This window comes from Paramormyrops kingsleyae, chromosome 19, assembly GCF_048594095.1.
Source record: "Paramormyrops kingsleyae isolate MSU_618 chromosome 19, PKINGS_0.4, whole genome shotgun sequence".
NCBI classification, from domain to species: Eukaryota; Metazoa; Chordata; class Actinopteri; order Osteoglossiformes; family Mormyridae; genus Paramormyrops; species Paramormyrops kingsleyae.
The window spans coordinates 17,993,285-18,065,373 of NC_132815.1; the positions used below are offsets into that span (position 1 = coordinate 17,993,285).

General features: G+C 41.8%; 1 protein-coding gene across 1 annotated transcript; it reads left to right on the forward strand.

Annotated features, from left to right (window-relative positions):
* The first annotated feature begins 16,079 nt into the window (after nucleotides 1-16,079).
* On the forward strand, nucleotides 16,080-57,805 carry LOC111850948 (leucine-rich repeat and fibronectin type-III domain-containing protein 5-like). Its single transcript, XM_023825361.2, has 3 exons — nucleotides 16,080-17,516; nucleotides 47,382-48,786; nucleotides 55,163-57,805. Exons 2-3 carry the CDS (start codon nucleotides 47,402-47,404, stop codon nucleotides 56,106-56,108), a joined length of 2,331 nt encoding a protein of 776 aa, XP_023681129.2. The 5' UTR covers nucleotides 16,080-17,516; nucleotides 47,382-47,401; the 3' UTR covers nucleotides 56,109-57,805.
* Nucleotides 57,806-72,089: the final 14,284 nt, after the last annotated feature.

Sequence of the window (72,089 nt, forward strand, 5' to 3'; positions counted from 1 at the left end):
CGTTAAGGTATGTTAGGATATAAAGGTATACTTACATGCTTCTTATGAATGCTCTATAAATGCATTATGTAGGGGCACTGAATGTTCTATGAATGCATTATAAAGGCATCATGAAGGCACAGTTAATGTTAAACTTTACCAGCCAATTATATATAAAAAAATACAGTACAGTAGCGTATGTTGTTAGCCAATTTTTAATATTACTGTATTATTATTATGAACTGTATTATTATTGTTCTGACTTATATATAAAGACAGACTTAAGGAACAGATCTTGTTTGTAACCTGGGGACTGTCTGTACCTGATTCTAATTGTAATCAATGCTTGTCTTTGGAAGACACCAAAACAAACTATGACTGGCTAACATAATGACACATCTATTTGAACCTCACCTTCATGCTTTCATTTGCATTTTTAAATGCAATTAACGTTGATACAATGTGATTACTAAGCAGAATGTCAGCTATCCCTGCTAAGGTAATCTATGATCCATGTCAAAAGTACTTCATTTCACTGGCAGTGATTAAAGTAATTTCAGGCCAAGTCAGGAGGACTTCTGTGCTGTTGCTGGTGCTCCAATAAAAGAGCGTAATATTACAGCTGAAAGTCTAATGTCACGCCTCATGCTTGAATTACCAGTGTGTCTTTCTTTTGCCTATGGAATGCAGCCAATGTCATAAAAAGCTGCCTTTGTGCAATGAAGGAAATAAATAAATGGGTCTGTACATTCATTGTGTAAAGATTTGATTCTGTCTTGCTGTCATTTGGATGTTAAAGTTCTTGTCGGATATGTCCCAAACTAGCACTGACTGCACCAGCCAGAGTTAAAACATATCAACTTGTATATACTTATATACTACAGTGTACTTTGGCCTCTTAAAAACCTGGAAGTTCAATAAAAACATTTTATCTCAGCCTTAAGGTCTTCGGGATATTCCTCTCCTGAACTTTTGGTGGTGTTTACACCATCCATAAAATGCCGGTTATCGCAGGTCACCAAGTAATAAGGCTCAAATAAGTCCCCGTGATGTAATCTACCTGCTTACGTCTGGAATTTAGAAAAATGGCTGAGACTAGACTATACTAGAGAGCTCACACAGCATGGGCAATTTAGAGTCAACAATTTACCTAATCACTTATTTTTAGGAAGAGACCAGAGTACCTAGAGGAGACCCGCACAAACTTTGGGAGAAGATGCAAAGTCCTCCCACAGAGAGCCAGGGGAGGGACTGACCCCCCAAACCGTGGTGCTGTGAGGCAGTAGTACTACCCACTATGCCACTGTGTTGTGCAAACAGACTTATTTAATCTACCTTACAGCAAAGCTTAGTATAGGATGGTTTTTAACCTTTAACTGAGATGTGATGCTTCAGTTTTTGCTGTCACCCTGCTGTCTTAAGTGATCTGCTTCCTGAAAAGAGCCGTCGTTCAGCGCTGACTGCCACAGATTTCTGCTTGAATATGCCATCTAAGTCCCCCCTCAGGCCATCCTGGACCTCCAGATAATGGCGCTAGATCTTGGTCCTTCAGGACCACGCATTATATTTGGTAAAATATTTACATTTTTATCACTCAAGCACATTAAAAGTTAACAATTTTTTTTTGCTGTTGTCTCCTGCTCTTGACCATCTGCTTTTTAGCTGATAGACCATGGAGGTACCTGAACATCTGTTGAGACTTAAAAAAAAATATATATATATAATCCTTGTTATGCCGCGCTGTCCGGCAAGCAGGCAGGACGCGGGTAATGACAAGGCAGGTAGCCGCAGATCCAAGGAACGGCGGACAGGACAAAACGGAGACGGACGTTAATGACTGATCTAGGGATACTGACACAGACGCGGACTAAATACACAAGAAAAGCCAGGATTCACAGGAAACAGGTGCACACAATCAGGAATTAACAGGAGGTAACGAGGGGGGCGTGGCACACACGAGGATCGGACGAGCTGGGCGTCACAATCCTCATCCAGTCTTTTGTCTGTGGCTACCAGCTCCTAAACAGTGGGATGAACACACCTTCATATGTACTATATAAACGTCAACTAGATACTGTTCTACTATTGCAAAGAACATACAATAAATAAAATGAGCGTGTGAAGAATGCTGCTTCCTTTCAGTGACACAGGTATATGTTCAGGTTTCACATTCTATTATTATTATTATTATTATTATTATTATTATTATTATTATTATTATTGCAGTGAATGTCTGTAGGTTCCCATAATCCCATTCAGGGATACTAGTTAAAGGATGGGTGGATAAATGAATAGTTATAGGACTGATTGTAGAACTCATTAAAAATTTGCAGAAATGGCTGTGCTGGTTTGTTTCAAGGGTGAACACAAACACATCAGCCCGATGCCAAGATCTGTGCCCCCACATCCTGCCCCTCGGGGCCCCAGAGCCTGATGGCTCCGGTTGAGTGCACAGAGAACATTCAGCATGATACATAGGTTGACCCTGTAGGGGGTTACTGACTGTACCTCTGCTATGGTTAGTCTAATGCCCCCTTCTGAGATATCACCCCCCGTTCCCCCGCTGGCACCTGCGATGCCGTCCATTTGGAATACCACTGCCGATATGCCTGGCATGTCTGTCACCCGGGTAACCTGTTGACCAGCATCCCTTCCTCCTCAAGAGGCCTTGTCAGGATTTCCCAGGTGGACATTTTAGCAGGGTTTATTTTCACATTGCTCTTTCTGGAGAAGTCACCATTCTGTCTCGTCTCATATTGAAGTCAAATTTGTGAATTTTGACACGTTTTGCTCTCATGCCTGTTGGAGATGATATCCTTCTTCATTCCCATTATGCTATCTGCTATAGGGGAGTTATTCCCATAAATAATCACCTGGCAATCTCATTCGCCAGCCTCAATGAGCACCAGCTGGGTAATTAAATCAAAATATGAGGCTATATTAGTTTTCATAAGGTTACACATCATATTTGGAAATGTATCATCAAGTTATTGCAATGGAGGCCACTGAACATTGATTAATATAATAAACCACAATTTGACCTTAAAGTTGCATCTGACATTATTTTTGGTGGTCCATCACCTACTTGCAAAGCTGGTTAGACCTGGTCCAGCTGAATCCCTGTAGAGCTATCAGCATTTTCCCCAAGGTCTGGTCATTCAGAGGACATGCTACATAATCCATACATAATAATAAATGGTGGAGGTGCAGTACTTCCTGTTCCTCTTCAAACATGAGCTGGCTAATTATTTGCTTCTGATGCTGCTTGGGTGTGCAGCATCAGCTAAAATAACTGCCAAATGTTTACATTTCCCACTCAGTTTAATTTATTCCTAATTTGTACCTAATGCTTATCAACAGAAAGTAGATAAATTATGTATCTAATCATAAATTCTGAATGCAATATATGTTTTAGTAGTAACACTTAAAAATAGATGTGCGATAGTCCATATTTTTTCACTTTTTTCCCCAATGCATCACATTTTCCTTGCCAAACAAAGCCAGTTCTATACATTGATTAAGTTCATTAGGTAAATCTGCTGTTTTATTTGCTTTAAAATGCACTGGGCGATGTCTCCTGGGATATAGTTTTAACAGATCAGAAAACATAAAGCAGAAGGATTTGTTTCATTTTTTCAAAGCTAGCAGAATGTGCTGACTGCCTCCTTTGAGGTTATGAATTCTTGACAATTACAGATGCTTTCCACGCAAGCACATTAAAGGATTTGCGGAACACAACAAATACCAAGCTTCATATTTTTACATAGTTGTGCACTTTTAAATGTCAAAATCTGGGCAATTATGATGCAAAGATAAAAGAAAGCGATAGTGAGGAAAAGGAGAGGTACCAAGGGTAATATTGGAGACCGGAGTTTGGTTGTCAGGTGCAGTGTGACCTTGAGAACAGGTGACCATCAGTATTGACTCATTAAGTATCAGACAAACAACAGACCACTTACATCACTGCATCCCAGTCAAAACACTTCACAATATTTTCCTTCAAGATTTCATGGACTCAATCTTCCAATTAATGGATTATTTTAGAAAACCAAGGATAACAAGCATTACACAACTATTTTAGTTACTTATTTGTCATTTTGTAGATGCCCTATGTAGTCCTACACATACCAGATGTCAGAAAGTCTTGTTTTGTTCAATTGTTATTTTATTTTTGTGCAAAACTACTCTGGTGAAATAATTGGGCACCTAACTAATATTTTATTAAAAAAATTAAAAAGAATATCTTGTTTATTTTCGTTGTGCCTGTAGAGAGGTACCAGACATTTTTGTAAATTTTTCATACATTGCACATATTCTCATATTTTCCATATATTTTCCACACATAACACTGTGATGCAAAAATGATTAATTTAACTGGAAACACCAAGAACCTTAGAAATGTACAGCCATGGCCAAAAGGTTTGAGAATGACACAGATATTCATTTTCAGAAAGTCTGCTGCCTCAGTTTTTATGGAGGAAATTTGCACATACTCCAGAATGTTATGAGAGTGATCAGATGAATTGCAATTAACCGCAAAGTCCCTCTTTGCCATGAAAATTAACTTAATACTTAATCCCAAAAAACCATTTCCACTGCATTTCAGCCCTGCCACAAAAGGACCTACTGACATCATTTCAGTGATTCTCTCGTTAACACAGGTGAGAGTCTTGATGAGGACAAAGCTGGAGATCACTCTGTCATGCTGATTGAGTTAGAATACCAGACTAGAAGCTTTAAAAGGAGGATGGTGCTTGAAATTATTGTTCTTCCGCTGTTATCCATGATTACCGGCAAGGAAACACATGTAGTCATCATTGCTTTGCTCCATTAACTGTATTGGATCATTGAGAACTTCAAGGAGAGAGGTTCAGTTGTTGTGAAGAAGGCTTCGGGGCGCCCAAGAAAGTCCAGCAACCACCAGGACCGTCTCCTAAAGTTGATTCAGCTGTGGGATCGGGGCACCACCAGTGCAGAGCCTGCTCTGGAATGGCAGCAGGCAGGTGTGAGTGCATCTGCAAGCACAGTGAGGCAAAGACCTTTGGAGGATGGCCTGGTGTCAAGAAGGGCAGCAAAGAAGCCACTTCTCTCCAAGAAACATCAGGGACAGAGTAATATTCTGTTAAAGGCACAAGGATTGGACTGCTGAGCACTGGGGTCATTTTCTCTGATGAATCCCCTTTCAAGTTGTTTGGGGCATCCGGAAAAAGGATTGTCCAGAGAAGAAAAGTATACGCTACCACCAGTCCTGTGTCATGCCAACAGTAAAGCATCCTGAGACCATTCATGCGTGGAATTGCTTCTCAGCCGAGGGACTTGGCTCACTCACAATTTTACCTAAGAACACAGCCATGAATAAAGAATGGAACCAAAAACCTCTGAGAGATACTTCTCCCAACCATCCAAGAACTGTTTGGTGCTATAAGGCAAAAGGTGGCCAGGGGAACAAAACATCGACATTGTGGGTCCAAGGCCAGGAATCTCCCCAGACGTTAATCCCATTGAGAACTTGTGGACAATCCTCAAGACGCAGGTAGACAAACAAAAACTCACAAATTCTGACAAACTCCAAGGATTGATTATGCAAGAATGAGCTGCATTCACTCAGGATTTGGCCCAGAAGTTGATTGACAGCATGCCAGGGCCAATTGCAGAGCTCTTGAGAAAGAAGGGACAACGTTGAGTCTTTGCATCAACTTAATGTAGTTGTCAATAAAAGCCTTTATAATTATACTTCAGTATACCATGGAAACATCAGAAAAAACGATTTACAAACGCTGAAGCGGCAAACTTTGTGAAAAGCAATACTTGTGTCATTCTCAAAACTTTTGGCCATGACTGTATGAAAAATAAACCTCACAGACACTTAATGCTCATCGTAGCCAGAAAAAGTACTAAAGAGTCCTCTATCAGTAATGATTCATTTGGTGCAAACAGACAGTTAGTGGTTTGTTAATGGTGAGTTATGGATATACAGTACCAACAAATACATTGTTAAGAAAACCACAGAGAACAGATCCATCCATCCATCCATCCATCTGTCCATCCATTTTTCCTGTAAAGTGTAGAGTTACGGGGAGCTTCAGGCCAGGATCACAGGAAACAAGGATGACCATGGACGATATGATTACGTGCATTACAAAGCAAACACAATCACATGCGGCCAGTATGATTGGCTCGTAGTAGGAAACCAAAACAACATGAGGAGCAAACTTGTCACAGAGTCTGAAGGGGGGGCATGATTCGAACTCCAACCCCCAATGGTATCATATTGCTTCAGACACAGAGCCCAGGTCTGGCTCAGTGTGATGTTTAAGCGTAATTATGGACAGGCCCTACAATTTAGGTTTCCAAATATCTGAATGTCAGGCCACTTGGACAAAAAATATTGCTTAGACTTTTTTCTTTAACACCCCCCCCCACCAAAAAAAAATAAAGATCACATCTCAAAAGTGTAATTATCCTTGTTTTGAAGCAGTGCGTCCTGGCTGTGAAGGTACAAAGTGCACACTGTACTCCATCATTACTCTAGAGAAACTCAGGTGCCTAAAATATTTGTCACATTTCTTTGATTCATAATAAATCCCTCGTCTCTTTGATGTATTATACATGCTTGCACTCCCATTTCTGGCACAAAACAGAGAATTTTTGTACTGTCTTTCCTTGAGCCAACCATAAACAGTGGATTTTTAAATCGAATTAATTATAATGACTAATGGCGAGGCATATGTTTTAATAACATGGGGTGATGCGTCTGGGCTGAGAGTTTGGTAAAAGGTCACAGTCATGTAGTGAGAAGATCTGTGTTCTTTAGTGTGTGAATTATTTATATATATAAAATTCATCTAACCCTTGCTTTCATTCATAGTAACTTATATCTGATCACTGATCACACTTTGTAAGTATAGTAGCAGGCAAATGCTAAAATGCTTCAGTTGAAGTTAAGGGTTAAGGTTAGGTTTGGGGTCACAGAACAAAGCAGACATTTTTAACTGTGAATGAATGACACAAGAATACAGGGATTCCCTGAATAATGTACAGCTTGAATCTGGCCTCAGGTCTGTTGGATCTTTGCCCTCATGATCCTTTGAGTTTCTTTGATATTTGTCCTCAAAATCCTGAAATACGAAATATGACAGACCCAGTGAATTAGTAAATTAGTGAATACTGGACTTCACTCTGAGGAAGCGGCAGGATGAGTGGATGGATGGATGGACATTAAACTGCTATGTCTGTGTGTTGGCTGAGTGTGTGCTCACATTTCCTGGGTAGCCCATCCAGGGTGTGTGGGATTCATCTAGAGCTCCTAGTCACACCAAAGTTCTGAAACAGTTCCAGCATCGAATTATAATTCTAGGTATTGGCAAAAGAAAGCAAGAGATTCATCACTGGAAGGTGTCTTCCTACTCAACTGAGAAACTGGAGAGTAGAGAATTCTTTGAAAGATGTGTCAGGTACATTCTCTTATTTACATGTTCATGCAAGTTAAACGTTACAGGCTCAATTGAGACTTCCTTAATGTGCCTCTGACTGTCATGGTATTTGCCCTGCCTCTTCAGCCCTTGTTTACTAGATCTCCTCATTATGTGCATTTTAATGCGCTTCACAGAGTTTGGTCCGTAACAAAAGGCACATACGGCACGTCTCAGAACCGAACGGAGCTGAACAGTTCACAATATAATTGCGAATAGGCATTAATCCATATGAAAGCAGAGCCTCTGCAGTCAGTTTCAGCTTGTCCATATTTGCATCCTTGCACTTGACTGGACTCTAACCATTTAATAAGCATTTCAAGCCTTTTTAACACTTTTCTTTCATTAGTGCTAACCTTGAAAGATAATTGTGGATGCACCTTAATAAAAACAAATCAGAAAATGGACATAATGACAGTTATGGAATCTGCAGCCATCTGACAACTAATCTGTTAACGATTAAACATCACAGCCTTGTGACTGTATTTCCGGCTTTGTCGCACTGAACTCTCCAAACCTACCTGGATGTGTTGTGTGGAAGAAAGGCATATGTTCTGACTTTTTATTGTTTTTTTATTTTTAATTCCCATCTGTGTGTGCAACCCGCATTACTTAAAGATGACTTGCAATGACTCCTCCGGTCTGCTGTTTGTCAGGGAAGCATCCTCACCTTTAAAGACCGACTGGAGCTCCTTCCCTTTAAGAGCCGGGGCCTGTTTGTGTATCAGGGAGAGGACATATGTGTGCATGAGTGTCTACGTGTTTGCGTTTGCGCATGTTTCTCTGCGTGTATCCTTACACATTTTCCTCATATTTTTTCATGACTTAAACAGGTTAGAGATGCCTCAGCAGAAAATGTTGCTGACACGGACACATTGTTGTAAGGCACCTAAATTTGTTTAAACCTCCCCTTAGCTTGCAGTGAATCCACACAGTATCACCAAGCCATGTAGTGGGATACTGGGTAAGATTTGAGGACCATCCTTCTTACTGCGTGGTGTATTTCATGCTGCTTTAAAGAAGGTTTGGGTCCATCAGTCATTTCCGGTTTGCCAGGACCTGAAATATGGATGGGGGGGGGTAGAGTTTAATGCATGTTTGTGGCTGGTGGAGCAGTGGAGACTGTTGTGGGAGGGTTGAGGCGGCAGATATGAGAAAGGTTACCACTTATAACCTCTCACACTGCCAGGAAACTGTCTGACCATCGTCAGGTTGTTGGGATGCCAGTCGGAAAAGAAGAATATAAAGTATACAATCCACATCAAGACATTTGACATTAAGGAGCACGCTGGGCAATTTTATTTCTCCACACTTATTTACTTCTCTTCTCCAATTAAAATTCACTACCAGACACTGAGATTTTCTACATTTGCATGTTACTCACTTAACGTTTACTAAAAATGCACTCAATATTCTTTGTTGTATGTTCACCATTTGAGTACCTTTATTAGTAAGAAAATGCTATATCTTTGATTCATCAAAGTAACCTCCTCTAGCAGTTATACCAGCAGAGAAAGTTCAAGGCATTCTTTCTACAAGGGACATTAAATACTGCTCAGTTTCATGGGATGAAACAGTTCACTATTGCATTTAAAGTTAAATGACAGCCTAGAACTTGACTATGACATCACCAGACAACCCGTTAATAGGATGTCAGACATGCACTGTTACAAACTCTATCCATGTTATAAAGGAAACTTGTTTTATTTGACTTATATTTTCATTTATAGTTGTTCGCTCAACTTTCCAGTGCTTAACCCTATGATGCATGAGTGGTATGACCCTACACTTTTCCATAAGTGGGTCATGCTTGACCCACTTATAAAAATCAATTTGTTTTATGCCATTTTTGTCATTTTGGTTATGAATAATGAATTGTAACATAGTCTGTATTATATTTTGGACCACACAAGAATGATTTCATGTTTGAAATTTTATTTTTTACTTTGTAACACATTTTGATAATTAAAAATGTAATATTACACAGAACAGCAATAGAAGAATGTCAACATTCATTATGTGTTTGTGTGTAAATGTCCAGTCATGGACATCTCTTTTCTATTCTCTTGCAGGTAAGTGTCTGTGTTTGCTGAAGCTTTTGATGCGATGGTCCCTGTTTTGCCTTCTTGTCTGCAGTTGTGACAGACTACCTGCTTCTGGCTGTGATCATTGCACATAGGGACATTGCACTTCCCACACCTATTGCTGACTTTGTAATCTTTGTTTCTTGGGCAGATCTGACACATCTTTCTCTTCGATTGGCCCTGTCTGCTTCTTTCCTATGGCTGGGTTGTGGCTTTTGTCACCCCACACCTTCCCATTGTTTTAATGTTCGGGGCTTGCAGTTGTGGGCAGCCTGCCAGTCAACCCCTCGTGTGTCTTTTGAATTTAATTCAATTAGAATTTAGTGATTAATTGCCATTGCTGACACACCTCAGCACACAACAATGCAATGCGTTCAACCCATATGTGACAATGTGACGTAGCAGGGGACAGCTAATTCAGCGCCTTGGGAGCAGTGCTTGGGGCGGTACCTTGCTCAAGGTATCTCAGTAGTGCCTTGCTGGTTGGGGATTCGAACCTGCAATCTTTCAATTATAAGTGCACTTCCCTAACCATTGAACCACCACTGCTCTTTGTGGAAGAGTCGTCATACATTGGTGATACCTCTGTTGAATTCAGGGTGCTGAGTCGTGAAAAAGGTATAGGAATTTAGGGTGGCGATGTCAAGGATGTTGTAGCACAGCACCATGGGCCACCTCTGTGTTTGTCGCTTGCAGGTGTAGGTGCCAACCATCTGGTCTATGGTGTCAACACCTCCTTTTGTCTTGTTGTAGAATGTGATGGTAAATGGTAAATGAACTGCATTTATATAGCGCTTTTCTACTCCTACGAGTACTTTACAATTTATGCCTCACATTCACCCATCCACACACACATCTACACACAGTTGATCACTTCTGTTTTTTTCTTTCTGCTGTTTTCATCCACTGTATTATCGTGGTGCATCGTGCTCAGGAGGACAACAGCCATTCCTTCCTTTCTGACATAGCTGGCCATGGTAATGCTGGCATTGAATCCAAACTCTGTCCCTGGACTTGGAAGCCTTCATCAGAGGGGATGTCTGGCTTGTTCTGTCTTAGAGTCCCCACAATAGTGAGATCCATTTCCAGGCACACTGGTGAAAAAGTTATATTTGGTGTGGCGACCTGTGCTTCTGAATCTACTGCACAACTGCCGGACAATGTTTTCCCCCAGATCCTTCTGAACTTCTTCCCCTGGTTGTCTCCCTGTGTAAACAATCCCATCTACTGCGTATGGGATGTATGCATCAGGTCTTGCTGTGTAAAATAATCTTCCTGTTCGGTGACACTTCTGACATAGGGTGTGTGGTCCATAGTAAATAAATCCCTGACAGCCACAATTGATAAGAAACACAGGTTCCCATGAAACTGTATGGGAAATGCATGTGGGTCATGTTTGACCCACTTATGGAAGCTTGGGGTAGTAATACAAATATTACAATTTCTTAAAAAGTATAACAGGTAACTTAAATTTTTTTATGGAATGATATAAAAAACATGTTATTTGAGGAATATCTGGAATATGAAACGATAAAAACTTTTCATTACAAAGATATTGCAAGAAAACGACCTCACTGGGTCATTGTTGACCCACTTGTGCATCCTAGGGTTAACAAGAATAAAAAAATCTGCAGTTTGTGAAATAAATGGAAAAGTGGTAAAACCTGTGGGGTGTAAAAACTTTTGACTGCTATTGTATCTCTGCTGTTTACTCACGTAACAGACAGGAAGCAGAATTTAGGTTGGCTTCCGTCACTCAACACACATGTTTGACTGGTGGGCCCAGTATGGCGGCACTGCTGGATAAGGCCCTTATCGAAATGCACACTACCGCCAGCGGTAACAGATTATCCTGCTGGTATTTTTGGCTCCTTCTCTCCAGACGTGTGACTCCGGCTAATTCATGAATTTGTTGATTCATTCTCGCTTCATTATCACAGGTTGCTTCTGTACGTCTCTCTCTCCCTCTCTCTGCCTTTGCCTTCATTCCGCCATGCGACATTACACCTACTTTTCCTTTTATCTCGATCCCTCAAACCAACAGAATTATAATGTCATCTTGGCTTTCCCTTCCTTCCAGAGCCCTTGAACAAACCTTCACCGGCCCTGAGCCAAGCTTGATAACATGATCCTCCCCCTGTGACTCTCGGCTGTTCTCCATCTCGCTCCTAATGTGTTACCATATCTGCACAGGTAAAGCATGGCTATGTTCCTGATTTTCTGAGCCGACTCACTGCCTTCGCACTGCACTCCAGGGAGCCTGTTGAACACTACCTCCTGCAGGTGAATTCAATGTATTCCCAATAAATGTATGTTTGGCCCAAACCTGCCCACATCTCTCTCTCCTGTTCTTTTCAGTTTTCCATCGCCTTGCATTCATATAAACATGGGCATTTTTTTGTTTGAAATGTCCCCGTCTTTTCTTATTAATATATAAGCTCTCAATTTCACATTCTGTCAGATGGGTTTGGTTGTTTGAGGTCTAATGGATCCTACACTTTCTAAATTTAGACAGCTTATACACTTATATCTTCTGGTTCTGAAGAAGATCCATCTGCTTACCTCCATTTGTCAGTCATGGTCCTCCTTTCCTCAGTTTGACTTTGCTGGAAAAGCAGAAACCCCAACCCCCATCATATGATGTCCGATTCATCTCTCTGTAGGAACATTTTAGACTTGATCTTTCACCTTTCATTCCTGTGGCTCCCCTAGTGGTGAAGCAAACTTTTCCCCATGCAAAAAAACGGCCAAAATACACACTAAGTGCTATTTAAAATGTCTGATAATATGTCTACTATTCAGGCAGCCATGGGCGTAATTTCCAGGGGGGTTAAGGGGGTCATGACCCCCCCAATAATCAGATCCAGCCAATATAACCCCCCCAACAATCATGTTTTCCCTGGAATGGGTGGAGACCTCGACCCCCCCAATGTTCCAGCCAAAGTTATGCCCTTACAGGCAGCATGTAGTCAATTTGACTTTTATTTATAATATATATGTTTAATTTCTCCATCTTGATGTTACACAATTCGCCATCCTAGGGTTGTTCCCTGCATTGCACCCGTAGCCTTGGAAATATGCTCCAGTCCCCCCGCGACCGTGAATAAGATAAGTGGTTACAGAAAATGGGTGGATAGATGGATGGGTGGATGGATGGATGGATGGACACAATAAATGCCAAAAAACTCTAACACATTAATTCTAATTAGGGCTGTATGTATCTTTAAGGACATCATCGACTAGCAACCTTGGGGTGATGAGACAGAAGTCTGTAGCCAATCATATAGATTTTTTTTTACAAATATATCTTGTTTTCAGCAGTATTAGTGTGTTCTGAGGTAGCCTGTTTGCCAGTATCACACCAGTCCATGCTATTGTTTCTATGTCTGGTCCTGTGCATCAATCTCACATTTGTTTTATTTTGTTGGATGTTGACCCAGCTTCCTGTTTTTGTTTGTGTTGGAATAGCTCTGACTAATCCTAATATGGAAAATTTTTGCAAATAACTCTGTTTTTCATTGCCAAGTCCTGTATCATTCATTTGCTTTTCCTCCCTGAGATAATCTCACAGTCATAAGGTGCTTTTGTAGTTAAGGAATTTCGAATTTCAATCACATGCAGGAAACCGCTGATGTCTCCTTTAAAAAGGTACCCTACAGAACTTGATGTACTTTCTTAAATGATGTGCGGAATGCATTTAGGAGGCAAATATTAAAACAATTCATGCATACATTCCTGGTAAACAAATGTGTTGTCTCTCACCCATTTTTAAATCCACATTGTGAAACTGGATTTGGTGTTGTTCCCATCCTAATTTTGTTGCTTGAGACACAATCCTGTTCAGCTACTGATTCCGTTTTCTCCTTGCTACAGATGTGAACCTTGTCTAAGCGATCATGTGACTACATCACTTGAAATTTTCCCCTCTGAGTGTTGTGGGATGTAATCATGTAGTTGAGCAGCAAGCCTGAAGTCTATGAATAAAATAATAGTGCAACGTCAACTGAATACATATGCCAAAGTAAATTTATAAAAAAAAAAACATACTAAAGCACTCTGCAACAACGTACTGTACTGGATGCTTTACAACAAAAGTCGTTGGTAAACTGAAAAATGTCAAACGCAATGCTGCAATATGAACGGGCTGTGCTTGGAAAATTGGCCCCTAGAACTCAATTGCAAGGAAATGATGAAGGAAATTCAGAGCAGAAGCATTCACTGCTTTGCAAACTGGACATAACCTATTGTCATATTCTGAGACAATGCTATTTTGATCAAATACAAATTAAGGGCTATATGGGTATTATTCTTTAGCATGTATTACATAGGATCAGGGAATTGTGGAGGTACTGTATTTAGTAGGACTAACTAAAAATATTCTTCCTTGTTGTCTTTGTGTGGAGTTTGATTGTTTTCCCTGGTTTGTCTTTTACTCTGAATTCTTCTTATTGGTGAAAAACATGCAATGAGGTTAAGTAAATAGCCCATAGTGTATGGATACGTGTGAGTACGTGTCCCACAGTGGACTAACATTCAGTCTGTGGAGTCTCTGGCTTCTCGCGTTTCCTGGGACAGGCTCACGCTGACCCTGCACTAGGTAAGTGGAGGTGGCTTCCCTACAATGCTAGCATCTGTATAGCATTGCAGTACAACAGAAATGCCAGATTTATACTTTACTATTCCTCTATGTACTGTAGTACTAGCTCCTGCAAATATTTTACCTCTATTTACTAGCATGAACTTTCTGGATCACACACATGATCTTGCTCATTTGACTCTCCCTGCCGCCCCCTGGAGGATGGGCTCCCCCTTTGATTCTGGTTCCTCCCAAGGTTTCTTCCTTCTAGGGAGTTGTTCCTTGCCACTGTCACCTCTGGCTTGCTCACTGGGGGCTTTGGGTGGGGATGCTGTAAAGCGCTTTGTGACGATGTAATGTTGTGAAAATGCCATGTATGCTAAGTGAAATTAAAAATAAAATTGAATGGAAAATTGAATTGAATATTTAATACAAGTTTTAAGTACATTTTCCAAAGAAAGAGTTAAGATCACGCACGTTGTAAAACACTGGAGAATGTTACAAGTAGCTTACACACCTCTGTTTAATGGTAAATGTATAACTAAAACATGAACATAGAAGCAAAAACATTTTTAACAGCATTATCAAGTACAGGCATGCATATGTTTAGATATACAGTATGTCTGTTCCTAACTCTGGATTTGTGTGTGTGTGTGTGTGTGTGTGTGTGTCAAAGTGTACATGTGTTTCTTACAGGCAGAGGTGCATCATCAAGGTTGCAGGTCCCTACATGGGTTATCTGAGCTGTCAGATGCCCCCCCTGCAATTGTCAATGATGGTGTAGTTGTCAGTGGGGTGTGGTTCTGAGATTTTAAAAACTGTTAGAGGAGGATTGCATATTATTTTTCAATAGGCAATGGGACGATCCTGTAAAACACTGGATGGGTGATTTTTAGCAGGGGGCCCCCTGGGTTTCAGCCTGGGAAACCCTGTGTATTAAAGGGCACCTGGTCACTGGGCATAATTGAGCAATGAAAGGGCCACATGCAGCCAACGTGACGCACAGCAAGGCCCACGCTGGGTATAAGGTGCAGGGAGGGCAATTAGATCTGGGAGCATGGTGCTTGGGATGCTTGCAAACGACGTGTCACATTCAGCGCAGTAGATCAGCAAAGCCGCTAATGGCACTAAGGGCATCCGGGCGACACTGCATACATCGTGACACCAGGTTCTGTATTTCAGCAGATGCAGCTCACAAGAGGAACCTGAACGTTGTTACAGCAGGGCTAATTGGGCCACAGCTGACATACTGGGAACCATGTTTTTTTTTTTACCAAAATATGCCATTTAACTTGGGAGTAATGGTGACCGAAAAACTCATTAAAATTGTTGAAACTGTATGTAAAATGTAAAGCTTGGCTAGCACCTGTTACATTACCGTGTAATTCATAACAAAGCTAATGATGCTGACTTAATTGGTTAAATCCCCCGCAAACTCATCCTTCTTCGTTGTTGCTATAATATGCTAATATTCTTGAACATTAATAAACTTGTTAATATTGATAAACACTCACCATATATTTTAAAGTGTCATGCTGATGCCCCTTTCTCATGTAATATGTACCACGGCTGCTCCATTTAGTATTCAGTATGCTTTAAAGATAGAGAGCTCTAGAAATAGCCCTTATCTCTCTGGCCAGAGACCTTTTAATCTGATTCCGAACAACGCAGCTTGGAAGGGCTTGCCGACGCCACCTGTGATGTACCGTTTTTTTTTTCCACGACAATTACCATTATGCAGATAATTAAAGCAATTAGATGGTTTGAAGATAATCTTCTGGTTGTTAATTTTGTTATTAGAATTGCTGAGCTGATTGTACGCAATTAAAATAGCAAATTAATTAATGAAAACAAGGCCACGCCATAGGAGGTATAAACATTGGGCAGAACCATTCAGCTACATATTAAGACTTTTTTTTATCACTATTTACTGATGTAGAAAAGTCCACGTAAATAAACCAACTATTGTGTGTCAGACAGACCGGATGACTCGGTGACGTAATGGATGTATAGGAGTTACAAATTCAACTGCATTTAGACTAAAAAGGGTCGATCGGTTTAAACAACCTGGTATCTGGAAGTATAATTGTTATTTTTAGGTAACGGGATACGCATTTAAATGATGCTTTTGTTTACGTATAATGAGACTTAGTTGTAGAGGATTATATAGGCCCACTAAATTAATTTTGAAAACACGCCAAAAATGAGAATGAGTTTGCAATAGTAGCCTAATGTTGATTACACCTGGAAGCTCAGTTTTCCGCTTTGAAACACGGCGAAACGCAAAGGCACAGGATACTTAAGTCTGACTGCTCTTTTTTTTCTTTATTTTTTTTTCCCGTAAAACCCACAACTTTCTTATAAACGACGCGCAATCGTAGGTCTGAGGGTGAATGAAATGATAGATTTATCCTACACGGTCCCCCCGAACAGCACTCACTTCTTCTTTTCTCCGTGGGGTACTAACAGGGTGCAACTTACACGGGGTGTCAGCAGTGAAACTGGGCGAACCGACAAATGTGTTATTTGCGCCAGTCCGCAATGACGTGGGCCGCCTTGATACCAATCGTACAGAGAGAAAATAGATCCATCCCAGATCCTGTACTTTCCATGATAAACGCCTTGTGTCGTCTTGTAAAGATTTGTCGGAGGCAGCGTGTAGGGGAATATCCGCGAGGTATTTACAGCACTGCATGGGGATTTTTAAATAGTGCATAATAACCAACTTAATTAATGTTGCTTCCCATTGTACGCCCTAAAAATTAAATAATTTATGAGCCGCGATCTGCAATCAAAGTGAATAGTCGGGATTAGAAGACGAATCAGCAGGCACGTTTTCCCCCTTTTTGCGGACTTTGATGGAAGACTCGCAGCTTCTCCAAGGATTATTCTCTATGTGCAGTTGTGCGAGCGGCTAGGGCTGAGATCCGATCGGACTTCCCTGGCCGGGCTGCTCCATCACTGTTAGCGCGTTTTCTCTGCTAAACAGCGCTGGCTTGTTTAATGCGGTGCACTCTTTGCTAGTTGCTCAGCCAGCCAAGCGGCGATAAGAGTATGGATCGCGAAACTGCGGCTCTTCGATAGGGACCTATTCGCTTTTCGTGGGGATTTTTTTCGAAACCTGTACCGGAAATTATTTTTAATTGTTTTTAATTTTTTTTTCTGGATTTTACAACGCATTTCTTTTTTTTCCGCTGGATTCAAAGGCACCTTTTTCTAAATATACGCGCATGGCATATAAAGAATGAGGGGATCTCGACTTTGTCGAGTCGTGGGGTAAGGGAGCAGTGTTCCCTGGAAGAATTTATCCAGAATCCGATGGAGCAATATGGGAAAAAATGAGTGAGAAGACTCCATTTCCCTGACCCTCGATAGGCTGAGCGGGGCTGCTGTTCCTCGATCCAGGTAAAGTCGCATCCTCTCCGGCTGCCTTGCATACTTCTCTCACAGCCCGACTCGCCGCTTTTCTGTTCACTTGGTGCGTCGTCATTGATTACAGTCTAATTCCGAAAGAAGCCCATAGCTTTGACGCTGACTTGCGTCCCACCTGAGTCCCTGCTTTCATCGGGGGTGTATCAGATATAAAAACACCGGCATTCATATACACCCACAAGGTCATATTATCTCTTTAAGATATGCTGGACAGAAAACAGGGCAAATGTTTAGTTTGATCATTTTCATAATTTTCCCAGGTATTTTTGGGGGGTGGGCGGAGTGGGTAAGGGATCTCCTTATTTTTTCGTGTGTGGCGGATTTCTGCGAACATGAAGCTGGTCTGTCATTTCAGCTGTACCGCTCCTGCACGCTTCGCGGGCATCTCCTGGTTTTGCCGTCTGGTTTTTAACTGGCGAGGACGCGGCACATTCTGTGTTTTATCTCGCCGCAAGGATAAGGACATACTAGAAGGGAGGGACCCAAGCAAAACATTTTACAAATTTCGTTTCTTTGTATTTCTTCTCGTTTTTTTGTGTATTATAATCTGCGAAAAGTGAAGTTAATTTGACTAATATGCGCGCAGACAGAATCGGCTCCTACGGCCCTAAATTACTTAATTATCGTCCTTCTGCAAGTTTGCAAATGCAAAAATGACCCGCAGCTGCAAAAACAGTTTCACTTACTAGATATTGACTGGCAGCATCCCCGACAAAACCAGCAACTATGGCAATGGAAAAAAAATCCAGCATCGATGTTCCCTCGTTTGTACTATGTAGATGCGATTTTTTTGTATTTACAAACTAGGCAAGTCCTCCCAGAAAGGCTAAAATTTACGAGATAACATAAAGTTGCGACCAAATAACATTTGAGCGTACATATGTCGGACTGAAATATGTTGTGATGTCAGACAATAGGTAATGTGAGAACACTGCACATAGGTTGTTGAAAGCAGGTAGGTGGATTCATTAAATCCTGTTAATTATCAACAAAATGTGTGCCAATTATTGCTATAATGAAGGAATCCCTGAGATAGATTACAATAGCATCATTATGTTAATGGTCCTAAGAGTGTGGCGGTGAATGTGTCACATTAACATTTTGGTTTTATGCACGGTAATGCTGTTCATCAGACACATTCAGATAAAAATAGATCACACTGACAATGATTAGTTTTAGGTTTTCTGCACCAGCATCATGCATGTTTCAGTATCCGTCGTAAATCCTTTAATAATGCAGTCTTACGATGACTTTTTCTTATTGGGAGAAGTGGGAAAACAAGAAGAGGTCAGGCTCCCAGGAATCGTCACTATTGCTATTAATATTTTTAGCAAGCGCCCCCACCAAAGATAAACCCTGTATTGGCGCTGTAGCCTTTTTAATGCTTTCGGAGAAAGTGTGTGTGTGTGTGTAACATACACTGTATAGTTTTCATCAAGCATAGACATGGAGAGACATTTTCCAGATGAATGCATCATAATTGGCTGTGAGTTACTGTAATGAAGATGAGTCTCCGGAGTTTTCTTTCTGGCCGGCATCGCGGACCGGAAAAGCAGCCTCTGCAGACACACTGGTGAGGAACGGCGCCATTACGGCCCCGAGGCGCGGGGGTTGAGGGTCTGATGTGCTCCACTTGGCCAACAGGCCAGTACCTACTTATGACCCAGAGTAATTGGGCCGGACTGGGCCGCCACCTAACTTAACGGTGCCCATTAAAGAAAAAGCAAGAAAAACAAGCGACTTCATATTGTGAGAGCTGCTGTGCTGTTACGTGATCTCTTCATGGGGGGGTGGGGGGGGGGGGGGGGGGGGTCTATGCATGCTGCGTGTGGAGAGTGTTTAATTACACTCGTCTCCCTGTTGTGCAGAGTCGGGGCTGAGGAATGAAAGAGGGCATTTTGAGATTCCCACTATGAGATCAAATGGTAGCTGCATGCGTGTGGCCCCTAGACTGTCTCAGGAGTAGGGGCAGAGTAGATCTATCTGTCTGTCTGTCTATCTATCTGTCTATCAGTCTGTCTATCTGTCTGTCTGTCTGTGTTCAGTTGCATCTTACTGTATTGCATAGTTAATGAGTAGAAAAAGTGACACTGGGTGGAATTGCTTTGGGATGAATTACTGACATTTCTGCTGTAAATAATGTTATCAGTAATGCTCTTACTGCTTTGTTGTTGTCATCACAGAACCCTCTCCTGTAAAAGTGGAATGAAGATTGATAAATGGATGGATGGGCTATCTTTGTTGTTTACTGTTGCTATTATTGTTGTCTAAATCTGTTGATAGAGACAATATGTCACTCGCACTGAATGAGATTTTTTTTAATTTAATATTTCTAAAGACTTTCCTGAAAGGCTTATCCGTATAATTAGCATTGTAAAAGAGTCTGGCCATTTGCTTTCTGCTTGATGTCCTGCTGTTTCAAAAGTTTAGTTGCAGTGGGGAAATTAAATGATTTTCTGTGCTAAATCTGGACAGGAGGACAAAACTATTGCATATTATTGCAGTTTATGATGTGAAATCCAGGCAGAATATTTTATTGACTTAAGAAAAAATATAATTTTGCAAAAAAAATTAGCCAACAATCTTTGTCCATGCAGAACATAGGCAGGGATTACAAGGCAGAGGAGTATTAGACCATTACTGCTGTAGAGAAGGTGGGTGTCAGAGTTGCTCATTGGTATTATATTACATCTATCCATCTTTCATAACCCTGGGTCACAGTGCACTTGGAGCCTGTGCTGGGAGGCAGAGGATCCCACCAGAACAGCACCAGTATATCACAGGGTATACACTGACTACACTGACATTTTGTGAGCAATTCAAAAATACCAGTGTACCTAATTGTACACTCAGTGACAAGAGAAATTAAGCACCCAGACGGAGTGGTGGAGATGAAGTGAATGTGTATGGTGAAAGGTCATGTGACTGTATCGCAGTGATTATAATATCAGATCAAATGGACAACAGAGTTGGCAGTATGGGCACACTGCTGGTGCCATGTCACCCCCCCCCCCCCCCCCGGACCTGGATACGAGATCCTGCAGATTGGCACTGGGTCTGAGTTGATCTCCAAGCTGATTCTACACATGTTCAATTGGGGAAAGACCGGGGGACCTGGCTGGTCACAGGAGGACCTCAGCCTGACGCAGTCAGTCCATAGACACACGTGCCGCATATGGATGGGCGTTGTCTTGTTGAAAGACTGTACCAGGGTGCTGTCTCAGGAGGGGTAAGACATGCGGACGCAGGATGTCACTGATGTAACACTGTGCCATCAGGGTCCCCCGGGTCACTACCAGAGATGACCTGAAGTCATACCCTATGGCTCCCCACACCATGATGCCAGGAGTAACGCTGGTGTGTCTCTCCACAACATTGGCAGGGTTGGTCCTCTCCCCTCTGCGCCGCCATATACGCACACGACGGTCATCCATGGTAATGCAGAACTTAGACTCATCACTGAACATGGTACGACGCCACTCGTCATCAGTCCATGCCTCCCAGTTACAGCACCACTCCAAACATAGCCGTCTCTGTGCTGGTGTTAAAGGCAGCCTAAGCAAGGGATGGTGTCTGGCTGATGCCAGTCGTCGAGACACAGTACAGGATTACACAGGGTGTTGTAGAGAGTCCAATACCTGTGTCTGGATGGCAGGCGCAGATGTCATGGGGTTCTGTAATGCTTGGCGCACAATACGACGAACCTCCCTAGTGGTCTGTCTTGGGCAACTCGAACCTTCATGACGTGTGGGTGACATCACATGCCCATTGGTTCCAACATTGGGCAACTGTCACATCTGCATGCCCCACATGCCGGGCAATTGCACGATATGACCTCCCGGCCTCATGCAAACCCACAATGTGACCCCTATCAAACTCCGTCAAGTGCTGGTAATGCTGTCTAATGCGTCTATGAGGCATCCTCTGTGCCTGGTGATTAGACGTGCCAGCTCCTTGCAAATCAAGTCATTTACATACCCATCGTTGGTCTGCACATGTACCAAATTACATCCAAATTGGACCATTACTTCTGGGTGCTTAACTTTTTTTGTCACTGAGGTATGCTGTTTGGCCAGTGGCAAGAAACTGGAGGACCTTGAGATAACTGGGACAAGCATAGAAAGCAAAGTGCACACGTACCCTAACTGTGGTATTGCCCACTGAGACTCCATGCTGAACTTCATTATCTTACATGTACATCAGTCATTCAGCTGTACCAGCAGTGATGCAAATGTCCATTGGGCAAAAAATACCATTCTTTAAATGCAAAGAAGTATGTGTCCTGGAAAATGCTGTATGTGGCACTGACTTTAACCTGAACTGCAATAATCAGCCATACATGTCCCTTCATCAGGAGCGAGTCGTTTAATTATGAGAGGTGCAGTACAGTTCGCGTGTAATGATGCGTCGCCCATTTTCCTGCTGTACCGAAGATGCGTGCCTTTTCTTCTCCGTTTTAATCACAAGAGCACTGAAGCAGCGGATTTTGATTTTAATAAGGCAAAGTATTTAATACAAATGGAAGCATCACTGAGGATCCTGCAACGAATGTTGATCTGCAAAGATGTAGCGCTGGTCTATGGTGTTTGGATGAAAGAGAGATTCTTTTCCAAAGGTCATCTTCCGAAAGCGTCTCAGGCTTGTCAGATATTCTCGTTGCCCTGTCATCAGCGTCTTCGTTGCTTATACACACTCATCCACCTTCCTGCTAGACATTTTCCTACTTCTTACAGTATATGATATTGTTTTGTATTCTAATGTGTAATTAATGTAATTTATTACTAATATAAGTTTAATTAGTGAAATATTTTTAATAGTTTTTTATTCTAACGGTTCTGAACATACAATGGCAGTTTTTTTCCCCACTCCTCCTACCATGCATGAGTATAGATGCTAACTTAAATTATATTACTTGGAGGCTGACAGACTACAAAACTGCCGAGTTTGAATACATGTTCTGTTGACAGAATAGTTCACACACCTAATTTTCAACGGACATTAAAGGTCATTTCCAGAATCTAATTAGAAATATACCCATCTGAAACCAAGTGACCTGTTTCTGTAATCTACGTGCTGCATTGCGCTAATTATAAACAACTAATAGTGATTGACTCTCCAGTGCAGTGTGAAAGGAGGGTGTTAACACTATTCCTGAGATTGTTGTTTATATCACATGAGGCTAAAACATTTCATATGGCAAACCTATCAAAATTCTACTTGGAATCCTTGGGAGATTTTGCTTGGTCGCTAGGCTGGAACGATCTTTCAAACGATGACATGGCTACCCTGTACATCTTTGCTAATCATTCTGATATCATTTCTTGAGAAAGTGTTTCTAATTTTTTGTTGAAACGTAAAAAAGGTTGCATTTTCAAAATGCCATGTTGTTATTACGTTCTTCCTCCAGCTACATGCGCGCAGCTACCTGGCTTAAAGCAGTGCAACTTGAGAAGCTCTGTGATGCAGTGAGAAGCTGCAGCTGTCAAAGCACACCTGCTGGCTTGCTCCGGAGTTTGAGCCACGCTAAAAGTGAAATGCTAATTGTGAACACTTTTGATGAAGCGTTATATCCGAATGTCGTCTTCCATACACCTGGGAGTGAGAGAGACTGGAGAAGCAAACTCAGGTGCCGTGGCTATATAAAGGCATTTTGAACATGAGCCAGGCTGACGTACGCTGCTGCTGGACAACCTCCATGTCTGGCTCTCAGCGCTGCTCAGGATGCTTCAATTACAACCAAACAACACGTTCAACAAGTGGAGTGATTTCCAGCACTGCTTTCCTTACTCAATAGAGTCGTTTGTTCCTTAGTTAACTTGTAATATCAGACATTAATTGGCTAGCACTCAGATGGATCATGTGATGCAGTGTCATTGTGGTGGAAGTGATCATCTGGCCTTTCATAAATTGAAGAAAGTCTCCTTTATGCTGCCGAAAAAAAAATCCAAAGACACATACAGATGATGGTGACGGACTCTGGGGTTCGTACCAGGCTGGTTAGTTTGTGACTTGAGTGAGATTTAGTTAGGTGAGGCTTTAGAGTTGCTCTTTCACTCCAGTCGTGTTTCAAGGTGGCTGGAGAATCATCTGTTTCAGGTTTCAGTTACACTACATGCAGATGGTCCACGGAGCTCTATTACACCATGCAGCTGGGTATACATCACTTACCTGTAGTTCTGTATTAGATTGTGCATTTTGGTATGGATCTCTGCTCATTTGTTTTGTATTAGACCCTGCATTTGGGAATAGGTTTTTGTTTATGTATTAGACTCTGCATTTGGGAATAGGTTTTTGTTTATGTATTAGACTCTGCATTTGGGAATAGGTTTTTGTTTATGTATTAGACTCTGCATTTGGGAATAGGTTTTTGTTTATGTATTAGACTCTGCATTTGGGTATAGATTACTGTCAGTTGGTTCTATATTAGACCCAGGGACGGATTATGGGTTGTGTGGGCCCCTGGGCAAAACGTTCGCGAGGGCCCCCCCCCACCACCACCACCACCAGCACCACCACCACAACCACCACAATTCAAGGGCCCTTGGCAGCCAAACGCCCTCCCTCCATGTTTCCATCAGAGGACCTATAGGGTCAGGGGCCCTTGTAGGCAGAGGATCAAAGAATGTAGGCTCTCTAAAATAGACAAACGAAAATACATTGTTGATAAGCGTTGCAAATTGTTTTGGGCTAGGGGCCCCACGGCCCCCCTGCACCCCAAGGGCCCCTGGGCAGCGGCCCCGCTGGCCCGGTCCGTAATCCATCCCTGATTAGGCCATGCAGCTGGAAACAGATCCCTGTTCTTGGTGCTGTTTCAGACCATGCAGTTTTGAATTGCTGTCTGCAGCTACTGTATTTGTCTGTACAGGGGGGTATAGATCGCTGTCTGTGGTGCTGTATCCAACTAAGGAATTGGTCTTGAATGGCTGTCTGTTGGATATGTATTAGGTTATGTAGTTGGGTATAGATCGCTGTCCGTGGTGCTGTATCCTACCAAGTAACATGTCTTGAATGACTGTCTGTTGGATATGTCTTAGGTTATGTAGTTGGGTATAGATCGCTGTCCGTGGTGCTGTATCCTAACAAGTAACATGTCTTGAATGACTGTCTGTTGGATATGTCTTAGGTCAGGGGTCTCCAACTCCGGTCCTGGAGAGCTACTATCCAGCAGGTTTTCTATCCTACCTGGCTTCTGATGAGCCACACCTGTTCTCAGGTAAATACCAGGCCAGGTGTGGCTCATTAGAAGCCAAGTGGGACAGAAAACCTACTGGATAGTAGCTCTCCAGGACCGGAGTTGGAGACCCCTGTCTTAGGTTATGTAGTTGGGTATAGATCGCTGTCCGTGGTGCTGTATCCTAACAAGTAACAGGTCTTGAATGGCTGTTGGATATGTCTTAGGTTATGCAGTTGGGTATAAATCGCTGTCCGTGGTGCTGTATCCTACCAAGTAACAGGTCTTGAATGGCTGTCTGTTAGATATGTCTTAGGTTATGTAGTTGGGTAAAAATCGCTGTCCGTGGTGCTGTATCCTACCAAGTAACAGGTCTTGAATGGCTATCTGTTGGATATGTATTAGGTTATGCAGTTGGGTATAGATCGCTGTCCGTGGTGCTGTATCCTACCAAGTAACAGGTCTTGAATGGCTGTCTGTTGGATATGTATTAGGTTATGTAGTTGGGTATAGATCGCTGTCCGTGGTGCTGTATCCTAACAAGTAACAGGTCTTGAATGACTGTCTGTTGGATATGTCTTAGGTTATGTAGTTGGGTATAGATCGCTGTCCGTGGTGCTGTATCCTAACAAGTAACAGGTCTTGAATGACTGTCTGTTGGATATGTCTTAGGTTATGCAGTTGGGTATAGATCGCTGTCCGTGGTGCTGTATCCTAACAAGTAACAGGTCTTGAATGACTGTCTGTTGGATATGTCTTAGGTTATGCAGTTGGGTATAGATCGCTGTCCGTGGTGCTGTATCCTAACAAGTAATAGGTCTTGAATGACTGTCTGTTGGATATGTATTAGGTTATGTAGTTGGGTATAGATCACTGTCCGTGGTGCTGTATCCTAACAAGTAACAGGTCTTGAATGACTGTCTGTTGGATATGTATTAGGTTATGTACTGTAGTTATGTATAGATCACTGTCTGTGGTGATGTTTCAGGTCACACAGAAAGTCTTAAATCCATAATGTATTCATCGTCCTACTTCTTCATTATTATAATAATAATAATAATAATATAATAATAATTATAATAATAATAATAATAATAATACTTCTACTACTACTACTACTACTACTACTACTATTAATAATAATAATAATAACATTACATTTATTCAGTATTTTCCAAAACCCAAAAATGCCTACAATATTCAATAACGCAAAACTCAGCGACTACACTGCCAATTCTATAATTCTATCTATGGCTGCGTACTTCCTGTAAATGGTATTGAGTGTTGCATAAATAGTCGGGTACATCACCTTTCTTTCATCTGCTCCTCTGAGGAGCACCTCTCATCCCAGCACCACATTCTGTTACTGAATTCAGAATCTTAATTAGCACTAATTGCCTGCTGGTTCATTTTCATTCACAAGAAAAGTAAAAGAAGGAAGAAACTTGGCATTAGAAATTAATAGAAAATGTACAGAACCTAGAGCCCAGCTTTCAGACACAAGAATATTTTTTTCAGTGATTTTCCATTTTTCTCTTCCCTTACATTCTTCTAAAGCTACTGCCGGGGAACATGCTATTGTACCTTGGTTATTGTAGGATAAAAACTTAAATACTTAAGTAGATTTCTTTTTCGTAGAGAGTGACAGAACAGTGCTTAAAATTCAATGAAATATAGGGCTTGATGGGTGATTGAGGTAAGAAGGGTTTGAGAACAGCATTGTTGTCCTGGCCTCAGGTATGTGGAATTTCATATTTTTCCTGTATTGTGGTACTTTATTCTTGATACTTGCAGTTGCGTACAGACCACTGTCTGCTGTTATGTATCAGGCTGTGCATTTAGGTACAGACCACTGTTCGCTGTTATGTTATCAGGCTGTGCAGTTGGGTACAGACCACTGTTCGCTGTTATGTTATCAGGCTGTGCATTTGGGTACAGACCACTGTTCGCTGTTATGTTATCAGGCTGTGCATTTGGGTACAGACCACTGTTTGCTGTTATGTTATCAGGCTGTGCATTTGGGTACAGACCACTGTTCGCTGTTATGTTATCAGGCTGTGCATTTGGGTACAGACCACTGTTCGCTGTTATGTTATCAGGCTGTGCAGTTGGGTACAGACCACTGTTCGCTGTTATGTTATCAGGCTGTGCATTTGGGTACAGACCACTGTTCGCTGTTATGTTATCAGGCTGTGCATTTGGGTACAGACCACTGTTCGCTGTTATGTTATCAGGCTGTGCATTTGGGTACAGACCACTGTTCGCTGTTATGTTATCAGACTGTGCAGTTGGGTACAGTGTCAGTTTGCTGTCTCTTTATGCATTAGAGTCTCTCTGTCTTGTGCTAGTGTCCCATGGATTCTCAATTTTCCTCCCACAGCCCAAAGACGTGCAATTTCTTATGAACTAGGGTGTGTAATTGGCCCATAGTGTTTGAGATCGTGTTATATGTTTGCCCACAGTGGCGTAATTTATTAATACATTTATGCATTTTTGCATATTCAAAAAATGTATATATCTAGATGTACAATCTTATGTTGAGTTACATCTGATCGATTCACGTCCAATGACATTTATGTCTAAGGTCCATAGTAAATAGCCTAATACTGATTGAGAGATGCCTGGACGAGAATGCAGTAGGATGTTCCCAGGTGTATCGCTTAGTGCAACGGGTGCAGGAGAATAGGCAGCGCTGGCAGTTGTATAATGAGCTACTCATCATATCAAACTTGTAATACAGTATGCATGCAGTAATGTGTATGTGACGGACAGCTACAATATCGAGATTCATCCAAAATGACTTGCGTCCGGTGGTGCTATTTGCAAACGCGGATGCAAGTTGACACAAGGCTGTATATAAAATATTTAATTAGCAGTACATAGAACGTCCATCAGTCAGCCAACTGCTCGTTCTGATCGGGGTCACTGGGGATTTTATTAGTGTGTATATAATATATAACATAGCGTTTATATAATATTGTCCTTTCTGCAATCAGATTTTCAGCTCTGATTTTCTAATAAACCTTTTCATTTCCTATCAGGTCCTGCTACACACTTGTGCCCTACAAACAGCAATGAGGGATTCGACGTCTTGCCAATTTTACTCAACTCTCCATTGTTCAATGCTTATTAAATACATGAAAACACACTCTTCTGAAAACTGAGGTCTCAAAATGACACCGTGAGCAGACTTTTGTTTCTAATTGGCAATCTGTGAATTATTGCACCACTCCTCCAATCATGAACGAGAATAAACTAAATCACATATTGCACCATAATGTCAAAAAAAAAGAAGAAAAAACACTTTGGCTAATACAGCATTTTCACCATCAATCAATGTGCTTCACTAAGAATGTGGAAGTAATTATGATACATGGGGAGGGAGGGGGTGGGATGATAGGTCCTACAGACCATTAATCTATCTGAATGAGATTTCTTTCCTGCTCGGTGCAGTTTATGGGTGGTGGGGGGAGGGGGGGCACATCAAAGGCGGGATCAGTCCTCTTTGTGGCACACTTTCCAGGCACAAGTACCACCTGGTGCAACCGTGAGGGAAACTTCCCACCTCCCAGCGGGAATAAGATGCCTGATGGAACCTTTTCTAGTGACAGTTTTATCTGAATCGATTCCTGCTCCCGTCTCGACGTGCCTTTCGTGGGTCAATATCATGCCCACTGACCCGAGGATTAACAAACCTAATGGGCTGATGAGCAGATCCTCTCTTAGAGGTGCTTAGGTAACATTTCATCTGAAACAGAACAGCAGCCTGGCACTAGACACTATAATAAGCAGACTGTGTAACGCATTCTGGAGATAATGGCTGAAATGCTGCGATCCAGACAAAAACACAACACCACACTAAGCTTGTAGCTAAATCAGAATTAAATCATTCAGTGGCCACCCTTTTTTTGAAAAGTTATATTTGCTTCTAAATTTGCTAAGTCTTTATTTGAAACTCCCATGTATGATGCATTATAGATACCTTTATAATGCATTGTCATAGCATATACCATTATAATGCATTATGAAGGTATCTATAGTACATTATAGATGAGAGCTTCAAAGAGCATTAATAATGCATAATAAACATGCGTATATGTTATGCCTTTTCATAAATAGATATAGCTGTGTTTATAATACTTGAATACATTTTAATGCATTATGAAGGTAACATTATGATGACTGCTATAAGTGTTACCCTAAATTCTTCCGAGTGTGATCCCTAAGCGGTTTCAGCTGGGGCCCCAGGTGAGTTATGGGTAATTCAAAGAGAAAACTGGTGCAGCACCCATGTGTCTGTTGCACACAACCTTAGGTTACGATGCATTCCCTGCACGGCCTCGTGTTCGCAGTCTGGTGGCTGGATGTCCATGGGGGGAGGGGGGGCATTACGATGCAGTGGCATTATTGACCCCCCACAACACATATTATTATTATTATTATTTCCTCTATCACAGATGAAACTCCCGAGGCGGTGGCAGTGACAGGATTGTGGGTCACGTCACTGGCGCCGGGCATCGCGAGTCTGGATTAAAAACAACCCCGACCCGTGCTCGGATCGCCTCTGGGCACCAGGTGCGCGTGTTCAGGACCCTTAATGTGGAGACGGGGAGTCGATCTCTGCAGCAACTCGCAGAGCCGCTATGCAGAGAAAATAGGTGAACAACCAAGGGTAGAAAACATTTTTTTTTTAAATCACGGCTGTAATATTCAGAAAGTGCACTGAGGAAAACACGCATTGTACAACATTCCTGACCCAAGACCTGAAGACAGTCATAAAATCAATCATAACCTTGTCCACTTTAAAACCTTCCCTTCAGATACTTCCAAACAGCACTCTGTTCAGTAAATTAGTCAAAAGAAACTTCTGAGGTCCAGTGAAAAAAAAGCACTTTTCAGTCTTGAGTTTGGATTAAAGTGTTGCTCTTTGTATGGTAACAGACGGTCTATCTGTGTCAGTGTCTTTGTCCATGTTAATGGCCTGTCAGCATGGTTTTCTGAGGTTGTGTACATTTCAGTGTTTTTACACATGACTGTTTATCCCACTTTATTACCTGAAGATTAAATACTAAGGTAAACATAAATGTGGGGACCGCGGTACCAGTAAAACTCAATTTCAAAATGACATCGAACATGACGCAAGAGGTTCGTTTGAGCTGAAAGGGGCAGAGTTTACCTCCACGGTCACACTTCATGTAACAGTGGACAGACGTGTGCTGCACAGTCTGTGCTGTGTAACCGTGTTATAGCCTCACGCTAATGTACTTTCCAGAATGTAATTAAGCAATAGGATGACATCAGTCTCTCAGCATTTTCTCGGTAAATCCGTTGTGCTGCATCCGTGGTCGTTCATATTATGGACGTTTTCAGGTCTCAACATTTGAGGAAGTTGGCTTCTGTTTTGATCATAAACCTGTTGTCTCAGTGTGTGTTTTGCAGTTTTTTGACATATTTCAGACATCACCCAATGCGCACTGAGTTACACTGAGTACATTTTGGTTATTCACACTGTACTTCATTAATCTGTTTTTGGAGAAAGTTATTAATTATAAATAACATATCATAGCAGTGTTATAATAGTCACAAGCTGAAAGTTATAATCAAAATCTAGATCTGCATGCAGAAAACTGAATGCACTAGTAGGCTTAATGGATCATGGGATTGATAAATCTGCAGTCAAAGCCGGTTGCTGCAGTCACGAACTCCATTATGCTTAGTTTCAGAAAACCCATTATGTTACATTCGGCATTGGAAAGAGAGCTTGAATTGAAGCATCCCTGACCTCATAGGAGAGGAAATCTGGTACAGTGGGATGTATGCCAGTAATTAGATCTGTGTAAATGAATTATGAAATGAATTCACTCCCAGTGCGTTCCCAGTCACGTCTCTGCCTTTCCACGATCTTGGGCACCTCCACTGCACCCACCTGCTACTGCAAATAGAGAATGTCTGCTTCTAAGGTGAAAGGTTTCTTGGCAGAAAGGTGGATCCGCTCCTCCCCTGCCTAGGGGTTTGCTGGAGGCGCTGCTCCTCACACCATCTCTGGACAAAAATTGTTGCAGCACCTTGCATAAGTAGGTGGAATCATAGGCGCTGATTCATCGTTCCGTTAGTGGTTGTCCTAAATAATTGACACCTCATCCCCCGGCCCCCTCCCCCCAGAACACACACACACACACCCCACATCCTATTCATTTTAATGTATACAAATTCAACCACTAGCAACTGGAAGTAAACAGTGAAAAGAATTCTGGAGATCATACTTATAATCGGCGTTACACACCACGAAACGGAACATAACCGCATAACGGAACAGGACTGCATAACGGAACATAACCATATAACGGAACATAAACGCATAAAGTGGATATTCAGTATTTTCAAAATAATGCTTTCATTCTTGTAACACCTATAACACACTTATTATTTGACACAGATACAGTTAACGCACCCTGAGGAAGAACGCGGATTGAGATCCACCCCCCGGCACCTAGGACAGCTGGCCAATTATATTACAACTTTTACAGCATCGGCATTTGTTCCTTCCTGTGGGTGCTCCAGCCGTCCAGCCGGCCCTCAGGCACCCACGGGATTGGTGCCTATGGGTGCCATAGTGGCACAATGGGTAGCACTGTTGCTCTAAACTGCTACAGTTGGGGGTTTGAGTCTTGCCAAGCAATCTGTGGGTGTACAGTTTGCATCTAATGCCTGTGTTTCCTGCTGCAGCCCAAAAACCTCGAATCTCGAAATTGCCGTAGTTTTTGAGTATGTGCCCTGCGATGGGCTGGCATCCTGTCCAAGGTGTTGTCTCTTCTGTGCCCCAGCGTAGGCCTGTACTGGATAGGCAGCATGGAAGGTTTGCTTTAAGCTGGGATATTAAGAAGAACTGAAGAGGTCTGCTTCAGCTTAGGGAAAACTGGCTTAATTTGATTGAGATAAACTGAGCAGAATTAAGTGTGAAAGTTCTCAGTATGGTTTGCTTTGGTTAGGAGGATGAAGAGGTCTGTATGGGTGGGAAGTTGGGTGATGGGTTGAGAAGGACATCAGTTCGGATGAGGCATTAAATTCTGTTTTTTATATCACTGGTAAGTGGACAGGGGAGAGTGAAGCAGCTCGTCACCCACCCCAAATGTACACCCCCCCCCCATCCCCCCCCGTCCCACACTCTCTCCATGTCTCTCATTTAAATGGTACAGTTCTTTGCGTAGTGCTTGAATGGCCAGAGTTTATTTGCAGTTGTGCAAAAGCTGCTGTCTTTGGGGAGTAGCGGGTGAAGGAAACAGAAGGTTTTCTGATGGCCGCGTCGTACTTTTGCTATATCGCTCGCCCTAGAAATTCAAGATGGCAGCTGGCATGTGTGGGTTGGCGTACAGTTTGAAAGTCAATTTATCGTTGATATATTGCATTTAGCATTACATAATGAGATTAACATATTTTAAAATTGTTCTCATTAAAAATAAGCACGTGGATATCTAGGTATATATGCTTGTTTATTTAAATATGCTTTTTACATTTCTCTCATGACTCATTTATAATATTACTCGGGGCTCAGGTTTCGCTGACAGCACTTATTTATGTATCTGTTTATTCGCAAAATACTCCTGAGGCAGATAATATCCGTACGACGTTGCATATGTTGTTTGTGTTTATCATAAATTTGGGGCCAGTGTGGGTGAGTTTATGTTTGTGTGTGTATGTGCAATTACATGTGTGTTTGTGTGTGTCTGCAAGAGTATGATCCTGTATGGACATGTGTGTATCCGAGTGTTTTTGTGTGTGCATATGCAAATCTGAGGGAATGTTAGGGAGGCTGTTACTGTGACTACGAGCAGAAAAAGAGGAAGCCCGTCTTCCATGAAGATGACATGTGACTGACTGGGAAGCTTTCTGAGAACCGGCCAATGTGTGAGCCACGGCTGTGAGGTGCAGCCCTCCTGTCCAATCGGAGGGGTGCATCCTGTATACTTCCCGCCCTCCCCGGTCTGCCGCGATCTGCGTCATCTCTCCCCCGGCTCCTCGGCAGCTCAAAAAGTTCATTTAGCTTTTAGCACGTTCCCCCAGGAGCCGATGAAGTACCGGCACGTGAGAGTGTGCGGCGTCCTCCCCACTGCGTCCCCGCGAAGCTGGGAAAGGCTGCCCAGGCCGCCGTGCTGCCGTTTGTTATCCCGTTTCATGCATTATTATCGTACACCGTCCGCTGCCTGTTTGTTTAATATTTCATCTAAGACATCACGTGGGGAACAGGTCACTTAACACCGCGCTGGACTTCACAGGAACAGCCCACATGAGACTGCGTCAGGCACAGAGCCGCATTTAATGAATATCAAACCTTAATATCCGCTTTGTGGGTGGGTCTGACCTTGGGCCCCTATCGTTAATACCATTCCCCTGGTATGCAAGTGATCAGGCTGTGCTCACCATGTAATTGGGCAGATAGTGCATATGGTGAGAGGATTTCCGCAGTTCTGATTGAGAGCAAAAGAACAATCTACTCTATATCTCCTACAGATGTCAAGAACTAGGCCTTCCTGGATTACCAATGTCATTTCTGCTATCTGATTTTTTAATTAGCTGCTCATCTGGGACTAAGCTTTGGTGTGAAATTGGGGGGGGGGGGGGGGTATGGAACTATCTGTTTTGATTTCACATCATTAATATCATTTAAAGAAAATGAAGACCCAGGACTTTTACCTTATATCTTAATATATAACACTCAGTAATATATCAGAATCTTTGTAACCTCGCCATTGTATGTTTCCAGAAACATCCTTACTGCATTTCTATGAATGTGCATTTATATTTACTGCAGATTCAGATTGCTAAGTAACCATGATACTATGTGAGATTATCCCATTCAGATAATCTCTGTTGGCTGCATATTTAGCTAAACAATGCTATAGAGTTGAATGTCGACACCCTATTATATGAAGAAAAAAGACAATAATAATAACAATATGGTTCCATCTGGGGGTGCCCCCTGCCTCAGCCCCTGTATTTCCTTGCAAACGTTCACTACCACGGTGATGGACAAGCAGTTATGAGAGATGGATGGAGTAGAGTGAGGCTAACAGCATAGCTAATGCTAATGGCAATTATAATGCTGAAACTCATTATGAAATATCTATATCCACCCATACTATACCTTTCCTAAAGAATGATGCCATTCCCTCAAATCAAGGCCCTTCCCTTTAGGATGGAATTAACTGTCAGTAAATGTCACAGGGGGAGTGCAGGTAACAGGAGTCGACAGACACCGCCTGACAGTTTCGCCATATGCCATGCTGTGGCTGAGCGAGCCGGTTTGGTCACAATCCCCCAGAAGGCACCGGGCTTGACGTGCCTTAATAGGGGGGCCATCACTGGGCTGGGGCTCCTTCTGCCTTTTACATCATATGGCAGCCAGACCTGCTAGGGTACTTGGCTTTGGCTGCTTATTCGTGCTGAGGCAAGTTCAACTGCTGTCTGCGCAGCCGGCTGACACACCTTCAGGATTCCCAGTTTGCTGAATGCAAGAACAGAAAAGTTTTCCATCCGAGCAGGTAAATACCAACTTAAGTCAAATCCTTCTTGCATTCAGAGTGCCGTTTTTTTTCTCTCCCCATTTTATTCAGAGAACAAGGTCACTGGAAATCCTCAGCTCTCTATTCTATTAATAGGTGCACATTCCTTGTGATCACATTTATTCCCGTCCCCCTGCAATATTCAGAGGCGGATGCAGATGCTGCTATTTTCTGAATGCTAAAGCGTTTTTTTTTTTTCCCCTTTGATTGCTGCCCAATGCCGGCCACACTTCCTCTGCTTGCAGTGAGTTGATTTAGGTGTGCAAATGTGCAGAATGGAATGGGGGGGCACGTGCGCACATGTGTGATCTCTCACGATATATCATTTACCTTTGTGAATGTTTCAGTAGCACCTGGCGTTAAATAAACAGAGGAGGGGAACTGAAGGGAAGGACAAGCGGAGTACAGTCAGGGAACTATGGCTGGTCCTCAGAGAGGCACTGCTCACATGGCGAATAGACGATTCTCAAAATAGAAGCTGGCAAAAGTTAATCAAGTTATGTAATATTAAAGCAAAAGTCATAGGCAGTCACAGAAAATGATGTTTACATTCTTCATGTTGGTGTAAATCTGTTATATCTGTCAAAATGTGTCAGCTTAGCCATTTCAAAACTTCTGTTAAATTCACCTCAGGATTTGCAGCAACTGTCTAATATACCCGTGCATTTTTTGATTCGACCACTCGCTCACCTTGTTTGGCTAATCATTACCCCAATGAGTTATTTAACAAATCAAGATTATTAATTAATTGTGCTGGTGGAGAAATTTGGCTGAGGTGCCCCTAAGGAGAGGTTTTATCTAGCCCTCCAGCAAGATATCAGTGACTTTATGGAAGAGATGAAATACATGTTCCTTTTTTATTAAAAATTTTTGGTTTTTCAATTTGCATGGGTTATCACTGTTAAATTGTCTTTTTTTTCCTGAGCAAATATATACTTACTACCAAGATAAATACCCATGAACATTTTTTTTGACGACCTAAGACTTCTGTATAGTACTGTGTGTGCGAGTGAGCAGGTATACCTTACCTTATGGGGACACAATGTCCCCACAACGTGATAAATACCCGTTTTTAAATTGAATCATTTAAATTGAAAACTCAATTTAATAAAAATCTGTGACTGCAATGAAAAAACTAAACATGCACATTGTCTTGTATTTTACTTGGTTGCTTATGGTTATGGTTAGGGCTGGGTAGGGGTTAAGGTCGTCATAGTTAGCGTTAGCATTAGAAATGAATGAGCGTTCCCCATAAAGCTATGTTTACCCGACGTGTGTGTGTATTTTTTTCTAGCTTGTTCAAAAGCATTTACTAAGAATGGAAACAGAGCACTACACACTTTCAAAACTCCTTGTGACTTCAAGACTCTTTTTTTGTTTGCATTTTTGCCAAAATCATGAAACATGTTAGTCTATAGAAAGTAACAGCTTATTTCTGGTATATACCAAGTACAAAGCTGGCCCTGCATAACTGTCCATTTCTGATCATCTCAAATCAAACCAAGAAGGGAGTATGACTGGTGGGGACATGTCCCTACCAATATTGTGGGGGTACCTTGTGCGTTCAGGGGGGTGGGGGTTCGGGGCTAATTTGGTCTCTACCAGTGCTGAAACCAAATGCCTCCGAAAATCAAAGTTTACCAAATGCACAACAGTAGAGCAATCAGCGGTAGGGTAAATGCCAGCAATGAAATGACTTTTGTAAATAGGGTTGAGCTCATATTTCAGTAATTCCTGACTCTCACGTCTGTTTCCCTGTAAACATAAGGATGTGCTTTGACTTACCACAGTAGACAAAGAGCTGTGCCCTCTTTCAGAATTGACAAAATACCAACTAACATTTCATGTTATTCAATAATAATAATAATTCACATACAAATGCAGGGAAGTTTTTAATTAGTTTTTAACTTTTTTTTTCTTGGATAAAACTGATTAATTTCAAGTTGAATGTCTCTTTAGTCCTGCAGCCGCCAGTATAATCCTGATGGGAGGCTCTTTTTTATATATGCATTATAGCATTTAGCACTAGGCTTTTGGGTTTTAAAATGATTTCACTGTGTCTAGCATCATCTACAGTGGCTGTTAGCCTTGCTAAATCTCATTAGCTTTTCCTTGCATTGATTTGCATTTATTCCCTTCCCTGTGAACGGCCACAATTATACGTTTGCCTCAAGGCTGCCATGCAGTCACGTAAAATGTTCTCTTCTATGACACTTAACGCAGTGCTAATACTGCTTTTGCAAGAACTGAACCTCCCACAAAGGTTTAGTAAATCTACCATAGAAGGGGAACGTGTTGTAAACAAATTGTTGCTCAGCTGATGAGTCATTGATGAGCCTCTTCCAAAGGTACTCAAACCTGTTGGACGGTGTTTCCTTTCAAGAAACATGAGCAATGATCCTGTGTAGAGCCTGTGTGACAAATGAAATTGATTTCACTTAAATTGCTGACAGGGAATGCCAGCCACACACAGAAGTTTAATGCATATTGTCGATGGGCATTAACTTGGCGGTATATCGAATTTTTACGGTATATCGATATACTTCTATTGAGTATTAAAATTAGGGCTATTAAAGATTTTTTACAGAAACCAGTAATATTCCAGTATTCCCAGAATCCACAGCTAAAATGAAATCAGTTAATGTCTCACAGGGAATTTGATGGAGGTTCATTTTGTTTTAAAACATTATTTTGTTTAACAGTAATAATTAAAAATGAGGGTATTTCCAGTTATTAAGCACACTTTAAATGGTTGTCAGACTTCTTCCATTTGCCGAACAGGTTTTAGATTTAGATTTTAGTTTTTTCGTTCACAATCATTCACCTTTTAAGAGCGATGTTGAGACCTTTCAATAATGAAAATGGCTATGCTGAATAGTTATATATTAACAAACAGGGAAGCAAACCGTGTATTTTCGTTTTGTTAAAAAAATACACTGTTTTAATAAATGTGTTCTTGCCATCTCACATGCTGCTTTGACTTAAGATTAAACATTTAGGCCACTTATTACATACATGCATATATACTGTATGTTGCTATACTGCCTAAAAATACTATATGGCTTTTGGTCCATATTACCCAGCCCTAATGGGCATGAGTTTGTTTCAGATTGAACACCATGCATGATGGGATACTTCAGGGGTGAGATTGCAGCCTCACCTTTGGGGTGTTCAGTTCATGAACCTGGCTCTATCTTCCATGAACTGTCCCTAAACTGGCCATAATGTGTAATTCTGTGCCCGGCGATGGACTGGCATCCTGTCCTGTATTTCTAGGGGTATCATTCCAACTCTCTGGGCCCCTAAACTATATGTGGTTATGAAAGATGGATGGATGTTCAGTAATGGCTTTGGAGTCAAAGGCATTCAGACAGTTCATGTCATACTTCTCTGAATTTAATGAAACGATAGGATGGCATCAATCTCTTGACATTTTCTCAATAAATTCATTGGGCTTCATCCATAAGCGGTGAGTCACCGTGTGGCTGTCCATATTATAGATGCTTTCCGGTCTCAGAATTTGGGGAGACTTCATTTTAATGACCCCTTCATCTTGACGTTTTATCCAAGTTATCTTTGATAAATTTTGATTATTCACTTTATTTGATTTATCTGTCTTTGGATGGTTACAGTTAAGAACAGCCAAACCTGAAAAGCCAGTCTGAGACATTTCTTATTAGTAACACACTGTAGTTTTAAATTGTCATAATGAAAAGGTTATAATAAAAATCTAGACCTGTCTTCAGTTTCCCTGTAATGTATCAATTTGAGACTGAAAAAAATGTTGTCATGGCCGTGTATTAACTTAAGATCTCGACTACAATGCTAAAATTAAGGTTTATCTTCCATCTGCTTATCTGGTTCAGGGTTGCAGGGGTGGGCTGGAGCTTGTCCCAGAAACAAAGGGTAGGTCACCCTAGATGGAATGCCAGTAGAGAAAGAAATATTTTTTTTTACGTTTAGCCCTCAAACTCTGTATCTGGTGGAAGCTGTGATGACACTTTAAAGTTTGATTTGTTGCGAATTCTGCCCATGATCCTTTGCAGTTCTGCTCCAGCTCTCCTCCGCTTGCTTGGTCTCATGCATGGCAATATTTCCACAGATTCTTGACAGGGTACAGCTTTTTTTTGTCCTCCAGCTGAGAACATTCACTGCTAATATTGCTCAGCTGTTGCAATGGGGAAATTTTCACCAAAGTTTGGCTTAAAGGTTAAAAAAAAACAAAAAATCACTCTGGTTTCAAGGCTTTGGCAGGCCTGAAACGGACTGGCAAATTCCTGGCCTGGTTAGAAGTCTTTAACAGATTATTTTAGTATTTAGCTTTGGATTTAACTATCTATTTTTCATTCATCAGAAAATGCTCCTCAACCCCTGCAGATGACAAGCAGGCTTAAAATATAGTGGCCACATCACGCTTGACCGCAGGAATTGTGTTGACTGGCTTGGGTGTTTGGTCCAAGTTGCATTTAACGCTTGACTTTTACAGATGCCATTTAGCTATTCTGGTTTGCGGCAGAATCCATGTAGAGTTTGAGATTTATTTTTAGGTACTTTGATTTTACCCTACTACATCGGCTAGCTACATCATGTGACTTGGACACAGTTAAGTAACGTACGTTTTATCTTATTTTGGCCACTGAAATGTAGCTTTTTAAAAGTTATGCTTCATCGGGTTCCCACAGGACTGCATGGAGGCTGGGTGATTCTAGATGCTTCTGGCTTCTCGATGATTATTTTCACTGCCGGCATACTCAGGGACAACTTTAGAGACTTCGGTAGGACATAACTTGTGCTCTTCAGTGAGTTCATGCCTGACTCATTTTGAATGCTCTGCAGTATTGATGATTGAGTCTTTGTTAAAATTCAATAGCTAACCTGAGAAATGGGTCTGTATTATTTCAGTATAATAAAAAATTGATCTGAAATGCTGCCACATGAACAAGGATTATTTTTCTCCCTAAATTTTCCTTGAAGAAAACCCTGTTCCACATAAACATATTCCACATAAATTAATAAATGCATAATAGCAGTGAATGTAACATGCAATTTGCTAATTTTATACATCGTAAAATTTCATTACCAAATATATTCCTTCAAAGAATTCTTCATATTTGAATCACATGCGCAACCTGATGCAGTCAGCATTTCAAGATTTTTAGAATAAGTGTTATTTTCCTGCAAAGTTTGCCCTTAATTGGAAAGCTAGCATGAAGTCAGTCAGTATGGCTGCAGTTATATACCACTTATAGAATTTGAGGGTATGGGTGTTGACGGGAGAGATCTGAGATGACAGACACCAAAGCATGTTCCAATACGGGGTGGTCACACGTGCATGCCTTAACTGCATTGAATGGTCTATGGTCATCGTCTCTCCTGGTCTCACAAAATAAATGGATCTTTTTACCTCATAGAAGGGTATTAGGATCCTGAAAATGATCAAAGAGCTTATCCCATGCAAAGGTAGCTTATAAAAATCTCTTGGTGCGTTTTTGAACTTGTCACAATTCTCAATGGAATGATACAGGGTAGAATCCTATGAGATGAGTCACTAAGCAGGATAGTAATGGAGAAGATGATCACAAAGATGTTTTATTTAAAGCTTTAAAGGTAAGAATAATTTCCCATTCAACCCGTATTTACATATAAGGCAGTGTAGTGAGGAGAGTGTTCTGTGATAGTGTATTTTGGTTCTTCTAACGAAAAATTCCGGTTTGACCTTGCAGACAGCAGATCTGAAGGGCCCATTGTAACGTTCTGCATCGGGGAGCTTTTTATCTCATGCAGAGACAGCACTTTTTCTGTCTTTGCTCATATTGTGCAAGTGAAAGATGCTCTAGACATTCGCATCAGACATTGGATTGTGTTCAATTGTGCCATCACTTTCTTATAGTGCAGAATCAGCAGGATCATCTGAGCTGTTGCGGCTCAGTTTAAGGCTAGAGACTCTATGCTGAAGAGCCTTAAAGCCAACAAACATCCCTGTCTCTCATTAATAAATCCTTGGTAGGAACATCTTCTTTCCATCTTCTCCTAGCACGACATTAGCATTACTATCTTCTTATATAGTTATATAAATATCGTTTACCATCCATAGAAGAGAAACCCGCTTTAACACAATAATGCACGTCCCTAGCCCCTAGCGACCAAACCTTCTGTCGATCTATTTTCCACCTGCTTCTCCTGATAGAAGGGATATCAGTCTACTGCAGGGCACACCATGCACCGCTTAATTGGACGGCAGGAAGAACCAGTGTGACACTGGGGGAAACTCAAACTCCCTACGCAAAGCACAGCAGCAAGATTCTAAACTTAAAACCAGGATGTATGAAGCAAAAAAGCTGTCCACAGAGCCACTGAACCACATCTGCTAACATGTACAGGCTATAACAGCATGTTCTAATTGTGTTTTATCGTTTTTTCCAAAAATAAATATTGCAGTGAGAAAGTAATAATAGAAAAGGAGAAGCCATGTTTGTGTATCTGTCATGTCTGAATAAACATCTTTTATGTAACTATCCTGTCAAACTACATTATTATCAACTTCATGTATATGTTCATCCCTGCCAGCATGCGTCTTAGGCCTTGCCGACTGCTTCTTGATTGTGCACCATCAAGTCAAACAGTGCAGCTTCAAAAAGGGTTAAGGAAGGAGACCAGTAGCATAGGATCATGCTGATTCTGCAGGATAGGCAGGCTATTCAGCAAGCCAGTAACAGTAAGGGTTTATAGGTCAGTAAGAGCCATAGGAGTTAAAGATAGAGGACTCTGTTTTAGCTGTGTGTGTGTGTTTGTGTGTGTGTGAGCGGTCCCCATAAGGATATGTTTACCCTACATGTGCGTGTGTGTGTGTGTGTGTGTGTGTGTTTGTGTGCGTGGGTTTGAACATAATCATATCTGTAACCAGGACCATGATTTAGATAACATCCAGAAGCTTATCACCATCATAATCAAAAACAACAACAATAATAATAATAATAATAAAGTTGTTTTACCTTAATGTATTAATATGTCACATTGTGCAGATCATGTACCTTTTGACATTATCACTAGCTACCATTACATCATCAAGAAAATCATCCATGTATCTATCCATCCTTCTATAATCTTTTAAGCCATACAGGATCAGAGGGCACAAGACAGGGGGGCCCTTATATTGACCCCAACACAGCCAGATCTGTACCTGGAATGAAAACGAGGTCTTCCATGGCGTGTGAGATCTGTAACGTCAACATGCATGCAGCTGTGCGTGAATCATCACCGACTGGATACTGTGCGGATGTGCAATAGAGCAGCCAGAGCAAACTGTTTGCTGAATGGGGGCACATATCATCTTGAAATTACAGAAATGGGGCTTTGATATCATCTACAGAAGAACTCAGTCTCTTAGCCACAAGTCCACTGCTGGCCCAAGACTTACAATCTTATATAAATGCTCATCTGGCTTATCTTAAAATATTGCATAACCAGACTGTCTTATTTAAATATTTTTGTGCATTATTTAAATTTTTCATGTCAAAATCTTTTTTTTTTTTTGGTACATAATTCAATACACTTTTAAGTTAGATTATTTGTGATAGTATCTCCTAGATAATGCCTCTCAGGTTGAATGAAAAGCAAAGTCTCTGAGCATTTTGCCTTATCTATGTGAGTCCTATCGCACCAATTTTAATGTAAATTCAAACAGCCTATGGAATTAAACAAATTAACCTAAAGTCATTTTCTTATACCAGAATAGACTGAAATGTAATGAAAATAATTTTGACTAAGAAATTCTTTGATGTGACATTGATACACGAGCAAGAAAGAAGAACCATCATTTCCTTTTTGTATTTATAATTTATTTATTCATTTTAATTAATTAAGGTAAGTGAGGTCTAATTTACCACCTACCCACCTCTGGCATTTAGTGGAAAATGATCCATGCTTCTGTAAAAAGAAATCATTATTATTATTATTATTATTATTATTAAAGGACTGTATCGTACAGTGTCGTATCTGGCAACTTGAGTCATTTGAGTGAATCTTTGCTTTTGGGTTACAGTGCCACAGATGGTGATAAAATGTTAATGAATTGTAAGAACTCAACTGGTGGTTCGCTGACTGAAATGTTTTGCATGAAATGTAACATGTGCATTAGTGTGACTCATCGCTGAGATCTGGAAACAGCCCATTTAAATTGCAATAATGTTTATAGTATAGTAATAGGTTGCATGTGGCCTGCTGTCAGAGCTGGGAGTGTTTGGTGATGACACTATGTGACTCAGTCACAGATCATAAGGTGACCATCGTTTATCACATAGTGCATTACTCAGACATTTGCTCTGACACACCGAGGACTGTTCTGCCAGATAAACTAAATTACCAGCTGCATTTATGCAACGTATTATCGTTTCCCTGGCTCAGGGTTGATAGTAAAAGATGAAAGAACAGAAAAATCGTTTTGTTTTTTTTTTTTTCTGCAAGCTGCCTGTAACGAAGACTCATCATTATTCCAGCATTTCAATAGGAGTCACAAAAATATCACTTTCACTGTCTTAGGATGTCCTCTTAATGGTTATAGTATTCTTTTTGGAAATCTGACATTTGAAAGGGAAGATGGTGTCTCAACCTTGATTCTGATTGAGTGTAGTAACAATTGTATCTATTACCAGTCCTTTTGTCCCCCTACCACTTCTGCTCATACCATTGACAGTACAGTAACATACTGTAGGATGCTCTAAATTATATATGTCAAAATAATGTACAAGGTCCAGTTAATAATGGTATTTTTACACATTTTAAAAATACATTTTTAAATAAATGCATAGGTGCATGTGTTGAACATTTAATATTTCATATCATCCTTGAACTAAATTGTTTTACAATGTCTTGAAACTACTGAAGTGCAAACAAATGTACTGGCTTTGCAGTGATTATATTGAAGGTTCTGAGCAAACTGTGCTGGTCAGGCAGGAATTGGAAATGAGATGCAGGCAAATAGCCCTCTAGGGACGTAGTTTATTTGTGAAGTGTGTGACTGATGGTGAGAAAATCATAGTTACCATTGGCCCATGTGGTACCTAGTGGGCCATTGCTTTGATTATTTGTAATAAAATCTGATATTTTGCATTGTCCTGCATTGATAGTGATTATAAAAAGTTTGTTTCTACTGCACTGTTCATATATATCATATCTATATACGGAATATATTACTTTCGTTAAACAATTTACTTGTGGTGTTACTTTTTGAATAAACAATATACAAACAAGCTAATAAAACCAAATTGTAGTCGTCTCCCACCTTCAGATTCAGAAATGGTGACTTAATGCATCGTGCATCTGTTGTGTTCTTACTAATTTGTAATGTATCGGCAATGCTTCTTGATAACATTACCTACTACAGTGGTACCTCAAAACTCGAACTTAATCTGTTCAGAACTCCGGATCGAATCCTAAAAAGTTTGAGTTCTGATCGAATTTTCCCCATAAGAAATAATGGAAGACCAATTAATTGGTTCCCGGCCCCAAAAAATGACACCGATCGAAATATGTTTTTTAAGCATTTAAACACAAAATGAACCGGATAAAACAAGAAGAGCATATACTGTACTAAACACATCTAAACACATTTATCAAAACAGTCATTTGTAAAGAAAATAAATGTATCCAAACAATTTGTCCTGCCCCGATTGCTCCTTCCGTGTGCCACGCCCCCTCGTTAACCCCGTGTGGAATCCCCTTGCGATCAGCTGTTTCTGGTTGTTGTCATTAGCCCTCTGTATTTCGTCCCGTTTCAGTTTATTTCCCCAGTCCGGTCGTTGTATTGTCCGTCTGCGTTTTGCCTGCCTTACCTGTAATTAAACCCCGTATTCCCCGATACCCTAACATCTGCGCCTTTGTCTCCGTTCCGACCCCGCTTGGCAGGAAAATATTATTATAATTAAATGTATTAATGGTTTATTATTAATATTAAAATAATTAATAAGAAATCTTTATTTTTAAATGTATTTTATTATATAATAATAATTACTGTTACTGTCTGCCATTGTCTGAATGTATTTTTACTGTCTAAATATATGTATTCAGCTAATGTAAACATGCACGGTGCTATCACAGCTAATTCCAGGCTGTGACTGAAGCTTTACCCTTTGTTTCCGCTGAGAGACGTGCCGCATGACTCATTTCCCAGCACGTACAAGTTATCTTACGTCGGCGTTCACGGTTTGACTTCTGATTTTCAGATCGAGTCTTAGGTAACTTTTTTTCGAACTGGTTGGTTCGACTTTTAAGAGATTCGAGTTCTAATGAGTTCGAGAACTGAGGTACCACTGTATTTTCAAACTGCTGATGCTGTCTGTAGAAACGTTTGGTTTCAGATAATTTTCTTATTGAGTGGATTTAAGGATAATATGTCCTTCCTTATATGAAAGAAAATATGTCAAGATGTTACCTTCAATGGCGCTTCATTCCGAAATTACAGGTTCAGGAAACAAGTAAAGCTGGTAACCAAGTTACAAGCTCACTACGTACATGTAAGGAGTGGTCAAAATAACCAGCATAATATATTTATTGTGTTGTACCAATACACAAATCATGGTTCAGAATGTACCTCGGTTTTGAAGTCATGGTTCAGTACATTTTTGGTACAGTAGGGGTAAGTGAAACAAAAGAAATTACTTTTTTATTGAAAAAATTATGAGTTTCTTTCTTAAATAAAACGTCCAAGTCAATACTGCTGCAACCTACTAATAATAAATTTAAAAATAAATATTCTCTCCAGTAAATAACAATAAAATAAATATCCATTAAGGTGCATGTTTAGAAAATTAACTGTACCTGATTTGTTCTGTATTCACATTAGCAGCTTTCAGCTTCATATTAGAACTGTGCAACAGAAATATTGTCTCAAAAAAATACAAAGCATAACAAAATAAATATCCATTGTGGTGCAAAATCTCCACATTAGGACGCAGTTTCATCCGCCCCTTTCCAAATGTTGCTCGGGAGGAAACACAAAAACACACAAAGTTTCCGCATTTGCTGCATTCGTTCGGTACATATACATACCGAACAGTAAGATGCGTTACACTCCTAGTGTTTATATATATATATATATATATATACATATAAAGAGTTTGGCCACCCTCTGCCTTCAGAAAACCTTCGGTACTTCTTGGAATGCTTTTATACAAGTCTTGAACTGTGTGCAAGGGATATTGGACCATACTTCAGAAGAAACATACCCAGCTGTGGAGGAGGAGGGATGATGGAGTTGGTAATCAGTGGGCACAACAGGCCCTATGAAATGACCTCATGATCATGCAGAAAAATCATTAAACTTAATGACTTTACCAACAAGACTGGCATTCTGTGTCAAAGTCTTTGGATCTCTCCGAATGTAAACCATTTGGATGTGTGTAAAATGCTGAAAGATGATTCATCTGACCATATGCCTTTTTGCTTAGGAATACAGGTTTTGTGCTTTTTGCTTCAAATACTTTATTGTGCATTAGACTTGGATACAATCAGTTTCCAAATGGGAGAACTGCTGTAACTTTTTGCTTTGTGAAGCTCACAGTGTCGTTTCTGTGGAGACTGGCTCACAGAGGGCAATGATTTGATTCTGTGGAAAAGCTGTACTTCTGTGGTATTCAGAAATTGAGACTGTGAGTGTCCCTGTCGGTTGGACTTGCGGTCGCTTTCCTCTTTGCAATTTGCCCATGTTGGGCATATACTGCTACGTTTTTAAAGACTGATGCCCTTGGCACATTAAATAATTTTGCCGTTTTCACACCTCATGCCCCTGCAGTTCAGAGACAATCCATTTGGCCTCTGCACTCGCTTTAAAAACTCTTGATTGTTAGACCTGTTTCACAGCTGAAGCAAAATGCTAATCGGCATTCAACCAAAAATGACTCACTTCCGCAGATATATTAATAATTCTGAATGTCTTAGTTACTTCAAATGTAAAGTACTTTTCATACGGTGTCTCCATGTATTTGCCCACCCCCTGTAGTTATTCTTTGATTCAATTGCTCTTTTTTTTCAATAGCTCTAATGTTAACTATGTGTTACCGGAATTGTAACACGGCATGCCAAATTATAATTTACTGAACTATCCAAGTCATTTAAATATAAATACAATTTACTTAGAGTTAGCCTTATGTTCCTTACAGTATGCTGAAAAGTTTAAATAAACCTTCAAACCATTTAAACAATAATGATGCAAAGATAATCTGAGCTGAGAAGATTCATAAGTCATTTCAGAATTGGAACATTTATTAAGATATCCAGAATGATATTTAATGATTTTTCTATCATCTAGTTTACAAATAGTGAGAAATTCCTGAAGCAGTACTCAGTCCATTTATTACTTATGACAGTACAGATTTCATATTGAAGAGTTATTAATTACGACAGGGGACCAGTCATTAGTGATGCAGCCACTACCAATGTGTACCATCCATCAAGGGCATCCTTCAGCAGTTAATGTTAACGCAGAAAATAAATTTTTCTATGCCATATGTTGTACTAGTTTAAAGTAAAGGGTTGCTTACATTGAATTAAGGAAATACTTATTTTTGTTATTAGTATCATGTTAGAATTCTGCCCTCGGTTTTTCTCCAAGTCAGGCCTGGCCAATCATGTTCTTTCAGGAGTCCTCAGTACAAAGCATCAATGGCATCTCAGGGACGAGGACAAATCCCCTGCTTCCCATTGTGGTCTGTAGGCTTCACTGGGTAACTCGCCCAATTCTGCCCACAGCTTTGCAGGTGCCCCATCAGCACTAGACGTCATGGTGGACTGAAGAGAGTGACAAGAATCCACCCAACTGATCGCAAGGCAGTTAGCTATTCCCTGGGCTTCCCTGTCACTCACGGCTTACCTGCTAGTGAGCTTCTTAAAACAGCCATCCATCCATCCATCCATCCATCCATTCATCTATCCATCACCAGATCATACTAAATTTAGGGACCTGTGCTGCATTCTGTGTTGTTGAAGTTGTTGAATGATGAATCAGCACAGTTTTATCAACTTCTTATAAACTACTGATTGTTTCTTGTTTGCTGAAGTTCAATTGCCATATAAATTGAGGTAAATCTTATTGTCTCTCTTCATTTCTTTCAGATTTGTGACTCTGACTTACAATGGAAAACCTGCTGGTTTACCTGCTGGTTATTGGCATGACAGTTAAGGCCCAGATTTGTCCGAAACGCTGCATCTGCCAGATGTTGTCCCCCAACCTTGCGACCCTGTGTGCCAAAAAAGGGCTACTCTTCGTCCCACCAAATATTGACAGACATACGGTCGAGCTCCGTCTGGGCGACAACTTTGTCACCAGTATAAAGAGGAAGGACTTTGCCAACATGACCAGACTGGTGGACCTTACCCTGTCCAGGAATACAATAAGCTTCATCACACCTCACGCTTTCATGGACCTCGAGAACCTGCGCGCCTTACACCTGAACAGCAATCGCCTGACGAGGATATCCAACGACACCTTCAGCGGTATGTCCAAGCTGCACCATCTGATTCTGAACAACAACCAGCTCACTCTCATCTACCTGGGAGCTTTTAATGACCTTTTGGCTTTGGAGGAGCTGGATCTGTCGTACAACAACCTTGAGACAATCCCTTGGGAGGCTATCCAGAGGATGACCAACTTGCACACACTCAGTCTGGACCACAACATGATCGAATACATCCCGGAGGGCACCTTCACGAACCTGCAGAAGCTGAACCGCCTGGATGTGACCTCCAACAAGCTCCAGAAGCTCCCGCCCGACCCGCTGTTCTTGAGGGCACAGGTTCTGGCCACATCAGGAACCATGAGCTCGACCTCCTTTGCGCTGAGCTTCGGGGGCAACCCACTGCACTGTAACTGTGAGCTGCTCTGGTTGCGACGCCTAAGCCGCGAGGATGACCTAGAGACCTGCGCCTCGCCTTCTCACCTGTCAGGTCGCTACTTCTGGTCCGTCCCCGAGGAGGAGTTCCTGTGTGAGCCTCCCCTCATCACTCGGCACACCCAGGAGCTGCGGGTGTTGGAGGGCCAGCAGGTGGCGCTACGCTGCAAAGCTCGGGGTGATCCTGAGCCTGCCATTCACTGGATCTCCCCAGAAGGCAAGCTGGTTTCCAACACTACCCGCACCGTAGTCTATGGCAACGGCACGCTGGACATCCTGATAACTACGGTGAAGGACTCCGGCTCGTTCACCTGCATCTCCTCCAACCCAGCAGGTGAAGCTCATCAGATGGTGGACCTCTTCATTATCAAGCTGCCGCACTTCTCCAACAACACCAACGGCATGCAGGAGCCGGACCCCGGCTCCTCGGATATCTCCACCTCTGCTAGAGCCAGCGCTGGTGGCAACCAGACCGGCGGCGCCAAGACCAGCTTGGAGAAGCGCGTGGTGGTCTCCGAGGCCACGTCATCCACTGCCCTTATCAAGTTCAACTTCCAGAGGAACATACCTGGAATCCGTATGTTCCAGATCCAGTACAATGGCACTTATGATGACTCTCTCGTGTACAGGTGAGCATCAAAATATGCTGAATTCACCCCGTTTTTAAGTTTGCTGAAATAAAGAGGGCAGAAGGCAGGGGACTCCCTAAGCCGGATGCCAGTTTGTTACGCACAAGATGAAGAAAATATGCAAATTCCCTAAACACAGCTGAAGGCAGGATTTAGACACCTAACCTTAGCAGTTTGAGGCTATAATGCAACCCACTGAGCCAACGTGCTATAATGCATTCATTGTATGAGTGCATGCAAACTGCGTAGGACAACTTCTTTACCTCTGCCTAACCATTTGATATCAGTACTTTTAAAAAGCCTTTTGAAGATCAAATCTATTCTCTGTTTATCTATTTACATTGCATCGGATTACGCCTCTTAGCACTTTACCAGGAAGGCAGCAATTTTATGATAATCTCTATCACAGTGAACCCTAATGAGTCAGTCTAATCTGGGAGATACGGCCTTGAAAATAAGCCATTAAGCTATTGTCTTCTTTCTTTGTAGTGTCGAGATATAATCAAATGATTAAAATTCCCGAGGAAGTCAAAGCTGCAAAACACGCAGAATGCTCTAATAAAATCGGAGCATCTGCTTTCACGGCGCATTCGAGTGTCACTCGAATTACCCGAGACTTCATGTACTTCAAGAAGGGGACTGCATAAATCAAGTCAAAAAAGCCTCTTCTTACGTCTCGGAGTGGATGAGATTTCCAGAAAGCAAGCAAGCAAACAAACAGGCAGATAATAAATAAATAAACAAAGGGTGGTTTGTGAGCACACTGAAAAAAAACTCACACATGGAGAATTGCAAGGATGTCCATCACTGAACTGCCTATCTAAACTGCCATCCTTTCACAGCCAGAGAGTGAAAAACTAAATTAAGTCTTTTTTTGCCTACACAAGAAAGATTCAGCGTATTTATACCTCTCACAGCGGTATGTTAATTCCCACTTAGGCAATACTGATTAATTAAGAATTATTGTTAAAATCCACGGTTACCAAAATGGGCGATTTTGTGCAGCATTACACAGCGGGCCCGAACAGTCATAAAAACAAGTTTTGATGTCTGAAAAAGCCATAACCTTTCGAACCCTCAGCCTAGATTCAGATGTTAAACCCTAATTTGGGACATAAGGTATCACAATAGGCCATTAGAAAGTATGAAATATCCTATTAAATTGAGATAGCCTGTGGTTTCCCATTAATGGCTCGCGGTCCCCTCCCCGCTTCAGCCTCGAATTGCCTTTGACGGCATCCCAGCGATCACGTTTATTTCTTTATTTGTGTGACAAGTCTTTGAACGTCTTCAATATGTGCGCGTTGGTGAGCCTTGGCAGCCAAGGGAGGCACATGAGGCGGGGCTGCTAGGCGATTGGTTTACGCGATAACAAACAGGAGAGGCATGACGGCACAGCGGGGCAGCGTTACCAGTGAGCCTGACAGCTCTGGGATCTTCAGTTAATTCCAGCTCTGTCTGAGTAGAGTGTGTGTGTGTCCCCCCCCAAGCCCCGTGTGTGCACTGCCTCCGCAATGGCGGGCTATCAGCTCCACCACTCCAATATGTTTTTACTGTTCACTTGGGGGGGGTGGTTAGTGATAAACTTCTACCCAAGGTAGGTGGCATCCTCCCGTGTGATCTATACTCTGGAGGAAAGGCTCTGGAGCACGGAAAGCCTGATTGAATGAAGCTGTTACTGAAAATGGATGGATAGATAGCAAACAGGATTCGGTCCTGGACTGACAGTGTAATAACTGTAATGAAATTTGCTGCTGTGAGCACAAGGTACAGAATATTAATCCCAAAGGGAACCAAATACAGCAGGGTTTAACTTGTGTAAGAGGCCTGCATGTTTTATGATGAATGAATGAATGAATTAATGAACGAACAAATGAATAAAAGATAGATCGATTGATTAGATTCATTGATTCATTGATTCATTGATTAAACAGAAGCATAGGTGAAATGTATATTCCGGACGGGGCATTTTGGGCATGAATGCTCGATAGGCTATTTTTCCAAGTACCATCGTCAGAGTAATGATGGGCTCTGACTGTATATATTAAAGAGGGGGCGTTCTGTAAAGGGGAAGGCTCATTTGGGATTAGCCAAAGAGTGTTGTGCACTGCTTTTGGAGGTGCTGATTTGCATTGTAATAAAGTGGCACAGTTGCAGTGTCGTGAGGTCCGTTGGGGCCTGAGACCGTCTGAATACAAAATAAAGGCGACTGCTGGAAAAGGACGATGCTGTTTACTCTGTAGCATTTATTCAAATTAGTAGCATTGTATTGTCTTTCTGCAAATAATGTAACACAAACATATAGATTTGTGCATATACATTCTATATGTATGGGTAAATATCTGAATATAAAACAGTAAATAAGTAAGCTCAAACATTACAAAGTGCTACCAATTGCAGTACTCAAACAGGATATTAGAATATTTGATTTGGTATTGTTTCATCTCTATATGCATATATATGTATATGTGCATCTATATTAAGTATTTATTTATTTTTTTCAAGGGATATCCAGTGAATCATCGAATAGTTTGTTGTTCGGCAATTTCATAGACAAACTTCCAGATACAAAATGATTAATAACAACTTTCTAAGTTTCTTATTTTTAAATGGCATGGATGCTGCCAATTAATGTCAGGTTAGCCTTGGGATTCTTCTGTTAACTGCTAAATTAGATAGATAGATAGATAGATAGATAGATAGATAGATATAGATGTGCACTTACATGTGTACATGTGTACTTGTGTACATACATGCATAGAAACATACATACATATCAATTAATATCTGATGTCTGGGTGTCAGTACAGAACAGGGCTATGAAACAACATAACACTCTTTCCTGCCATCAGGGAAATGCTGAACACGTGTGATATTTGTCGAGCTGGGATGGCCGACAGATCCGTGCGGCACGGAGATTGAAAGAAAGGATGGACTTTATTTGCGACCATGGGTTTTATGACACGAAGGGGAGACTGGAATAAAGGCTGAAGTGAGCAGAGACGGATGTGGAGCGTGGGGGGGGGGGGGGAGGGGGGGGGTAATGGCGACTGGGTATGAGCTGTCAGGACAAGGGCTGAGTAAGTGGTCCGGGTCCTGTGAGAGAAAGCAGGGGTCTTTTATAAAATGCGTATCTGATCGCAAGTGAAAGGGGCTTGTCACCTGAACCCCCTCCCCAGCACTACGTTTCAATGTGTGAACATCTTTAATGCTCTGACTCCACATGGGCTCCCGGTGTGGCTTGCCGCGTGTCGCATTTATAACACCATGAACACCATCCATTAGTTGGCTGCAGCCTGGTCTCGCTCAATCAGCAGTTTATTTGCCCCCCGTATGCTGCCGGAGAGGTGGCAGTGCCTCTACATCGATTAGCCCCGTCTCGCTGTCACTGGGAAGCTCTGCTTTGCTGCAGCCGTCCCGGGTGCGAGCCCCTGGGCTGCCGGGCGTGCCTGCTATCCGCATCCGCATGTTACTGAAATGCACAGCAGCGGCGCTCGCATGAGAACGGTGGAAGCCTGCTGAGTGGGTGTCTGAGTGCCGGGGATGTGAGCTTCATCGTCGTGGAACTTACTATCCAGCTTCTCTGCTCGACTAAGATCTGCTCTATGTTCTTATTTAGACCTGAGGTGAAGCAGGCATATGCAGATGGTACATTTTCACCTCAATGTACTCAAATATTTCCGTTCAGCAGCCCCTCCTTTGTGGATTTAATAAGTAAACACATTCATGGATGAATTATCCAACACATAAATGAAAGCTGTAGTATTTGTAGTGAACAGACTCATCGCTGTCTTAGGTTAAGGTGTTGGAAGCTAAAATTAGTGAGACTTGTGGGTGGCAGTTGGCAGCCCTGCCTAAATCCTCCAGGCCTGGGGGGTTTAACCCCCCCCCCCCCCCCCCCCCCAGCTGTGCGTGAGTGTGTTGAGTTTGCTTGTTTTGCGTGTCTCCCTCTGCACTCCAAAGACATGCAGTCGGGTGAACTATCATCTCTAAATTGTCCATAGTGTGCAGGCCTGTGCCCTGTGAGAGAAACAAACAATACAGCCACTTTTTTCTTTTAGTAAGAGACCATCAGCAAGCAACGAAAGCTGTACAGATGACAAGGCTGTTTGCATGGGGCGAGCACAGCCTGGCCTGCTTTGGGGCGACAGGGAGGGAACAGAAGACTTCTGTGTCATCATTAAAATATTTGCAGGGGAATAAAGGAATCATCAGCTGAATTTGGTTTGTTTTAAATTAGGCTGCTGTTATTCAGTCAGAATAAGTAGGGACATTCCAGTAATTGTGCACATCACCTTGAAAATAAAATACACAAAATCTCATGGGGCTGGAATGATAGCATCAATACATATTTTATACAAACATTTATTTTTTCTGATGTTAAAGAGGTTATTAACAGTGACCTCGGTCTGATTTATGTTTTTTGCTGGCAAGGACACGCTGTTCCTGTGTTCTGCCTGCCTTTGAAAGTCATGTCCCTCTCCAAAGAGCAGGTATCAGCCTCTCACCTGTCCTCATGTCTGAAGGGGGGGGTCCTAGAAGCAGGAAGAAGGTTACTCTATGTAGTGGGAGAAGAATCACACAGCTCAAAAATAAAGAATGTTTTATAAATAAATTTAGGGCTTTTACACTTTGGGGAAAGGATGACCTGATAAGCAATACCAATATGAAAATACCCTCTGAAAAGAACTCAAATTATTAATTAAAAATCAAGGTGCAGTTTCTAATTAAATCTTGCTTCAGCATATTATAGTACATTATGTGTGTGTGTGTGTGTGTGTGTGTGTGTGTATGTGGTTTCCTGGTCCCCATATGGGAAAATTCTATTATATAAAAATCTGTGACTGCAATGGAAAGACTGAAAATACAAATTTTGTTTGGTTATTAATGGTTAAGGTTAGGACTGGGTAGGGGTTAAGGTCGGCATGTTGGGATTAGAGTTTTCCCCATAGAGGTGAATGGATAGTCCACACAAAGATGTAATTACAAACGCCTCCATTGAACCCAGACAATACAGTATGTGCATTTCTGTGTATAATATTTAGTGTATTCAGTTACTTTTTCTTCTTACTTGTTCAGTTTTGAGGTGTATTCTGTGTCTTCATCTTCAGCCATAACCCTGATGGCTAATATAATCCTGTGGTAGCTGTGATGGTTAAGATTGTCATGGATTTGGTCATGATCACCATCTCTGTTGCCAAAAGACCACCTACTGTACCAGACAAGACCTGTGCTTCCTGCAGTCCCCACACCAGGCACCATGCATTCTTATCTGATTTGCTCACCCTCTCGCTGTCATTCAGATTCATTACTCCATAAAACTGACATCCACTGCTGTTAATAGGCAAGTGTGCAGATATTTATGTAGTACATCTAGGGGTTGTACCAAATCATTTGCCTAATGTTTTTGTATCTATTTGCACACGTAAATTAATGCATAATATTGTGAATGATGTGACTTTAATTCATAACTTAAAATTAAATTTTGAATTACTTTTAAATAGATTATACTTAATGCCCCCCAAGTTATATATCGACTTATAGCAGGGGTGGGCAATCTTATACAGACAGGAACATTGTTTATGCAGGTTTTTGTTACAACTCTCTAATTAGATTACTAATTAGAGGATTGATTGGCTGAAGAGTCCTCACACCTGGGTTTGAGCAGCTGACCTAAAGGTTATACCAAAAACCTGCGTACACACCGGCCCTTTGCGGATAAGATTAGAGTATTCCTTCCATTTTCATTGTTGAGCATCGTTTATGGTAGTTTTAAGCTTTACTTCGGCCTGTAGCTAATGTTATGTCGTTGTTTCCCTTCATTACATTTCAGTAATTGTCAGGAGAAGCTCGTTTAATTTAAGTACAGTTCAGGAGTTGCCAGCCCTTCACAGATGCAAATACAAAATGGGGGGCAGGGGAGGGGGGTGAAATAATGGATGCGGTTATGAGAAAATAAAGTTCGGCCCATTCAATCTTCTCCTCCTTGCGGCACGATTCACCGTATCTGTCAGTGTGTCATGCATTATTTATTGCTGCAGTCATATGACCTCTGTTCTGTACTTGACTCCTTCACCCTCGAGTTCCACGTTCATCTTTGAGAGAGAATCTCTGAAGTCCTGGGGAAAAGGATTCAGAGTCACTCAACAGCTGTAGTTCTCCTTTTTTAATTTATTCTTTTAACGATTCTCCACGTTGCCAGTAGTCCAGCATTTCAGGCACGGCAAGGATTCTGTGCGCAGCATTTTGGGAGGATGTATTGATTTGCTTAAGACGGCTGCTGACTGCGCTGAATAGATGCGAGCAAGTCTCTTCTCTCTCCTTCTCGTTCTCTCCCACTCTCTCAGACTGTGTTTGTCTCTGTTCCTCATTTCAGGATGATACCCCCTGCAAGCAAGCAGTTCCTGGTGAACAATCTAGCAGCGGGGACGCAGTACGACCTGTGCGTCTTGGCCATCTACGACGACGGCGTCACCTCCCTCACGGCCACGCGCGTTCTGGGCTGCGTCCAGTTCTCCACCGAGTCCGAGTACCTCCGCTGCCACTTCATGCAGTCCCAGTTCCTGGGCGGCACCATGATCATCATCATCGGCGGCATCATCGTGGCCTCGGTACTGGTCTTCATCATCATCCTTATGATCCGCTATAAGGTGTGCAATGGCGGTGACGGGAAGGGGGGCAAGTCCAGTGACGTTTATTCCCAGACGGCCGAGCTGAGGCTGCAGCGCTGCTCCGTCACCCCATCCGCATCCCAGCAAGCTCTGGGGCTGGAGGGCGACGCCCCCCAGAAGCCGACAGCCACCTCCGAAGGGGTGACGCACTCCTCAGAGAGCTCCCTCCCTGAGTGCTCCACCGCCACCTCCGTGGTGAGCCAGAGCTCCGCCCCCGGCTCTTTCGGCTCCCTGAAAGCGAAACGGAGGGCCCCCCCCAAGCCCTTCCCCGAGACTAAAGGAGAGGCGCCGGTCAGCATGGAGATGCAGAACACGAACCGGAACAACTCCACCACGCCCAAGCCGTCCCCCAATCCATTCCCAACCGTTCCTGCAAAGCCGGCATGCTTCAGAAAGACGAAGACTCCCAGGCCAGCCTCCAGGTACCTAACCGTGCCAGCAGGAGGCGCCAAACAGAGCAAACAGCGCAGGTACTCGCTCATCGAGGGCTCGTCCAAACTTTATGGCTCCTCCCCGCTGGGGCAGGGGAGCATGTGGTCTCAGCGCAGCCTGTCAATGAACCGGGTGCTGCCCCAGCTGGAGGTGCTGGACAGGGATGGCAGGAAGGGAACCTCCTCTAGCTCCGAGTGGATCCTGGAGAGCACTGTGTGACTGGGTCATGTCCTCCCAGCGCATTCGGCTCCGCCGGCTCTGTTCAGAAACGCACACAGCGACAATATCCGCGCCCTATCGGAATATCCCGCTCCAGTCGGGCCCCTTCTGAAGACTAGCTAACCCCCAGATGGACATGGAGTTATTCTCCAGTGTACTCCTGTGTTGAAATGCGCCAAGCGGATGTCCAGTATGATATCGGGAACAGACGGTCACATTTCACAAAACGCCTTTTTAGAAGGAAATTCCATTTCCTGCATATTCCAGAGACAACAGACAAGGTATCCCTGGATTTCCTGTTTTGAATTTTTTCAAAGGGAATTCCAAGTATTATTTTTAATCAGTGACACTGATACATCTTTGATTTATAGGCACAAAAAAAAAAAAACGAATAAACTCTTGTACAGAAATACAATGATTTGCTGTGTTGTTATGTTGTGTAAAATAAAATACAAAACACCTATGCTCAAATTTCTCTACGGATTATTTCCCCAAAAATGCGGCTTATGTTAAAATAGAATGTCTTCTGTTTGGTTCTTCATGGAAATTAATCTAGGTATTCTTGTTATCAATGGAAGTGGTTCAAAAATATACTGACACAATATATTCCAGGCATCCCATTGTTTATTTATTATTATTTACCGGCTTGCTGCTGCCAACTGAAATAAGAGCTGATTGATCTCTTGATAACGAGACAATTGTGTCACAGCATAAGAGAAAGATGAGTGAGCCAACACACCACTCTACCTATAATCTTTTAAATCTAAACTCTTCAGATTCTCAAAAAAATCCATTTCTCTTACATCGCTGCTGGGATTGTCTTCTTCCGATTCAGTTTTGCATAGAATACGGAGAAAAAAGTATCAATTTCTCGAGAAACAATTCATCTGCCTTGCTAGCTATGATATCAGTTTATGAGATAATTCAGAGTTTAATCGGTTTAATGAGCTCACAGGTTTGCTAATAACTGGCATCATGATTGCAGCCTTATGTTCAATAACAAGCCTTATCTCAGCTCATTGTAGGAAGTCTTATTTTATTATTGAGAAATGACATATCAGGTAACAGCAAAACAGGTTATTTTATAATTGCAAGGTAATTTTCATCAATATTAAGAGGTATCTGGATATTAAAGTGTAAAGCAGCTTTCAGTTGGCAGCAAAACAATGATACCCATATTAAAGGCTTACATTTTACTATAAACGTTGTAGATACTAACACCATTGAGCTGAGAGGTTCCTCAAACTGGGTGTTGGGTGGGCAAATGTGTGTGTTTGTGTATGTGTGTCTTTGTCTGAAGAGGATGATCTGTAAATGCCTGTGATATAAATAATTACAAATATAAGTACTGTATGATGCATTCTGAGAGAACAAGAGAAACCGCTGCAGAATAATCTGCTTTGTAGTTCACAGAAACGTGTCGCATTTCAAAATCATCACCCATGGCAGGACAAAGCATTCTTTTGGACTGTAGATCAGAATCATTTTAGTACAAAATCCTGTGCGCTAAATTTTGATGTTGTTGTATTACTTCACGTTTTGTTTACCTCATTGTGATATTTCTCCTAGTTTATTGAGGCTTTAACTGGAATGTATGACAGAGTTTTATAATGTAATATCAGAATATCCTGGTACTTGTACTCAATTGTGTACTATGTACACTACAGTATTAAAAAACGCTACATAGCACATATGAACATTACATCATTTGGCCTGATTTATTGTGTGCTTGGTGTAAGTAGGCAACTTAGTGGCTGAGATACTGGAAAAAAGGAAATAAATCCAGAAAAGGAAAGGAGAGCCCAGGAGCAATGAAACCCAGTACATTCTGTTACTAGGGCAGCAGGTAGATTTGCCTGAATGGTTGAGGACTTAGGACCAAAAATTGCCTGCCCTAGTCCCTGGAGGGACCCCACTTGTGAAAGGTTGCTGAATGACACCAGTAAAAACATTTAGTTGCAAATTGTAAAACTGTAATAGTGGCAACTTTGAACAATGAGTCAACCCACGGAAATAAGCAGCGGAAATGTAATAACTGCTGGGTCTGTTGTATGTGGATTTCTGTAAATCAACAGACCTGAGGAAGCTACTAGATGCTTAACAACCTGCGGTTCTGCCTCTGAAAGGTGCAGTTAGTTAAAAATGTGTTCCATACCTCTGACAGAAATGCAGGCTTAATCAGATGGTGTTAGATTGTTAGTATTTTTGCCTCATCCTAGAAAATTCTGAGAGCTGGGTCCTCGTGTTAATGAAAACTATATAAACATTCTATTGGTACAATACATCCATAAGCTACAGCAGTATTTTTCCATATGAGAGTAGAGTTCTCCTCAGTGATTTAATGCTTATAATATCTTTTATTTTCATTTTTGGACCTGTGGGCATTTCATAGTAAAAGTGGGATCTATTTCTTTAGTCAGTCAGGCTTATCATGGGACAGGGAGCTAATTCATTCTCTCCCATACAGCTGTCTATCCTGCAACCACTTACCCAGGACAGGGTCCCAGGTGGGGTCTGGGGACTATTCCTGGCAGCGCCCTGGATGGGTTACCAGTCCTTCACAGAGCAGACACACACACAGTAGACAATTTAGATACATACATCTTTTGACCGTAGAAGGAATCCAATACAGGAGGTACAATTCAAACCCCCAACACTGAAGGTGTAAGGTAACATTACACGACACTGAGCCAACATAGACTGATTTTATACACCCTTATATCTGGTTTATAGTATATTAAATTGTAACCCTTCGGGTTACATTTACTAAAGAATCTGACTTCATGTGGTTTCGTGAACTGACTAATTTTAAAACCCTTTGCAATATTTAATCTGAAAAAGCCAGTTCAAGATGGACATATGTGAGATGTATAATTCATATACCTCATACACTCGGTCAATAATGGTCTGGCTAAACTTTGCTTTAATACAGCCTTTTGATAGGTGTTTTTCAGTTTGCTTGGATCACAATAAATTCTGGCTTATTACCACAGTGTTATACTGGAATTTGGGCACTATCCCATATGGAACACACACAAAACCAGTTTCACCCCAAACCATGCCATCCCACCCATCTGCCCAGTATTCTGCTCAACAGTCCCAGAATCCACAGAAAATGAATATTGCGGGATACAGGCAACTAAAGAGATTTTTGGTTATTGTCGGTGTGGTCGGAATGGGACTCAAGTGAGGATTATTGGTAAATCAAGGGGATGAGAACCAGCTTAGAGACAGGAACAAGGAACCCAATGGGAGCATGAGAACCGGCCAGAAATTCAAACAGGAAATGAGAACCAGGAAAGGGGACACAAGAACCATCCAGGAAACAAGACTCTGATGAACTAGAGACTATGAATCTGAACAATAAAACACAACCAAGGCAGTAACCCAAAGCACCACTGATACACTAAAGGTCAGTGTCTACTAGTTACACATGCTAGTCAACCCTGAACAAGGCTAAGCTTGCTGCTCTTATTATAAAACGCCTAAACCCAAAATTTCCTGGATGGGATGCGGTCACAAGGACCGTCTTCTACAGAGTGGCCAAAGGAGTTTAATTTAATTGCTGATATAATTGCTGTTGTGTGATGCTGTTGGTGATTTCACAACATAGCATATTTGCTGCATAAATGGATATCATTGACAGAGATCCTGCAGACGGGGGACTTACTTATATGTATTGTGTCAAAGCCCCTTCAATCTCCTCAACGCCCCCCTACCTCTTCCTTGAGACTTTACCATCCGTATTTCTGCATGCAAGTGGAAACATGTAAAAGATCCTGAGAGCCAAACACCATCAGAAATATCTCACTGAAATGCCAAGTCAGACTATTTTATTTGGTTAATAAAGAACATTTCTGTTATTTCAGTTACACTTTGATAAATTGGTTATTCGATTTTTTTTTTATTGGACTTTACATAACTTACCTTTTGCCTGCATAAAAATACATTCAATGTTTTAAATTTTATTTTAGATTCAAACTTGTGTAGCATGTGGTGGTCCAGTGGTTAGCTGGTTAGCCTCTGGGCGTGTGTGTGCGTGCGTGTGTGTGTGTGTGTGTGCGTGCGTGTGTGTGCGCAGTTTGTATGCTCTCCAGGTGTCGTCATTGAGTTTTCCCCTCCCCCCTATGCTGTGGTTAACTGGAGATTCCAAATTGCCTGTAGGTTTGTGCATGTGAGCTAATGGTGTGTGTGTCCTGCCCTGGATTGGTGCTCCATCCTGGTTTCTTACTTGCCTTTTTCCTGTAGCCTGAGGAATCAACTCCTCACCCCCTGGGAACCTGCATAGGACAAATGGGTATAGAAAATTGATGGATGAAAATTTCACTTTCCCCGCTGAAGTACACACAAGCATGCAAATTGGTGAACTCTGTGCAGACTTCATTGCATATAAATCTACATATAAATGTATAAAACACCTGAATGTGTTCGTGAGTAAGCCTTTGTATTAGCAAATCTACTAAACACATACATCATTACAGATGTGCCCAGTTTCCTAGGTGATTCAAATGAGGATTTGTCATGCAACTTTCACAGGTATAAAAATCTTGTCCTACCTAGTTGTACACATGCGGTAAGTTAATCTATTAGCCGTTTTAAAGCACAAACAGAATAATTCAACATGCTGATGCACACGTTAGAAGGGCAATGACTCCCGCATCAAGTCGTTCTTGCTACAGAACTTTTCTCAATACTTTCCAGCCTGCAAACTTATCTTCAGCAAACACACAGAGAGGAGCTAAATCCTCTGGAATAAAACCACTTTGATCATCCAATAAGCATCATCTACTGAACTGTGAAAACTGTCACTATTTACTTTTCTTTTTTCGTGAGACGTCCCCCGCCTTCCCTTTCTACGAGGTCCTTCGCATTTCCAAAATTGTTTACGAAACTTCAAGAGCCACTTATTGGAACCAATCATAAATTTTCAGAATTTAAAATTAAATTTATAGAAATGTGCATACTTTATATACCAAGCTCAGTTTTGGAAATTTGGTTAATTTCAGTCTATATTTATTTCTCCTATTTATAAGTGTATTCTTAAGATCCACATCAATCGATATTTTTTATGAATCTTTACATCCTTTAACTCCCCCTGCACCCACCTAGTTGACTCCGATTGACTGACATGAAAACACAAAAACTCACTGCTGAACACTGGCCCTGCAGCAGTTCACTATATGTATGTATTCTATATCCATCCATCCATTTATTTTCCAAACTGCTTATCCTTCCGGGTCGTGGCGGGTCCAGAGCCTATCCCGGAAGCTACAGTACAGTCACGAGATGGGGAGCCCATCACAGGGCACACTCGCAAACACCATTCAGTCATACATGCACACCTATGGACAATTTAGTTACTCCAATTAGCCTCAGTACGTCTTTGTACTGTGGGCAAAAAACAGAGCAACCAGCGGAAACCCCACGACAACAAGGGGAGAACATGCAAGATCCACACACATGTAACCCAGGCAGAGACTCGAACCCAGGCCCCAGAGGTGTGAGGCAATAGCGCTAACCACATTATAAAAATGCTTCAGACTAGTGAGCAACATCATGAGAATTTGCTTCTTTAACTTCTCCAGTGCATTTAATGATATCCAGTCTTTCTTGCTGGTGGAGAATCTCAAAATGTTGCAGGTATATGGACACCATGGTTAGCTGGATCACAGGCTACCTAACCAACAGGTCACAGCCTGTCTGCATCAGTAATTGTGTATCTGTCGTGACGAGCGACGCAGCAGCACCACGAGGGACGGTACCGTCACAATCCTGTCTACTCCTTACATAGCAGACATGACAGTGGGCCTTGCCAACTTCAGTTCTCTGAAGATTCTGTGAATCTGGGATGCATCAGTGAAGCAAGAGGAGGGACGTACAGATGACTGGTGGACAGGTTTGATAGGTTGTGCAAGCAGAGCCATCTGTTCTTCCTTGTGCATGTTGGAAAAACATAGGAGCTGATGGCGGACTTCAGGCAGAGCAGGAAGTCGCTGGCCGCTGTCAACATCAAAGAAGCCTTTTGGCGTTCGCAGCGATCTGCTGCATGTTTTAGCAGTCCGTTGTCATGTTTGTTGCTGCTGTGTTAGGCGTGTAATATCAAGATGAAGGCTCGTACACTGAACAAACTGCGGAGGAGGCCTAGATCTGTCGGAGAACTGCTGGGAGTAATGAAATTAATCCTGACCCTCTCAACAGGGAACAGGTACAGCTGAGGAGCATCTTGAGCAACAGCCTTTCTGGATGCATGATGGAGTATTGGATGCTCTGTTGTGCCTATTTTCATTCACTTTTCATTAGTGTTTCTGATCTGCACGTCCTTACCACACCCAGTCTGGAGGATACCAACTCAAATAATTCACTTTCATGTTTGTAAGACATGTCTTATCTCACCTGCACTGTATTATACTTTCATTCATTCATTCATTCACTTTCATTGGAGACAATTGTGTTGGGTTTTATCTTTTCAGTGTTGTTTTGAGAAAAAGGACAGATGTAAATCCAGCCATAAACACATTTTATAATGTATATGCAGATTAAAATCAGACATATGTATGTTGGACAGTTAGGAAGTTAACGCTGCCCACCTTGCATTTTCTGAAACATGCTGCTTCTTCAATTGGCCAACAAAATTCCTTAACACAGTACAAAAAAATAAGCATGTCATGGAACTTTTTCGTGATTGTAAGACACGCATGTCAATCTGATGAAAATCGATCCTTCTGAAAAGTCACTTCCATAGGGACAGAGGACAGGTTCATGTGACACTGGAGCTTAAGGGATCTAATGGAGATTTTATTAGAAGCTTAGTTTTTAACAGCGGGGAAGAAAAAGAAACACACATCCCAATCCCTGTCTCCAAGAAACATGTAGTAAAAGAGCACAGATCAATGCTAATTAACCATTAACCAATTAACTCTCCTTCAACAATTAAATGCCTATGGATGAGTAAAAGGCTTACCCACAAACCTCATCCCACCCTGGAACATCTCCACACCTTCCTTCCAGACCTGACTGCTGGCATTTTACCGTAGCTGTAGACATAGATGTCACACCAGGCCCGGAATGGCACCTTCGCCAACCTGCACACATCGGCGTTCATACCACACTCAGGATTTTACACGCGGTCAGGCCACCAGATGGTCACGCCGCCACCGGAATGCGCCAATAGCGGCTTGCATGGGTAAACAAGTAAACGAGAGTCTAAAAGAGCGAGAAGCATAAGGGGGCAAGCTTCACAGGGGACAAACTGCCTGTGACACGCGTGTAACCCACCAGTGATCGCAGTTATTCTCCCCTAGATGGATTAATCTGAAATTGAATCGCTGCCACAGAGAAGAGACAAATCCTCTTTCTCATTAAATGTGCTGATGATGGAGGAGCCAGAGGGAGGTATTTATAGTTGCAAAAGGAAGGTAACGATTAATAAAATTCCTTTCATAGGTCCCTGTTCCATCACCAAACATAACTCAATATTCATCTTTTTCCATTGGTGGGATATTAAGGAAAAGTCTGCTCATTTAAACAGTCTATTTACCAAGCGGAGTCACCGGGGGTTTGGTAATGAGGGTGCAGGGAGACCCGGCTGAAGTCACTATCAGCTCATCGCAAGTAAATTAGCATTTTGCATTCTTGATTCTACATATATGCCCTCTAATCCACCTAATCAAGTTCCTTTTTTTTCTCAGATTTTCTTTGACATTGATTCTGCTGTTTAGAAGTTATCCCTTTCTGAAAATAACTGAAACATCCAAGTTTCATTCCCCCTATCATTGCAGGAAAGCTCTTTGGAAGAGATAAAAATGTAAGGTTTCAGATGTCTGCACTGACACTTTGAAATCAGTGGTTTTCTTGGAAATCTGGACAAGAGCAGGAGCTTTTGAAAGAGACAGCTCTTAGACAAAAAGATATATCATAGGGTAAAGTGTACTCTGCATTCTTCCCAGTTGACATAAATGAAAAAAAAATGGTGCATATGACTTTTTTTTTTTCTTTCAGAAATAGCCGTACTTTTGGAAGAGGTTCAATATTCAGATTTGAGGCGTTGCTTGTGACAAATCTAACTTGGAAAGACACCGTTGTAGTTTATAGGACTTTTCAAATTCAGACAGACCAAACAACCCAACAGTTCCCAAGGCTCCATTCACAATTTTCTGCAGCTGCAGTGTGAATGATGGTTGTGCACAAACATGATCCAGTCTTGCAGCGTGAGCTGAAGACAGATTCTACACCTTCGGGGCTTATATGCCTTACAAATGCATCACACATCCATCATTCTTTCCAGAACTGCTTATCAGTCACAAGGCTGCAATGAGCTTGGAGCCGATATCAGGAAGCGCAGGGCTTGAAGCAGAGGACATCTTGTATGTGATGACAGACCTTCACGACCCATATAAAAAAAAACATGGTGACATATAAAGTTTCTTATAGCTTCACAAGTCACTGTTTTTCCTTGTATGACTGTGGGCACAATCATACTAAAAAGCACTTGACATATAAGGCAATCAAGGCAAAAGCGCGCTAACATATGACTTCAGTAGCAAATGCATGTTTATTGCTTGTTGTTTCTTAATAAAAAATGGTATTGCTTTTATATTATTCTACTGAAAGACATGTATGATCTTTCCACATTCAGTTGTTTTAATTAGACATGAGAAAATTCATGTTATATTCTCAGAACACAAAGTGAATGCATTCAAATACTCACTAAAATACTAACTCTAGTTGTGTGGATCCACTGTCCATGATTTAATTGAGTTCAGAATCTTGCATAAAAACCAATACTGACAAAACATTCATATAATATACATTGTATGTCAATGCAGAACTTATATGTTTCACAAAATATGAACGTAGTAAGTATTTTAAATGAATTAAGGACATATATGACTAATGACACAAACATTTGATATCGATTGTACATGAATGTAGGACTTACATGTTTGATGGTACATTCATTTTATATGTATTTTACATCAATAAAGGACATATATGTCTAATGACAGAAGTTAATATTGGTTGTATATTTACCTTGAGTGTCATATTAAAAACTTATATAATTTGGGTAAAATGCATAAGAGTCATATATTGTTTTTAAGAAATTTTCCATAATGGGATATAAAAGTACTTTATGATTTTTGCGTCATACCTCCTGGGTCAGGGGTTTGAACCCTGCCTCTGCTCTGTGTGTGTGGAGTTTGATCTCTGCATGATCTCTGTATGTGTAGAGTTTGCATGTCCGCTGTGTGTGTTCAAGGGCATTTCCGCCAAATAGCCATCATTGTGCACTTTGAAGTCCTCTTCATTTTCTATATTTAATGTGACTGAAGTCTTCCAAAAAGAAAAAAAAGAACACAATAAAGCTTAGCGCAGTGGACACTTTCCTTAGTCATCTACTGCCATGTTGCCTTCTAAAAAATTTATTGTATTTTTTCTCTTCTTTTCTTTCTTTCCTTTTCTTTTCAAGCCCCCCCCCCCCCCCCCCAGGTTGTCGGGTATGCTTTGTTCTTACACTGGCACCACTCACTCTGGTGCAGAAATCACGGTGTGCCCCCCCCCTCCCCCGCGTGCCCCGCCGCTCCCCGGCGCCCCCCCCCTCCCTCGCATTGCTGGTAAAGCTCCTGGCCCGATAATGTGCTACGTTACGGCCAGCAGACACGTGCCATGCTAACAGCAGCCAGCAGCAGGCCGCACGGGCCCCGAAACACGTTCATTAAGAGTGCGCGACCGGGGGCTATGCTGTCAGCTCCAGATACACATCTTTAATCATTGACACATAGCTAGCGAAAGATTACAGTGAACCCCAAGCAATCCACACGTGCGTTTTCTGACTACGTAATGAAAAATACTGATAACGGAAATAATAACAATGAAATGTTTTATTCACATCATTAATCTGATATTGATGTAATAAAACTACATAAAACGATAAATATAAGGAGCAATAAGAAATGCAACCTTCTAATAGTACTGTCTATTGGACTCCCACAGCAGGAAGTCCGTATCCCCCAGCCAATCAAAATTACTTCACACCCAACAGAAAATAATGACAACTGCACCAAGAGTCTCGGGGTCTCACTCCTGCCTCCTCCCCAAGTCTAATGACCAATTAGCATCTCTGAATGGCCCTTAGAGAATGTGAGCCTTGCAATGGATTGCAATCCTGTGTAACCCTTGTGGCTCCACCCCTGCACCCCCCACCCCCATCCCAAAAATGACCTTGACCAGGTTAAATGGTTAGAAGATGGACTGACAACCTGTCCCGTTTTCGCCCTTTCCTAGAATAGGCTCCAGGCTCACCCTCATGCTGTACTGATAAGCTGCTGCACAATGGACTGAATCGATATTGCTGTTACCCTTGAAACGAGAAAGCTACGGAGATCCCTGATACCCCACAGACGAGGCCCGTCTACTGGGGGAACTCTGACAGCTATTCACCATATAATGAAAGTACCATACAAAATGCTTAAGGCAATGAAAGATATACCAGTTTCTTTATTTTATTTATTTTTTTAAAATGGAAATTCTTCTTTCATTCTCTTTGCTACTCGAATAATCCCCAAGAATATATTTCGTATATTTTACAAAAAAATTAATATGGTATTTGACGATGCCAGCTGGGGATATTGCAGTACAGTTGATAGTATTAGTGTTTGAAGACATTTTTTGTAACTGTGGAAGCCTTCGTCAGCTGCATGAATAAAACATCCTTCTAAGAAGTTTGCATGAGAGAGTTAAGGACCGTTTTTTTTCCCCGTTTTCTGCAGAAACACAAGCTGTCCACAAAGTGATCTTGATGTTATGCTAAGCGAATGTCACACAAATGGCAGATGAACAGGAAATCCTCGCTCACCAGCGCATCATTACGGCGGGGAGCCCATCTGATTCTGCTGACAGCACCTGCGAGCGTCGAGTACAACAGCCCCCCTTCCCTTCGGATACAGCGGGGGGGCTGTGATTGTAGGATAACAAGGCGCCTATTATCCTGACCAGCTTACCTGACTAGTGACTTTGTTTTTACTTTTCTATCAAATTGATGTGCAGAATGTTTTGCTCTCTGTTTTTGGATTATTGTGCACATTTGTAGGTTAAAGCGTATCTGGATGCCGTTCATACACCATAACGCCGTAACATTAACCCAGCTGCCTAATATTGTGTAGATCCTCCTCATGCTCCCAGAACAGCTCTGACCCATTGAGCCATGGACTCCACAAGACCTCTGAAGGCATCCTGTGGTATCTGGCACCAAGGCGTTAGCAGCAGATCTTTTAAGTCCAGTAAGTTGAGAGGTGGGGCCTCCATGGATCGGACTTGTTTATCCAGCAAATCCCACAGATGCTATCTTGGGAATTTGGAGGCCAAGACAAAACCTAGGGTGCATCATCCTGCTGAACGAGGTCACTACCATCGGGGAATACCATTTCCATGCAGGGATGTGCTTGGACTGCAACAATGTTTAAGTAGGTGTCAAAGACCCAAGGTTCCCCAGCAGAACATTGCCCAGGGCATCACACTGCCTCTGCCGGCTTGTCTTCTTCCCATAGTGCGTCCTGGTCCCATGTCCTCCCCAGGTAAATGACACACATGCACCCAGCCGTCCACATGATGTAACAAATGTGACTCATCAGACCAGTCCATCTTCTTCCATTGCCTCATAGTTCAGCTCTGACACTCACATGCCTATTGTAGGTACTGTCAGCGGTCGATAGAGGTCAGCATGGACACTCTGACCGGTCTGCGGCTGTGCAACCCCAAAGGCAGCAAGCTATGCACTGTGTATTCTGACACCTTTCTATCATAGCCAGCGTTAACTTTTGCAGAAATGTGTGAGATCAGATCAGATGGGCTAGCCTTCGCTCCCCATGCACATCAATAAGCCTTAGACGCCCATGGCTCCACCACTGGTTATCCTTTGTTGGACCACTGGGAAAGCCCCACAAGACCTGCTGGTTTAGAGATGCTCTGGCCCAACCATCTAGCCATCACAATTTGGCCCTTGTCAAAATCGATGAGATCCTTAGCATTATGCATTTTCCCAGCTTCCAACACATCAGCTTCAAGAACGGACTGTTTACTTGCCTAATATATAATGGCTGCAGCTGTCACTGGTTTGAATGTTATGGCTGATCGGTGAATAAGAAGTGCATAGATGATATTACACTTACCTGTGCAGACGTCAGCAGACACCATAATATTACCTACCGATTTGCAGTCTTATCTCAATATTCATAGGCTGAGCAGTCTATGTCAAAACATCTATGACCTCCTAGCTTCCCAAAACAAGCTTTCTGCTTCTGTTTTTTCCCTCTCTTTCCAGCAGGGTGACTTTTGTATATTTTGTTCCCCTGCTGACAAATATCATTACCTAATGGAATCAGCACTAGTCCCAAGTTTCCTCATCATCAGTCATCCAGGTGTTGACCTGCATTCCCAGGGAGAAAGGAGATGTCTCTGAATCCGGGTGGAGGCCACTAAAAGGGAGAAACTGCAAAAGAATTCATGTAGTCAGCACCATCCTAATCCAGAGAGGAACCTATGGATGAAAAAATGCCTCCTTCTGTCCAGCTGCAGGAACTGCTGCATCAACAAAATACTCTGCTTTATTAACATATATACACCTTGAGCCAATGGGATGTGAAACAATTGGGCAGAACTGGGATATCTCTTGCATTACAATGGCAATTGATCACCAGCCTTGTTCCTTTTCTTTGTAGGACTCTTAGATCAATGGTAGTCAAGGACAACGGGCAGATAGAAAATATTTAGGTATATTGTTCATTTCAAGGGCTTTTAGGTACTGTTAGTGTATGACAGGGTCAGGACAGAACAGCTATGTAATACGGATAAGGGAAGATGGAGTAAGTGGTTTATTTGAAACTGGAGTTGACTGGGGAGTGATGAAAACAAAACATACTCTAAAAATAAACTAGGCCAGGTAATGGAAGGGCAATAACTGAAATCACAGCCTATAGGCATGTATACTGATACATGTGTGTGTGTGTGCGAGCGGGTTTACCTATCCTTATGGGGACACAATGTCCCCATAACGTGATAAATATCAGTTTTTTTTCCCATTATGGGGACCGGTTTCCTGGTCCCCATAAGGGAAAACTCTATTTTATAAAAATCGGTGAAAAAACTAAAAATGCAAAAACTCTTGTATTTTGTTAGGTTAATTATGGTTATGGTTAGGGCAGGGTGGGGGTTAAGGTTGTCATAGTTAGCGTTAGCATTTTTCCCATTGATATGAATGAGCGGTCCCCATAAGGATATGTTTACCCTACATGTGCGTGTGTGTGTGTGTGTCTGTGTGTATAGCCATTTGGTAAATAGATTCAGACTTTTATGACATAAAATAGAAATTGTTGCAATAAAATTGTCAACGCTTGTAATACGATCGTTCACGTCAATGGCAATAGCAGTTTCAGTTACGCGTGCTGAGCACCCATGGGAAATGAGCAGACCCGCTATTTTAAGACGTTTCAATGTTTCCATGTGTCTCATGTTCTACAAACTCATAGGGCACACTTGAATTCCTGAAAGTCCTGCTGTACTATTAGAAAGACGCCTTATTCGGTTGCAGCCCTTCCTAATTTACCCCGGATCCACAGAGGTTTCGCATTACAGACGGACGAATGTTACAGCATGTTTCTCTGTCACTATAGTCACATGTCAGCAAGGCACTCAACACAGCAGCAGGAAGAATAAAATAAATCAGTGTTTCCCCACCCGGTCCTCAGGGACCCACAGTAGCTCCATGTTTCCGCTTCCTCTCAGCTCTCTGCCTGGTAGTCCGCATTTTTGCTCCTTTCCAGCTCCCTAAGGGGAGGGAGCAAAAATGTAGACTGTCTATGCTTCCCCAAGGACCGGATTGGGAAATGCTGAAATAAATCAGTGCCGTGTATCGTGGTGTGTATCATAACCCCTTTCCATGCTGTACTACAACTGACTGCAGCATTCCAGTCAATACTGGATCTTTCGACTTTAGTGGTGCATTGCAGAGGAGAACCCACAGGACACAGGAGCAGAGCTTATGGTCTGCATCTCCTTCATACCTGCGGTACCTTCACTTCGGAGTACATGCAGCTCTCATGAAGCCGTGCGCTCCCTGCGGTGATTACTGAGTGGACTGCTTACTTCTGTAATATTCACGCTGGCTTTCATTCAGATTATTTTAATTAGTGTCCTTGCCCAGGTTTTACTGAAAAGACCATCTCATTAGAGACGACAGAATACTCTCACTTGAGCTGTGACCATTCAGATAATGTAGTCTGTAGCATTTTTACCTCTCCATGACGTTAATAGGGACTTACTTTAGATGTTTTTTTTTTTTCTAAAAATATATGTATATATATTTAGAGAAGAGAAGAGACGAGACCTTCAGCCATGCAGGGGCTCTCTGAAGCTCCCGCTCCTTCACTCATGCCAGCGACCAAGCAAAGGAAGCTGTCAGCTGGCAGCTGGGGACGAAGCTGAGTAAGTCTCCATCAGGATCTTCTGCAGGCCATCTTAGACTTCAGCTTCAGCCCCAGCACAAAATTTGAAATGATATAATGATATGTTATATACACCTATACCATAGGAATTATCCATCCATCTGCCTATTCACCTATACCATAGGAATTATCCATCCATCTGCCTATTCACTTATACCATAGGAATTATCCATCCATCTGCCTATTCACCTATACCATAGGAATTATCCATCCACCTGCCTATTCACTTATACCATAGGAATTATCCATCCACCTGCCTATTCACCTATACCATAGGAATTATCCATCCACCTGCCATACCCACCAGCCTTACACAGGGTCACACAGCCTGCTCCAGAAGCTACAAACAAGGCAGGGTATAATCCAGGATGGGGCGCCAACCCATCACACAGCACACCCACAGACAATTTAGCAGCTCTAATTAATCTTAGCATGTTTTTGGACTACGGGGAGAAGCCAGAGAATGTGCCTGTTGTGTAGAACGAGATGAAGGATGTGGACACAGGAGTTGGACGAAACAGAACGGGGTTTATTAACTAAGAACTAAACAGAAACAAAATGGATTGCAGGGGATAAACCAAAAGAAACCGCAAACAGTAACCAGAGCACATAGGAGCAACAAAATTAATGTCAGGACTAGGGAACACAGGATTGGGAAGTACCTTTATAAAAAGACTAACAAGGACGCAGAACGAGAGGCAGCTGGAGTGCATTACACAGGGACAGGAAGAAGAGGTAAGAGTAATGCATACTGTAACAGGCATGGCTCATTAGGGAGACACAGGAGAGACAGACAGACAGGACGTTACAGCGCACACAGAGAACATGCAAACTCCAGACACGTCGCGCCAGGCAGAGACCTGAACCGTGGTCTGTGGAGGTGTGAGGCGACTTTGCTAACTGAGCCATTGCTCTATAAGGGATTAATAGCTATAGTGATTCATTGGTAGCACTAGTGCCTCCCACCTCCAGGTCTGAGTTTCTGAATTAGTTGTATTATCGTAACAGATATGGTCCGGAAACAGCAAACTAAAAGACTAAGATTCCAATTGAATTGGAAATTTATTCTCTGGTGCCTATGTTGAATTCCTTCTTCTGCTGTAATTAATTTTACACAGCACGATCTCACCCCACCACCAAAAATAAATACATAAATGGTAACATTTTACAATACCTTTCATTTTTTTTGTCATTCACAAATATTACATAACATGTAACTGATCATTAGTTCATGTACATTCAAATACTTGTAAGTGTTATCAAATGATGCTTAATGTATTATGGTATCTACAGGGGCAACCTACCATCAACCTTCGACACTGGAAATCTTATTTCTTTATTTATTTTCAAATTATTAAGGCACAACTATATTTTTCTTTTAAGTATTTGATTTTTCAGGTAACACAAGTTCAGCTTGTGATTTAGCATTACTATGAGTATGTCATGATCTTTAGCATTTTGTTGTTTTTTGCTGAAAATTAAACTT

Excerpts from the sequence above, each read along its gene's own strand:
- LOC111850948 (XM_023825361.2), top strand. The coding sequence starts at position 47,402 with ATGGAAAACCTGCTGGTTTACCTGCTGGTTATTGGCATGACAGTTAAG. Across the intron at positions 48,787-55,162 it reads GATGACTCTCTCGTGTACAG|GATGATACCCCCTGCAAGCA; the intron begins GTGAGCATCAAA and ends TCCTCATTTCAG.